Source organism: Cnephaeus nilssonii (genome assembly GCF_951640355.1).
Source record: "Cnephaeus nilssonii genome assembly, chromosome: 16".
In the NCBI taxonomy this organism is placed as follows: domain Eukaryota; kingdom Metazoa; phylum Chordata; class Mammalia; order Chiroptera; family Vespertilionidae; genus Cnephaeus; species Cnephaeus nilssonii.
This window is the reverse complement of record NC_137087.1, coordinates 57,706,954-57,777,574: the sequence shown is the minus strand read 5'-3', so window position 1 is coordinate 57,777,574 and position 70,621 is coordinate 57,706,954. Positions and strand designations below refer to the sequence as shown.

The window sequence follows — 70,621 nt, the reverse complement described above, 5'->3', positions numbered from 1 at the left end:
TTTGTCCAACCTGGCTATGGCCGGCAGTGAGTTAACCATCACGTTTGAAGGCTGCTCCATACTCTGATTAGTCCCAGGCTGCTGGTGACAGCAAAACCTCTTCGGCAGGTTTCCTCGATTTCTGCTCTTTTTCGTCCTTCTGTTGTATGGGGACCTCAGGCCGCTCTAGGTTGACAAGCCCAGCCCACTCCCAAATGTCCTGTGCAGTTCAGCGGGGGCTGGGGGGAAGGTGGCGTGAGCAGCCATTTAGCAAAGCAGAGCTTCAGCTGGCGTTCCATTTAGAGAATGTTTGTAGCAATAAACACACCAAATGTGTTTCTTCCAGGGTGTTTGACAGACTATCTCTGGAGGCCATCTTCCTACATAATTTTTCTAGCAAAAACAGGGTATTTATGTCTTTATTCTAGAAGGAGATTTACTTTCTTAATAACGGGAATCTTGATATCGGCGGGCTGTTGCATGTGGAGTTAATGTTTGCTTTTGCAGCACCGTCCGTGGTGAGGGATTTAATTGACAACCTGAGATTCCGCTCCGTGAAGCTATGGGACATCTGGGAGATGAGAGACGCATGTGTTTATAGCCTTAAGGCTACAGCAATGTGGTAAACATCAGATACGAATAATTTAAATATTTAAGCATTTAATTACTAGTAAATGGGCGATGTTTTGTTTTATGTTGTGTAGCTTATTGTTTCATAAGTTTTCATTTAAGCATCCAGGAACAGGAGCCAACTTTCTGTCTCTCTCTTCCACGTGTCTTTTTCCGAAAAGGAGGGCATGGCACGCCCCGGGGGAACCTGGACAGGGTCCAGAGCAGCCTCTGATGCTGTCATGAACAAGGCTCGCTCCCCATGGGAATGTCCGCCACTCTCCCCACGGCTCCCAAGGCGTCCGTGCTCATAAAGCCAGTGACCGCGACCGAGGCACAGACCCTGGCTTGCACACACCCTTCCACCCTGGATCAATTGAGGGGTAACGTGAGTTTTTTAGTTTTTAATTTTTATTTTTATTGATTTCAGAGGAAGGGAGAGGATGAGAGAGATAGAAACATCAATGATGAGAGAGAATCATTGATTGGCTGCCTCTTGCACGTCCCAACCTGGGGATCGAGCCTGCAACCCAGGCATATGCCTTGACTGGGAATCAAACTGTGACCTCCTGGTTCATAGGTCAATGCTCAACCACTGAGACATGCCGGCTGGGCAGTAACCTGAGTTTTTACATGTCTTTCTACATGTATCCACAGATACACAATTTAACAAAACTGCACGTGCCTCTTTCCACGGTTTTACTTGTCTCCTCCTTCCACCCCCTCAGCCATCCCACCTGCCTCAGGTAACTGTGGAGAAAGGGTCATAAGAAAGTGTCTGTATTTTTCTCTTCAGTCATATAGACATACATGTATGATATTTAGGCAAACACAGGGTGGGGCAAAGGTAGGCTTATTCATATGGAAAACAATATGATCACTTATCAGTAATAATACAAGAATAAACTCTGTTTCATGTACTCACAATTGTAAACCTACTTTTGCCCCACCTTGTATACATTTAGAGGGGTTTTTGCTTTGTTTGTTCTACAAAACACAGAACACGGTATGTATGTTTTTCTGAGGCTTGCTTTTCTCTCCTAACAAATTCCAAAACAACCGCGTGGCTGCGTCTCATTCTTGGCATTCGTTGGCCAATCCGCATCTCTGTCCTCGGCCCTCGCACGCGGGCGTTCCCAGGGCTTCAACTCGGTGAACAAGCTCGCGCAGCCCTCCGGATTCACCGGTTCTCCTTGTACAAGGCAGACTCCCAGTGAAGCACTGAGTGGAGGAAGGCGTGTCTTTCATTGTTGACACGACAGAGCCATGTGAGGAAGCAGCTGTGATCAACTGCAAACGCCACCACCATCTCGAGAACGGCAGCCAAGAGCAGGGGCGTGGCGGAGCCCCAGCCACACATTCGGCGACCAGACTCGGGCTGTCGGCACGGAATGCCCCACGTGGGGGCAGTGAGAGCTGAGGCTCCAAACTCAATGCAAATGTTAGGTTGCTGTACTCCCTCTGTTATTCCAGGATCCGAACAGATTTATGAGCACCAGCCACACGACCAGACAGCTTCCAATTCTCACTCTTACAATCTGTCAGCAGCTTCACCGCCCTCCACATGGGCAGCCAGCCCCGCAGGCTCCCTGCAGCGACGCCTACACCAGACCAGCTCTCCCAGGCCTTGCAAGCTCCATCTGCTTGTTGGTACCACCCACGGGTACCAGGGTGGTGCCCTGAGCCAGCTGACTGCCCGTCCTCCAGGGGGACACCCCACTCCATCACCTCCTTGTCGGGAGACTCGCTGGGACACACTGGGATGGCAGGGGAGGGGAGGCACAGACAGCGCTGTCAGACACTGAGAGCTGGGAAGGCGAAGATGGTGGCCCAGGAAGGGGGCAGGAGGGACTGGCTGCCCAGGCTGGGGGTAGGCCTCCGAGACAGGGGTAGGAGGAAGGGACAGATCATTTCCTGCACAGTCCTGAGGTGGGAAAGAGGCAACACCTCGGGGGGCTGAGGGGGAAGCCCGCTGTCTGGAGTTCAGAGAGGGAGGCCTCAGCCACATGCCCAGGACCCACCATGGCAGGATGTGGGCGTTCAGCCTGGCACAGCCGGCTCCAGGCAGTGACCGCAGGGCCACCCCAGCACCACTGCCCTCCAGACTCGGCCCCATTAAGATTTCACACACATGATCCTAAACGTCACACTGACTTTTAAACATGGTTCCTCCGTGGAATGACCGCACACAGGGAAGGAATACAGATGCTGAGAACAAAGGTCACCCAGGGAACAGCGTGGCGGGCAAGGCCACCGCCCTCTGACCTCCGCTGCTGATTATGCATGGCTTACACTCCAGAGTGGTTTCCATTATTTACAGCAACACCGAATCCTCCAAAACCCGGACAAGCAGCTGAGCAAAAAGTGACAGCGTCCAATCGTTGTGATTCAGGCCCTGAGGGGAAGCCTGGTCTTAGCTCAGACCCAGGTAATCAGGGCAGGACACTAACTGCGAGGCACTTCATAGCACTTGCCAACCTGGCTGGCTAGGCTGCTCGTTAGGGGCAGGAAGGGAAGTGTAAAATCAAGCCATGCGTACGTTAATTTAAACACTCACTGGCATCTGAACCACGGGAGGGCCAGGCGAAACCAGAGCAATGCTATGTCCAACCTGCCCGGGGCCCCTGGCCTCCAGTCATCTGTCCCTGGTTGAACCTCCCAGGTCGGCCACAGGGAGTAGATGCAGGTATTTGAGCCTCTTCACCTTCACCTGACTAAGGAGCTGGTAGCCGCACCTCACAGCACACGGGAGTCTTCCTGGGCCAGGCGCGTGCCCCTTCCTTCCGTGCCCACCCTCCCCCAGGGCTCCCGCCACCCACCGCCTGGACCACCCGGTCGCCTAAAACAAGTCATTCCAGCTCATTCTCATCCTGAGACGAACGCATTTTCTGTTTGCTGCTTGAAGGCTTGGCATCCATCGAGTGTAAAACACGACCTCGTCCCCCCTGAAGAGCGCGGTGGGTTCTGTAAATAGTGGGCAGCACCCTGAAAAGAGTCATTCCGAAATGAAGTCAACAGTGTCAAGGCAGAAAAAAATCTATGTGCAATATTTATTCCATCCAAGTAACTGGTCCCCCAAAGCAGGAAAACAGCAAAGGTGGTCTTCAGTTTGCATTTTAGATCCTAAGACAAAATAAATGGCTTTTCTATATTTTATAACTCATTATATTCCCACCGTCACAAAGCCTCAGTGGAGCAAGTCGTAATGCTGAATAATTAATGCCCACCCACAAAGCCAGAGCTGCCACCAGGGTGTTAATCTCTGGATGATGGAGGCAGAGTCGATCCAGCTATAAATTCCCGGGTCCAGAGACACCGGGCTTCTGGCCACCTCCACACAGGTCAGTCCAGGCAGGAGGGGCCCAGCGCGCCCTGGTTCCTGGAGCAATCCTGTTGCATGAACCTTGCTCCCCCAGAGATGCCACTCCACATGGAAGCCAGTGGGGAAGGGGGGCATGGGAGGAATGGGGTGTACTGGGGACGCCCGATCCCCGGAACCAGCCTCACTGCTGGACAGTTCCTGCTCCTCCTGCTACGAGCCCTCAGCTTCCTTTCCATGCAGGTCCCTCCTGCCGGCTCTCCTGCTGTGACCAGTGTTTTCCGTTTCTCTTAAATCAAGGTTGTGAGGCCTACACAGTCTGGTTGACCAACAAGTCTTTTAACACTGAGCTGGAGGTCAGAAGTCACTGACCAGCCAGGTGCCCTTGACCCACATCTGTGGCCAGGGACCCCCACATGGCTGCTGTCCCCATCAGAAGATGCAGGAAGGATGTTCCAAGAAGTGAGAGCTCAGCCGAAACCCGTTTGGCTCAGTGGATAGAGCGTCGGCCTGCGGACTCAAAGGTCCCGGGTTCGATTCCGGTCAAAGGGCATGTACCTTGGTTGCGGGTACATCCCCGGTGGGGGGTGTGCAAGAGGCAGCTGATCGATGTTTCTCTCTCATCGATGTTTCTAGCTCTCTATCCCTCTCTCTTCCTCTCTGTAAAAAATCAATAAAATATTTTTTTAAAAAAAGAAGTGAGAGCTCAGCCAACTCCACGCTTTAACAGACTCATTCAACTATCGCGTGAGGTCACCACTGAAAAGGAAAGGGAGTGGAAGGAAACGAGGGGAGGGAATGGGGTCCTGCTCCCAAGTCTCGGCCTCATCGGACACTCACTGTGTCTGGTGGTACATTGACCCTGGGCAGCCGCCTGACAGCCACACGTGAGAACTGCCTCATGCCCAGGCCACGCTGGGCCGGGCAGGCATGGCCCTGCCTGGAGAGTTACCTGTCCAGGAAGGCAGGCAGGTAGCCCAGCAGGTGCCACCGTGCACCCCTCCTCGATCCTCTTGAGCCACTCACTGGAGAACCGCCCGCAGAAGCTCCTGGGAGTCCAGCGGCTGCCTCCAGGGCCCCGAGGCCATGGGAGTTGGGGAAGGACTTCTGACCTGGGCAGCTTGAAGCGGTTCCCTGTTCGTGGTCTGAGTGGCTTGTGGGTCTGAGACGGTTCAGAAAGGCCAGACCACAGAGGAAAACAAACGCCTGACTTAAAACACTCAGGTTTCCATGAAAGAGCCGTTCTTAAAAGCATTCGTCTGTCCAAGCCCATAACCAAGCAGCAGGCCTCAGGAGGAGGCGCGAGGCTGGCACAGGCCACGGGCCACACTCCCCCTGCCAGGCCTCTGCTACAGAAAAAGCCATTGATCTCACCCGCTGAAATGCCTTTGTGACACAAAAACCTGGCCGACACACACCCCTTTGCGTGCGTTCCAACAGAGAAGTGACGGGCTCACTGAATGCCCCTTGTCTGCTGGCCCTGAAGGCAGGTGGCACTGTCCCCCTCCGCCAGCCTGCAACGCTCGCCCGAGCCCATAGTGAGGTGCCGAGCTGGCTGTGCAGCCGTCCTCCCGGCCCCTGCAGGCCCCTCCTCTGAGGGAGGGTCCCAGGCACGCAGAGGCTGGGCCAGCACCCTGCCCAGAGCCAGGCTCTCACCCTGAGCCTCCTCCCCCCTCCCCCACTGTGTGCAGCCACCCTACACCCCTGCAGCTGGCAAAAGAAAGCACAGCACCCAAAACACCCTACCTGTGGGGGAGAAGGCGGAGGAGGAGGATCTGTGTTCTGTATCCCCACCCTGAAAGCCTGGAAAATGTTTAGGCTTTTTGCCAAAACAGTCCCCCTCTGAGACTTACCACGAAGCCCCTGTAGGGGTCTCTGCTGAGAAAAGGCATCACAGCCACGTGTCCTATAACCCCCTGAAAGGACAGAAGGAGCTGTAGAAGTCTAACCCACAGCACACAGCCCGCAGACGAGGAGACAGCAGAGAGAGATGGCGGACACGTGTGGCAAGGGCATGAATGGGATGGGGGGGGGCAAAGTGGGAGAGCTGAGCCCGCACCCCACTGACCATCAACCGAAAAGTGGTGGCATTTCTATCTGGCTCCTCTCCCCCAGCACATGGGATTGAGTCTCAGTGGCGCTGTCCACACCAACGGTTGCTCCTTCGCGCCGCTGGGCATGCCCATCACAGGGACGTACCTCAGTTGCTCATCTCATCACCACTGGAAGGACATTTGGGTTTGCCCTTTTGGGGACAATTACGAACACAACCACTGAACGCTCACGGACAGGTTGTTAGGTAATCGTAGCTGTTCCTCTCCAGGGTGCTTCATCAGGAGTGGGATTACTGCGTTCACTGTAAATGTACTGTTGGCGCTTTATGAGGAGCTGCCTGGCTGTTTTCCAAAGCGGCTGTGTTCTTCTGTGTCCCTCCCACAGCGGGGGAGGGTTCCGGTCCTGCCAGCACTTGGTATTGTCCCCGTCTTTTTGTTTGTTTTTCTTTGTTTCTCAGGCATCCTAACAGTGGCATCTTCTTGTGGTTTTAATTTGCATTTCCCCAAGGACTGATGACAGCCAGCATCTTTTCATGTGCTTATCTGTCATCCGTGCATATTATTTAGCGAAGCATCTGCTCAAATCTTTTGCCCATTTTTTAAAATTACATTGCTTATTTTCTTATTATTGTGTTTTGAAACTTAGTTATATATTCTGAATACAAGCCTTTTTCAGATGCGTGATTTGCAAAGATTTTTTCCCATTTACGTCTTGCCTTTGCCTTTCCATGACAACCTTTCATAGCGAAGTTTTTAATTTTGATGATGTTCAGTTTATCAGTGTTTTCTTTTATGATCTGTGCTTTTGGTATAATACCCAAGAAATATTTACTAACCCCAAGGTCACAAAGACATCTATGTTTTCAACTGGAAGGATGTTTTAGGTATTTATTTATTTATTTATTTATTTATTTATTTATTTATTTTATTCTTACTTGAGGATATTTTTCCATTGATGTTTTTGTTTTTTTTAGAGAGAGTGGAAGAAAGAGGGAAAGACAGAGAGAAATATTGATGTGAGAGAAACACATCAATTGGTTGCCTCCTGCACGAGCCCTTATCAGGGCCCAGGCCAGAGAGGAGCCTACAACCAAGTTATATGCCCCTTGACTGGAATCGAACTTGGGACCCTTCAGTCCACAGGCCGATGTTCTATCCATTGAGCCAAACCAGCTAGGGCTGCTATGGGTACTTAAAGTTAAATTTGAAAACTTGTTGGGATGAAAGAGGCAATAAAGGCAATAAAACTGGGGGTGAGGGAGATTGGCCATTATCAAGTGGGAAAGACCTGGAAAACGGGGTAAATGTCCTGGGTGGTTTAGCTTGTGGACACACATGTAGTAGTGACAGGAAATGCAACTGACGCCCAATAAATACAATAAGCCGATAGGACAAAGGTAGTAAGAACATTGGAAAGCAACTCAATAAAATTACTAACATTTTCTAAGCCACTGAAAATGAGGGCTAGATACTGGAATGCATTAACAAAGCAGCCATGTCTAGATGCCTGGTTTAACAACATCAGATACATTTTTTAAATATATTTTTATTTATTTCAGAGAGGAAGGGAGGAGCAAGAGATAGAAACATCGATGATGAGAATCATCCCACACTGGGGATCAAGCCCGCAACCCAGCATGTGCCCTGACAGGGAATCGAACCGTGACCTCCTGGTTCATAGGTTGATACTCAACCACTGAGCCACACTGGCCAGGCATCAGACACATGTTTAACCTGGGATAGTTTACTCGCAGGAAGATGATACAGTGACCTTGATGGCGCTTCTAGTCCCTGTGTGTGACAGAGCAGAGGTGGGCAACATCTGTAGCTCACCAACAGACACTTTCTCTAAAAGAGTCAACTTGGACTGATTCACACATGTGAACAGTGACTTCATTGGTGCTCTTTAAAAATTTTTTCTAAGTCACTTCAAAAATAAATAAATAAATGTTTAAAAGTTTAAATCTTAAAAGTGGGGGGGGTGGAGATCCTGCTTAATAATTACTACCTAGAGAAAAGAACCCAGTTCCACACTGTAACTAATTAAGGGATTTAAAAAGTAGGGCAGATGAGAGAGAGAGAGATAGGAAGAAAAAGAAATTCGGGGATGAAAAGGACATGAAGACACGTCGGGATGAGAAAGAGGAGCAGGAGACCAGGAGGGACAACGAGGGAGGACGGGAGGGACAGGAATTGGGTGTCCGTGTCAGACTTCGGGGAAAGGGGTGCACCCCAACAGTTTTGGAAATGTAACTATTTTCTCCGCAATTTATTACGAATTATCAGTGTGTGATCAATCTATTTTCCACAAATATCAAAATTGTGGCCTGTATAAGCGAATGAGTTAGGTTTTAGGAATGTATTTTGCAGTCCAGACTGTGTCTACCATGTTTAGCTAGACCTTGGCATTCTCCCTGGATAATCAGACTGACTCCATCCTGGTTTGTTTGTTTTAAATGTTTTTATTGATTTCAGAGAGGAAAGAAGAGGGAGAGAGGGATAGAAACATCAATGATGAGAGAATCATTGATTGGCTGCCTCTTGCACGCCCCCTACTGGGAATCCAGTCCACAACCCGGGCCTGTGCCCTGACTGAAAATCAAACCATGACCTCCTGGTTCATGGGTCGACACTCAACCACTGAGTCATACGGGCCAAGCTCCATCCTGTTATTTTTAATTCTGGGGTCCTCATTCCCTAGGTTATACTAGAAACCCATGTTAATTTCAGATATGAAACGATTCTTTCCATATTGCATCAGCTTTTGATCTCGTTAAGGGATGTTCAGGGCACACACCTAATGAGAGCCTCTATCACTGGCTCCATCCCCAGCAGCTGAGAAAGTAAAGCTCCTGCCTGGTCTGAATGAACTCCTGAGATCCGTGTCAGGACACTGCCCTCTGCTGCCCATGGAGGGAATGGCACTACTGTCCCCGCAGTGGGAGGAGCTGGACCCCGCCCACCAGTCTGCAAGTCCACACCCACCCCACAGCACCCACCCCACAGCACCCTCCCCTGCCTGGGACCCGCAGGAGCCTACTCCCACCGCCATGAGGCAGGTCCATGATCCCAGCACCCTTCCCAGAGAAGCGAGCATAAGGCAGGGCCCTGGCATCACCCTGTCTCCTCGCTCACCTCCTGCCCTGACCTCTCCCAGCAGTAGGAGCCAGTGGATGGTTCCCTGTATACGCCATGTAGCCCAGGTGTGCAGTGGGCCGCCATCAAGGTTTGTACAAATGCCTCTGTGACGTTCACACAACAAGATCACCTAATGATGCATTTTCTTAGAAGTTACCCCCCTCGTTAAGTGACGCATGACTGTGTGTGTGTATGTGTATGTGTGTGTGTGTGTGTGTGTGTGTGTGTGTGTGTGTGTGTAATATAGAGGTAGAGAGGGGAGAGAGAAATTCTAATAGACTGGCTCCTGCAATCATGAAGGCAGAACGGACCGGCAGCCTGGAGGCCGGGAAGGGCCGATGCTGCAGCTCCAGTTCGAAGGCCGTCTGCTGGCAGAATCCCCTTCCTCAGAGAGGTCAGTCCTTTCTTGAGGTCTTCACCTGGGTGAGGCCCACCACATGCTTCGCTCAACATCTACTAATTTAAATGTTAACCTCATCCAGGATACACCTTCACAGCAACACCCAGAAGGTTTGACCAAATCTCTGGGCACTATGGCCCAGCACGTTGACACATGAGATTCGTCATCAGAGGGGCCTTGAGTGATGGGGGCCTCCCACAGGGAAGGACCACAGAAGAGCAAGCTCTTAGGTCCAAACCCTGAGCGGGATGCTGCGTGTGTGCCAGTACACTCCTGAGAAAGGAGGGCGAGGCCGGCGACTCACCGCCAGGTAAAGGACCATGGCAGGTGACGTGTCACGGAGCAGGGCCTCAGCTGCCGGAGGGAGGTGCTGTGACCCTGGTGGACCAATTTCCCACACAAAAGTGCAAGGGTGATGCCACCTGCCTCAGAGTTCTAAAGAGACCTTGTCCATCCCCTTTTCTTGAAATAAGCAAGATGGTGTTTAAATTCACATGGCAGAATAATGTCTGAAAACAGTTGAGAACATTTTGTAAATAATGAGATGGGAACCACACTTGTCAAATCTGTAAAATTCCAACAGTGACAATGGGATCCTGACCACATGGCCTGGCCCAGGAACACACAGGACCATCACCCACCAGAGTGCCCGCAGCTGATCCGCACCATGGCAGGAATTTAGGCAGCTGGGTGGGATCGGGCAGATTTTTTGACGTGAGGTGCTGGCGTAACTGGCTATGAAGGAAATAAATCAGAATCCCAGGCCTCGCCATGCATAAAAATAAACTCCGTCCAGAATGAAGATGTAAAGTGTAAAAATAGTAAAAGAAAGCTGAAGACCCCATTCTATATCCTTGGAAGGGGACACACCTATCCCCAAAAGATGAGATAACAAAGGAAACTAGACTGTCCTCTCTACTACTTGTTTCTGGTATATTTTGCAACATTTTTTAAACAACAAGTGAAAGTCCCTTATATTTAAGAGTTCCAACACACTGACAAAAAGACACAACGACACCCAGGGACAGAGCGAGACGTCCTCAGACGAGCAGCTGCAAACGCTGGCGAGGAGAAAGGGATGGCTGTCCTCCCTGCAGGCAGGTGCGCCCACGGTCTGGAGGCTGCACATCCAGCCCAGCCAAGGTGACCGAGCCTTGCAGGCGGGTCCTCAGCAGACAAGGTGATCAGCATTCAGAGGCAAGGACCCCCGACAAAGGAATCCACCAGCCCTTTGGACACAGCCTTGGCTGTGAATATAGGATTGGCTGTCACACGTAGCACACGAGGCAGCAAATATTGACGTCCTCAGGCTTCACCCACTTTAGGGGACAGTCTGATGACCAAAGGTAAAATGTCCTGGTCCACTAGGTGGTCACTGGGAGGGTCCAGGCTCAAGAAGGGGGCTGTTCCTGGAACCCATTTCCAAGACAGTCATGCCAATTAAGAGGAGAAATTCTGGCGCCCAGCATTTGACAAGGAGCTGTCACTGCTGGGATGGGGCTCAGTCACTTGCTTTCAGTAGTTCAGCGGGCAAACCTGGCCTCAGCCAGGACCATGTCAGTGTGGCTGCCCTGCACCTCTCCCCACGTGGCTCCATCAGCCACAGGAGGTCAGAGCAGTCCTGACAGGAAGATTCCATCCCAAGAACCTGGCGCTCTCCCAATAAAAGGGGACCTTTTTTTTCTTTAGCTGAACCAGAAGATGAAGCCAATTTCTGCACATTTGGCCCTGACAGCTCTCTCTTGGATGATCTGTGACATACTAGTCTTTTTCCTTAGCTCATTTCATTTCACTTCATTTCTAACACTCCGAGACCGGGAGCCTCAGGCCTAGAGCCAGAACGACGTGGACTTTGCTTCCAGCCGCAGGGAGGTCAGAGGCAGACTGTCAGAGAAGGAATAAATGAAGATAAAATAAAATCTACTTTTCTTAACTGATCTAAAAGTCACTGCTATTAGAGTTTAGTGGGTATAAAGTTTCAGTGTCAAAAGATGAAAGAGCATAAATATACTTATAACGGAACTGGATACTTAAATATGGTGAAGAGGAAAAGGGGGGCCGTGTGCTCAATAACAGCAACAGTGTATGGGGTGATCACAGCATAAGGACAGTGAAAGCCGCATCACAGCAATGGGAGGGAGGAACTGGGGCCAGTCTGAGTGACAGCAGCCCATGTGAGTGCTGGAGTGTTATTGGAAGGTGAACTTAGGCTGGCTAAAATGTATATTGTAAACTCTGGGGCAGCCACTAAAAGAAATGTTTTTAAAAGAAGAATGGTGCGCTATGAGAGGAGATAAAACAGAATCATATAAATTGTTCAATTATAACCAAAGAAGGGAGATAAAAGAAACAAAGAGCAAAAAAAGAAAAGAAAAGAAAGCCACTACAAACATGCAGGCATTATTTCAACAATATCAAGAATCACTTAAATATAAATGGTCTAAATACAACAACGAAAAGCAGAGACTGTCAGAATGAATTTTTAAAAAAACAAGACCTGACTATGAGTTGGCTACAATAAACCCACCTTAAATATAAAGAGTAGGATAGGTTAAAGACATTCCAGAAAGTACTAATCAAAAGAAAGCTAGACTGGCTATATTGATTTTAGTTTTCAGAACAAGAAAAATTATCAGGGATAAAAAGGGGCATTATATAATGACTAGAGGCCCGGTACACAGATTCATGCACCGGTGGGATCCCTCGGCCTGGCCTGCGCCCTCTCGCAATCTGGGACCCCTCAGGGGATGTCGGACTGCAGGTTTCGGCCCAATCCCCGCAGGCCAGGTTAAGGGACCCCACCGGTGCACAAATCTGTACACCAGGCCTCTAGTATGAATATAAGATCTTTGGTTAATCTCTTCCCGCCCTCCCCTCCCCCTTTCCCTCTGAGATTCATCAGTTTGTTCCATGTTTCCATGCCTGTGGTTTCCTCTCCTGCATGGGCATCTGCCCCCTGGTGGTCAGGCGCGTCATAGCTACCAGCTGGTTGGCCAGTTGCTTAGGTTTTTATATATATCAACTAGAGGCCAGGTGCACGGATTTGTGCACTGGTGGGCTCCCTCAGCCTGGCCTGCGGGGATAGGGCCATGACTGGCTCTCCGACACCCCCCAAGGGGTCCTGGATTGAGAAAGGGCACAGCCAAGCCAAGGGACTCCACCAGTGCACGATCGGGGCTGGGGAGGGACCGCGGGAGGGCTCCAGGGCGTGTCCAGTCCGTCTTGCTCAGTCCCAATCGGCCGGACCCCAGCAGCAAGATAACCTATCGGTCGGAGCATCTGCCCGCTGGTAGTCAGTGCACATCATAGCGACTGGTCGAATGGTTGAACGGACGGTTGGACACTAGCAGATTAGACTTTTATTATATAGGGTAAGAGCTCAATTCTCCAAAGACATAACCATCCTACACTTATGTGCACCTAACAACAGAGCATCATCACCCATGAGACAAACACCAGTAGAACTGAAAAGAGAGATAAGGAAACTCCATATTACAGTTGGAGACTTCAGCCCCTGCTCTCAGGAATGGGCAGGTCCAGCAGCTGAAAACAATAAGGACACAGCTGACTCAACAGCACCATCAATCAACTGCATCCAATGGACATCTACAGACTGTTACATCCAACAAGAGCTAGTACATATCCTTCTTATACAAATGATAAAGTCAATTACTTTCCCATGTACCAGCAATGAACAGCTAGAATTTGAAATCTGAAAAACAATACAATTTACAATAGCTCCAAAAAACTAAAGTACCTAGGTATATACATAGGCAAGAAAATATTACGGGATCTGTATGCAAATTTCATGACAAAACCCTAGTGAAAGAAAACAAAGATCTAAATAAATGGGGAGATATTTGTGCTCAAGGATTATAACGCTTACTATTGCTTGGTGTCAGTTCTACCCAATTTGACCTATAGGTTCAATACAACTCCAAAGCCTTTTTGTAAATCTGATTCTAAAATTTATATGGAAAGACGAAAGACTTAGAGAAAGTAATTCTGAAGGACAAATGTGAAGAACTCACTCCACCCAATTTCAGGAGCTGCTATAAAGCTATAGTATTCAAGACAGCATGGCTCTGGCTAAAGAAGAGACACGTAGATCAATGGAACAGGATAGAAAGCCCGGATATGGACCCACATCAGTAGAGTCGCCTGACTTTTAGCAGAGGAGCAAAGGCAATTCAAAGGAGACAGGATAGTCTTTTCAACAAATGGAACAACTGAATGCCTGAATGCAAAAAAAAAAAAAAGCCTAAACACAGATTTTATACTCTTTACACACACAAGCTCAAAATAAATAACTTCTGACAGGCACAATGTTTCTTTTTGGGGTGACAGTTGCACAAACTGTGAATATATTAAAAACCACTGAATTGTCCACTTTAAAAGAATGAATTTTAAGACATGTAATTATATCTCAGTAAATTAAAATTAACTCTAAATGATTCATAGAGCTAAATGTAATATGCATAACTATAAAAATTCTAGAGGAAAAAAACACAGAAAATCTACATGAACTTGGGTTTGGTGATGATTTTTCAGATACAATACTAAGAGCATGACTCATAAAAGAAAGAAATGACTACTTGGACCTTATTAAATTTCAAATTTTCTAGTCTATGAAAGATGTTGTTAAGAAAATTTTAAAAAGGCACAGATTGGGAAAAAATATTTGCAAAACATAATGGACTTTTATCTAAAATCACTTAAAACGCAACAATATGTTATCAAAAAAACTAATTTAAAAACTGGTATAGCCCAGCCAACGTGGCTCAGTGGTTGAGTGTTGACCTCTGAACCGGAAGGTCACGGGTCAATTCCCAGTCAGGGCATATGCCCTGGTTGTGCGCTTGATCCCCAGTGTGGGGTGTGCAGGAGGCAGCTGATCAATCATTCTCTCCCATCATTGATGTCTCTATCTCTCTCTCCCTCTCCCTTCCTCTCTGAAATTAATTTTTTTAAAGTAAAAACAGTTATAAGATCTGAAAAGATAACTCACCAAATAAGACTGCACATGAAAAGATGCTAACATCGCTTGTAATCAGGGAATTACAAATTAAAACAAAAATGAGACACCACTGCGTACCTATTTTAATGGCTAAAATCTAAAAACTGGACAACACCAAATGCTGGGGAGGATGTGGAGCAACAGGGACTCACATTTATTGCTAATGGAAATGCAAAATAGTGCAGACACTGTAAAAGACAGTTGGATGGTTTCTTACAAAGCTAAACTAAGTCTTACCAAATAACCCAGCAATGGCACATCTAGGGGTTTACCTAACTGATTTGAATGCTTTGTCCACACAAAGACTTCATGAAAAGTTTGTGTGCACAGACGCTCCCTGGTTGGAGTGACGTAAACGCTGGGCCTTGGACTGGAGTTAAGGCTGGGTGCTCCGGGTAAACTGCAAGGCCTGACTGCGGGGCGGTCATCTAGGGTGAGGGTCCTGAATGGGGATTGCCGTGCTGTCCCCAGACCCCAAGTGGACTGACCCCATCCAGCAGGCCCACAGCCAGCCCCAGGCATTTCTGAATCCTGCTGATACCTCAAAGGGACGTGGAAACTCTGCCTTAAATCTAATGTCACTCATAAGTCACCGAGGGATGCAGGAGACGGGGAAGCCGAGAAGAGGCCATATAGTTCTGCTTCTCACTGTGGATGCCCTTGAGCAAAAGCATGACTTTGCTAAGCTAACCTTCATTGCCTGCACATAACGCTGGGTCTGGGCGAGGCCAGGGGCTGGCGGAGGCCACTGGGGGGCGGGGAGTGTGATAAGGGGCTGAAGCCTGACCCCAACTCTCTGGCTCCCGGTCCTGGGCAGGCCTCACAGGGTCAGGCTGGCCTATGGCTTCCACCCCAGGGCATCAGGAAGGATTAAAAGGAGCATATGGGAGAGGACTCTGTAATCTGCAAGAACTAAATAAACGTCAGGTTATTATTATTCCTTATCAAGTTAACTACCCATATTCCATAATTGCAAAGTGCTTCTGAGCGGAGCAGATCGGGACACCAGAGCTGATTAAAAATTCCAAGCGACTCCACATCATTTTGCTGACCTTTGCATTAATTCTTGCCTCTTCTCTCATTAAATCCTATTCCTGGGGCCGTTATCAGCTCCCCGGTCTCTCCCCTGATTAAATAATGACCCAGGATCACTCACTTCAGTGTTTCCCTTTTTCATTACACCGCCAGCCCGAGGCACCCCCACTTTGGGGGTGTAGGTCTGCGGCTGGTGCCGGCTGATTAGGCAGACATCACTGAATCACCCCGTCCGTGTGCACCGACTGTGCTTCTCACGCCAATTATTAAAAGCTTGCAATTTTCAGGGAGTAAAAATACACTTTTACAAATAATTAGGTTGGGATCAGATCTTCCCCGCAGTAAAAGGACACTAATGACTCCCCGTCTCTCAGACAAATTCTTATCCTGAAGTTTGGGGCAGGACACCGAGTTATTATTTCTGACAGCAGAGAGGAAGCCCTGCCCCCGGTTCCTTCTTCTGAAGTGGGCGAGGCCGCCTCGTTAGCCTGTGGTGAGCATCCAGACAAGCCTTTCACAGCAGTGTCTGTCCTCACACAGCCCCGCCAATGTCACTCCTCATAGCTACTGATTTAAATGAGAAATACTGGCTCTGGTTTCTTATGGTGGGAGAGAGAGAGAGAGAGAGAGAGAGAGAGAGAGAGAGAGAAACACTGATGTGAGAGAGACACATTGCTTGGTTGTCTCCTGCACATGCCCCGACCAGCACGGGGGATCAAACATGCAACCCAGGTACATGCTCTTGACTAGGAATCGAACCGGAGACCCATCAGTTTGTGGACAAACGCTCTAACCACCTAGCAGTACTGGCCAGGGCTACAGTGTAGGTTTTAAAGTGGACTTGAAGTTCAAGGTGGGTCAACAACAACAAAAAATACACAAACCAATTCGAAAATCAGCAAAAGGCTCAAATAGACATTTCTCTAAAAAAGATAGACAAATGGCCAATAAGCACATTAAAAGATGTTCACAACTCCGAGACCATGTGGATTCCTGCAACAGAGAGGAATTGACAGGAGTGCTCCAGCCATGAAGTCAGAAGAGAAACAGTCCAGAGACGGAAGACGCTGACCATGTCTTGCCATACTAGCAGTCAGCAGATGTGCGTCACTGCAGATTGCCTAGGACCAAACCAGAGAGGGTCGGACCTGCATTACCACCATTTGTCCACCATCCAGAACTGAAATATCATTGCTGTTATGAACACATAAACAACTGTTGGACATAGAAACCGGGACTCAAAAGAACTGTTGGCCCAGAAAGAAACTCACTATAGACTGATTCATTTGCCTCTCAGCACAACTATTATTGCTTGTCTCATTTTCAGTTCCTATAAGTGTATTCCTAGTATCACATGAGCTCACTCATCTAGGGGAAAAGATGAACAACATAGACTGAAGAACAAGAACAGCATTGATCAGACTGTCAGACCTCAGAGGGAAGGTAGGGGAGAGTGGGGACAAGGGAGATAGATCAACCAAAGGACTTGTGTGCTTGCATATGAGCCTAACCAGTGATCACGGACAGGGGGAGGGGGGCATGCGTGTGGGGGGGTTTGGGAAGGGAATGGGGGGGGTTGATGACAAATATGTGATACCTTAATCAATAAAGTAATTTAAAAAATAAAAAATAAATTTAAAAAAAAGAATATGATTGTCTAACCACTATGCTGTACACCTGAAACCAATACAAAATATTATTGAATGTAAACTGTAATTTAAAAATAAGAATTCATCTGTCTTCAATTAAGGCCAACATTAAAGAAACTTGAAAAAATATGAAACAATGCTAAAAAAAAAAAAGGATGTTCTCTATCCCTTATTGTTAAGGAAATGCAAATTAAAACCACAGTGCAATACAGCTCACACCCATAGCAATGGCTATTATCAAAAGAAGAAGGGCAGAAAGCAACTAGTGTTGGCGGGATGTGGAGAAACTGGAACCTTTGCACACCCTGGGAGGGAGTGTAAAATGCCGCAGCCGCTGTGGAAAACAGTACGGAGGTTCCTCCAAAAATCAAAACTAGAAGTGCCGCGTGACCCAGCACTCCCACTTCAGGGTCTTTATCCGGAAGACGCGGAAGCAGGCGCTGAACAGCATTACACACTCACGTGCAACAAGCATTATTCACAACTAGTAGCCCGTTTGCACGAAGATTCGTGCAATAGACCTTCATTCACCTGGCTGCCTGCACCAGTTTTCTGCCGGCACCAGGGACCCAGGCCTTGGCTGTGGCCACCGCCTTCTGCCTTTTTCAGGGTCGGGGCTTGGCCCCGGGCGGTGGCCTTGGGCTCGGCAGCACCCAACATCCTTGCTAAGGATAGCAGGAGCCGACACCCAGTGGTTTCCTGCGATCCGTGCAGGCTGCCCACTGGTGCCCAAGGCTGGGAAAGCCTCCACCCCAGGCTTTCCCGGCCTTGGGCTCACCGCACCCAGCGTCCCTGCTACCGATCACAGGAGCCGACCCCCAGTGGTTTCCTGCGATCGGTGCAGGCTCCCCGCTGGTGCCCAAGGCCCGGAAAGCCTCGGCCCCTGGGACCCCCGGGAGCGGCAGGAGGGGCCGGGCCACGCCCACCCAGGTGGCCGATCGACCCCCGGACCCCCTGGTGGCCGATCACCTCCGGGACCCCCGGGAGGGGCGGGAGGGGCCCGGCCACGCCCCCCCGGGTGGCCAATCGCCCCAGGCACCCCCCGGGAGCGGCCACGCCCCTGGGGTGCCGATGGCCCCAGGCACCCCCGGGAGCGGTGGCATGGGCCCGGCCACGCCCCCCCGGGTGCCAATGGGCCCGGCCACGCCCCCCGGGGTGCCGATCGCTTCAGGCACCCCCGGGAGCGGCGGCATGGGTCCGGCCACCCCCCCCCAGGGTGCCGATGGGCCCGGCCACGCCCCCCCGGGGTGCCGATCGCCCCAGGCACCCCCGGGAGCGGCGACATGGACCCAGCCACTGGGCACCGCCATCTTGAACTTCTCAAGGGCGGATATGCCACCCGGAGTCCCGCCCCCAGCCTCCTGCCGGCCCAATCGTGGGCATAGCGGAGGTGCGGTCAATTTGCATGTTTCTCTATTATAAGGTAAGATACCCAAAAAGGTAGAAAGAACTCAACTGTCCAAAGTGAACGAATAGATAAGCACAATGTGGCCTATCATACAACCAAATATCATCGGGAGCCTTTACAGGAAGGAAATGCTGACACGTAGGTGAACATGGACGGAAATTCTGCTACAAGCAGGATGGACCTGGAGGACACTGTGCTTGGCGAAATAAGCAGACACAGGACAAGTACCACGTGACTCCACTTACAGGAGGTCCTGGAGGAGTCAGTCCACAGAGACAGAAGGTCGGATGGCGGTGCCAGGGCTGGGAAGGGGGGAATGGAGAGCCGGTGGCTAATGGGGACAGAGTTTCGCTTTGGGAAGATGAAAGCATTCTGGAGATGGATGGTGATGACGGTTCCTCAACATCACGAATGCACTCAACGCCACTGATCTGTGCATTTGAAAATGGTTAAAATGGTCATTTTTATGTTGTGTATATTTTACCACAATAAAAAAAAAAGTGAAATAAAATGCCCTCAGACATGACATGGAGATCATCCTTAAAAGGTAAAAAGTGAGTCCTGTGATTAAAATCCAGACAAAACTTCAACCCACTCACCTCTCCAATAAACACCCGAGGAGCTAACACTGGGGCCTCTCCGGCCTGGGGGAGGGCAGGAGGGGGTGCTGAGGCAGGCCCAGGCGGGGGTCCGGGGTCCACCGCCCTGCGGAGATCACAACAGCTAGAGAGCCACTCACCCAAGATCGCCCAGGGAGAAGTGGCGGGTTCTGCTGACCACCCCGGGCAGAGTAACGCCTCACACAGGGCTTTCTCCAAATTCGGAGGCAAGTAGGTAATCTGGCCTCGCCAGGGATCTGGGGTGCCACACGCAGAAACTATCACTATGCTTTAACTTGCCAATACTCCACTCTACCAATGACACGCTCATTCGTTTTAATATAGAAAACACTTCGTAAGGGGGTCACCAGGGCATCCGGGTGCCCCGGGCAGAGGTGCCCCGGGCAGAGGTGCTCCAGACAGATGTGCTCTGGGACACTCGGGATGGAGGGACCCAGTCCAGCCTGAGGAGCGGAGGCTGAGCGCTGCCACACAGGTGCAGGCGGCCACGGACACCGCTTCCCTCCCACTGACCTGCCCGATCAAAGCTGGGGAGAGACAACTCCAACACCAGAGCTTCACTCCCTCGCTCTCCCGTGTCCAGAGCAAACACTGCAGCTGTCACAGGTGCTGCCGGTCAGGTCCCCATGAGCGCGCCCCAGCCCCACTGCCTCCTGCGCGAGGTTACGTGTCCCCTGAGCCCACGAGGGGCGGTGACCTGACACCTTTCCCAGCCAGCACTGGAGTCCTTGATGTTTGGCACAACGCACCCAAATTACTCATTTATTGTTACTTATATTATTTATGGAGTTTGGTGTTTCCGGCTCAATTATTTTCTCCTTGGTTTTGATATATTGAGCTAAAATGACAAGTGATATAATAGTGAACACAAAATGAGCTCCAAATTAAAGAGAAATAAATCCTCAGATCCAGTGATAGAAATTTCTAAAACCTATTTGAAGTCTGTGTGCTTAGAACATCAGATAATGGAGAGATGTTAGAGAAAGGTAGTAAATTTAATGAGTTACCACTTCCTGTTCCTTAGTCTTCATCACAGGAAGGCTGGTGAGATGATGAAGCTCTCGGGCCCCAGGTGTTCGTAACACGGGACATGCACTCTGCCAACAGCGGATTTTAAACTCCTCACAGGCCAAGTCTGCACAAGAGGAAATCTGGTGGGCTGGCAGGTCACGGAGCCAAATGTCACCACAGTTCACAGCTGAGTCACTGTCCCCAGGTCCACGCAGGGCCCGCTCCGGTCCTGCAAACGTCTTCTGACCTACTGTGCGCCAAGCACCCGGGAGACTTCGGGGCTCCAGGCTCCCAGGGTGGAAGTGGTGAGCAGAGACCCACCCTGGCCCTCAAGCTGCTCCAAGTCTGGAGGACAGCGCAGACTACATGCATTGTCTTGTGAGATAATGACAGTCACTTCGCTCTTAGCTGCACAAGTAATGCCTTCCTAGGAAGCCCAGTATCTCCTCTCACAGCATCTGACCAGCCCTCAAATTGAGCCCTGGGAACCTACGAGCCTGCGCTACTGCCCCCTGCTGTCACCAGGAGTCACTGTGGGAGACAAGACCCAGTGGTCCCCCGAGCCCGCAGAGCCCTCATGGCCCCGAGTGCCAGGAGCCTGGCCCTGCAGGATCTGGGTGCCCAGCCTTGGCTTTCCTACCTACACTGACCATCGCCCTGAAGGCACCCGTGTCACCACACTGCAGGGGCCAGCCTCTTCCCAGCACCCTCGGAGGGCCCCAGACCTTCCTGCCCAGGCATCTGAAAGGGGACCCCCTAATCCATTAGAGAAGCTCCAAAATGCTGAACCCCATGAGGAAAGGGGCCCAGAATCTGACCCCTGACCTCCCAAGAGGCACCGGCCTTCATGCAGGGGGCCCTGCTGCCCTGGGGTCCCGGCAGGCAGCTGGGTCAGCCTTGGTGGCCCCCTTACCCCACCCGGGGCTCCATGTGTGTGACGGGGCTCTTCCCAGAAGTGTGTCGTTTGCTCTTATTAACCAGAAGGAGTGAGCAGGCCGCTCAGAGGCAGTTAGGAAGCCGACCAGCTGGCACACAAGGACAAATAGGAGTGGCTGGTATCCAGAGAGGCCAGTTGGGTGAGCTTTATCCTGAGCAAACAAGGGTGCCAGGCTGGCGGGAAGGTGGCCTGATGCGGTGACAGAACACCCTGGAGCTAGTCTTGGAAAGGGTGGGCTCTGCTCCTGGTTGTACCACAGACACCCTCCGTGCCTGGTCCCTGGGTCCTGGCTGAGAAGAGGCCCTGGGGACTCCAGCTCCTTCTGAGGGTGGTCAGCTAGTTCCCTCTGCCCTGGCATTCCCTGCCTTGCACCCCGGCATCCCCTTGCCTTGCACCCCGGCATCCCGCCTTGCACCCTGGCATCCCCCTGCCTTGCACCCTGGCCACCTCCTGCTTTGCACCCTGTCTCCCCCTGCCTTGCACCCTGGCATCCCCCTGCCTTGCACCCTGGCATCCCCTTGCCTTGCACCCTGGCCACCTCCTCACCCAGGGAGGCCCGGAAAAGGGCAAGAATGAGGTGCCCAGGCCCAGCACTGGGGTGGGGCGATCTCAGAGGCTCTGACCTCCTCCACCAGGTGAGAGCTGCGACAGAGAACCTTAACGCCCCAAGTACCCGCCTTCCTAAACGGGAGCCCCTCATCTCGGCCACACCTGTCTAGTTTCTTCAGTGTCTTTCTCCTCGGTACTTGGAAATGGCTTCGTTCCCCTGGGAGCGCTGAAAATTAAATGCAATGTGAACTCAAATGCAAGCTGTCCTAGGAAATGGTGGGCTGATGGCTCTGGCTCCCTGGGAGCATGCCACGCTGCGACGCACCCAGCACTGCTCTGGCAACTGCAAGACCGAGGGGCCTGGGAGGAGCCAGCCCCTCTCTTCTCCCCGTTTACGGACCTGATGGTGACACGAATGTGGGTGAACAGCTCCAAACGTCTCATCACAACCCTTTTGAAGACTCAGAGCGCGTTTCCTGGCACCTTGTTCCCGGATGTGCAGAGGAAGGCTAGCCTCCGTGAAAACGAGAGCCGGGACGTTTCCACAGGGTCTCCTTCGGAGACAGGCACTTTGTTCCCAGGGCCCATCCCAGCGGGAAGACCCAGGCCCGGGAGACTGATGAGAAATGGGCCTGATCTTTGGGCTTTTCCCCCATCAGCCTCTCTGACACAGGGACAGCTGGCAGACACCAGCGGCGATGGACAGGAGAATGAGAAGGGGAAGAGATAATCCTGTAAAATTTAGCCCGAAAGTCTATAAACTTCAACAACACTATCTCATTCCAGATGTCCTCTTGTTAGTTTGCAGACAAATGAGCAAACATGCAACAACAATGAAGGTTACCTTGGACAACTGGCTCACAACCCTGTATAATGAGGTCCGAGCTGAAGACTCTAATACCACACACATCTAACTGAACTTGTCAGCTTGGACACTGAAATGGCTTTGAATTATCATTACCACGAAGTTATGGGAGAAACTGCTGACACCTTCATAGAAATACTCACAGGACTTTAAGAACGGTTTCCAACTGAAATTGAGATGGTGAATAAACAGTTCCCATGTGAGCCATTCAAATTTCTGGAGCCAACTTTAAGACCAGAGCGTTGTGAGGCATTGGCTATGCTCAGGGAAGCTTGGATTGAAAGGGAGACGAGGCCCGGCCGGCATGGCTCAGTGGTTGAGCACTTACCTATGGACAGGGGTCCTCAAACTTTTTAAACAGGGGGCCAGTTCACTGTCCCTCAGACCGTTGGAGGGCCGGACTATAGTTTAAAAAAACTATGAACAAATTCCTATGCACACTGCACATATCTTATTTTGAAGTAAAAAAACAAAGCGGCAAAAACACGCGCATGTGGCCCGCGGGCCGTAGTTTGAGGACGCCTGGACTAGGAGGTCAGGGTTCGATTCCCGGTCAAGTTGCAGACTTGATCCTCAGTAAGGGGAGTGCAGGAGGCAGCCAATCAATGGTTCTCTCTCATCATTGATGTTTCTATCTCTCTCTCCCTCTTCCTTTTTCCTTGAAATCAATAAAAATATATTCAAAAGAAAAGAAAGGGAGGCCAAGAGAATGCCAAAGGAAAAACTGTTGGGTCGTCTGGTAAAGGAAAAGTATGATACAGTTTTTATATTCTTGATAAATACCCATGGGCTGTCAGCTCTTCCATACCCAAGGAATTTTTCTTTACTTTTCTAATCCTCACCCGAGTATGTTTTTCCATTGATTTTTAGAGAGAGTAGAAGGGAGTGGGAGAAACACAGAGAGAAACATCCATGTGAGAGAAACACATCAACTGGTTGCCTCCTGCACTCCTATACATGCCTGGACCAAAACCAGGACAGAACCTGCAACCGAGGTACATGCCCTTGACCAGAATCCAACCCAGGGCCCTTCGGTCCACAGGCCAACGTTCTATCCATTGAGCCAAACCAGCTAGGACTCCCCAAGAAATACTAACAGTCCAACTCTTATGACATGTTTATGAAAGGAGAAAAAACACTGCCAGCAGCTCAAAGCCCACGTGGTCCTCAACTGCTAACAGAGCGCCTCACCTCCTGGCAGTGGTTTAGGAAGAAGGAAGGCTGACGGTGATTCCTCCCGCGCCGGAGGCCTCCTGTGCCGGCCGAGCATTGGGTTGGAAAGAGTGACTATGCGGTTTGGGGATTGCACAGTATTCGTCAGACCTCAATGTGCCCCGAGATCCCCAACGACTCGCTCCTTAAAGGAAGCCAGGCTTTATATTTTTTCCAGCAGCCTGCCAGTGATCAGGCACTTAGGTACTGAAAGTCTGCCGTAGACTAAACGTCTTATCTAAAGTGCCATGATTACTTTTGGATTAATTCAGTATAGGTTACTTTAAAAGAAAAGATTTTTATAAATTTGGACATGCTTCAATAGGAAATGGTTGAACATTTTAATGAAAAATTCATATGATTATATTAAAAATTCATATTGCATTACTACAATAAATGTTAACAATTTTAAACGGTTAATATTGCACATTTTCTTCCTTTCTACATTACAGTGGCTGCAATATCACTGTCTTAAATTTTCAATATTTGAGCTTATTTTTAAAATTCTGTCACTGAGAGAACAATGTTAGGGAAGTATCTGAGATTTTAATGAATGTATAATTGGCATATTATGAAAAATTAGGCTGAAGGTATCAGTTCTTTAAAGTTGTGCCAAGAAATCATGTAAAGCAGGTGAGAATACTGGTTAGAAAATATTGTATTAAGTTGTTAAATTCTAAACCTGAATTTCAATAACATTATAAAGCTAAAAAAAAAAATACCATGAGGTCAAGAGCGCCACCGTGTGGCAAGTCTGTCTCATTAGCGCTGTTGCACTCACCCTGTAAGTTCCCATTTGACACCATGTGTTCCTCATCTTCCTACTAATGGTATTTACCTGAACGGCTCACACCCTCACCCAGCACACACCCCATTCTGCAGGAGTTCCCCAAGGGTGGGAGCGGGTGGCGTGCAGACAGCCTCTGGGGAGCACCCAGCTTTCTGCTTGAGAAACCCTCATCCCAGCCTGCCCATCACCCCTGAGTGGGGGTGTCACTCCACTCTGGGCTTAAAGGGTGAAATGGGGTCAGTAGCCATCTACATGGCCCCCCAAGAGTATGTTTGGACCCCACTTGTCTCTCCCAGGAGGAAAAGTAGTGGAGCCGAGGAGGTCACACTGCACCCTCCTGGTTAGGTACACACACACACACACACACACACACACACACACACACACACACACCGTACTTCAGTTCCCACTGCCTGCGGGAGGAAAGAGGCTGCCTGCCTACTTTGCACAATTTATTTCTTTGGGGACAGACCCAGGCTCATGACAGACTCGAGGCTTTTTCTCCCACTGGGCTGCGGCAGTGGCCCCTTCCAGGCAGATGGCATGACCCACCCCAACCCTCCAGTCTGGGGCAGAGAGGACTGGCACCCCCAGGCACCGTGGACCCTCGTATCATGGCAGGGTCTGTTTAGAAAAACATCATTGAAAAGTTATAAAAGCTGAGGGGATGCGGTGAGCTCCAGCCCTGAGGCCAGTCTACAGGGAGGGCCAGGACACAGGGGCAAGGGGCCAGGACACTTGGGGATGAAGCCCCTCCACCAGCAGAGGAGGTGGGAGCTGATGGGCTCATGGCCCGGAGCTCAGAAGGCCTGGTGGCTGGACCCCAGCTGCTGACCGAGGGTGCTGAGCCAGGGCACGTGGAGAGGTATGGCCATCCCTATGTGTGTCCACCTGGAAGATTTCACAGCCCTCACCGAAGCGGCACCCTCCCCTGCCAGTCCCCACAGCACCCTCCTGCTTCCCCAGGCTTGGCCAGCAGAGGGCAGCAGGCTGCTGAGGGAAGCTGCCAAGCCCGGCCGGGACCACAGCCAGCAGGGCCAGCAGGCCCAAGGTTACAGCCTATCTGCCAGGTCCCATCCCTACGTCCACCGTGACAGTGAGGGCTGGGCTGCCACATGACTCCTGGCTCTGGGTTCTCTGTAATGAAGAGCTCACAGTTAGACACATGTGACTGTTCCAGAGTTTGGGTCACCTCTCCCCACTCATAACCCCTGGTAGAGCTGCACAGAGGTCCTACCACCGAGGATGAAGACGCAAACTCGGACAGGCTGGAGGAGCAGAGCAGGGTTTGGAACCTCGTGACTGGCTCCTAAAATGGAGGTGACCTGGCTGGGGCACACATTCATCCAGTTGCACCCCCATTTTAGAGTCATCCCCAGGAGCCTCTGCAGCAATGTCTACACCCCAAGTTCATGACCACATGCTGGGACACATTTTAGAGCTCAGACGGAAACCAGTCCCATGAAACAGGTCTGGTCAGGTCTTGGGTCAGGCAGGGAAGGCGCATTCTTCCATTGTGTGTTTTCAGTTGATTCTGGAACCCCGAGTGTGGAGTTCATCACCCCGAGATCCAGCAGCAGGTCCCGGAGACTGCCACCTAGTGGGTGTTCTGCCCCTGTGGTGGTCTCTGCCCAGACTGTCACCCCAGGCAGAAAGCAGGCGTGCCTAGTAAAGGGGCTCATCAGAAAGGTTCCCCAAGAGAAGGCAGAGCTGAGCTGAGGACGAGACCAAAGCGCAGCTTCCCCAGCTGGTGCGGTGGGTGGGACCCTCCTCCTGGGGCGCCTCAAAGTCATCTGATCAATTTCCCTGACACCTCTCCCAGGAGATGAAGAGACTCACATTGTCCAGGAGCCTTTGAAGTACAAAGACCTTTTTTAAATATACAGAATTCCTTAGCTACCGAGACAAATGGAGGAAGATCTGACATTTATTGCGCATAATTTAAATTCAAATGGGCTCCCAATAAAGGGAAATGACAAGACAGTCTGAACTGCATGCCTTGGATTCTGATCCTTTCGCTGATGTGGGGACTCAAAGTGCTTTAGATCTATCTGCCTCACGTTCATAATTCAGAGAACAGACCAAATTGTGAGTATTGTGAAGCCGGTATTTTTATTCTTGAAATGAAGTTATCTCCGTCCGTGAATTATTTCTTTAAAAAAGAAAAAACACTTAGAATGAGCAAGTGTTTTTCTCACTTTTAAGAATCTGATTTAAAAATAGGAAACATCACATCGCTGACAATGTTCCAAAACACAGAGAAATACACAGGTGCGGATGGATGCTGCATTTAGAGAAAAGCTTTTCCCAGAGGTACGGGGTGGGGGGCGGGGGGGGGGGGGGAGTAGCCTGAGTGTGAGAGAGGGGTTGTTCCTGCAGGTCTGGCCCTCTGGGCCTGGGGCTCACAGCTCCACACACAGGCTCCTCCTGCCCCTCCACACCCAGCAGCCTGCACTGAGCTGAGCCCAGCGCTGGAATGGAAGGCTCAGGACACACAAGCTCCTAGTGGGAGAGTGGAGGCAGGAGGGAGAGGAGGGTCCTGAGGACGGAGAGGGCAGGGAGAGGGAAGGAGAGAGAAACTGGGTACGGGGAAGAGACTGCCAAAAGGCCCTAGTGAAAGGCACTGGAAACAATGCCGAGAAGAGCAGATGGGGGTGACGTCCTGGACCCAGAAATCTGGGGACACAGGTAAATGTGTGTGGCCCCCTTAGTGCCTGAGGAGGCTTTAACATCGCAGAGCAGTCTCTCCATAGAGAACGCTGTACTATTGAATGTGTTCAGTGATGTGATAAAAATGCAAATGACAATGCAATCTGTGAGCATCTCAAAAGTCCTGTGATGCCCACATTCCCAGAGGGACATGGTCACACCCTGTGGTTTACACACCGACTGACCAAGCTGGGAAATCAGGCCGGCCCAGGAGGCCAGTCAGCCCACCGAGAGCCCCTCCCCCAGTGTCGCTTGTAGGATAACCTGCTTCCTTCTCTCGGCCTCCACAGGAAGTTCATGTTTATTGAGCCTCTGACACTCTCCACAGTGCTGGGTGCAGGGTCGATATAATGAACTCAAAGTGCCTGCTTTTCCAGGAGTGATTTCTCCAGCGTGGCTCGGGGCTCACTTTGAGCCACGGCATCAACTGAATCAGCCACAGCGGCTTGATGCTTCCCACAGCCATTCTCCATCACCCCTATGAAGACAATCTTGGGAGGGGGTGCAGCCGGTTCAGTTCATGGGCCAGGGCACGAGGGTGTATTTCTGGCAAGGCAGTTCTAGTTTAGGCAGAGCAAGTGCTGGGGTCCTCCCCATGGCTTACCCATGCCATGAAGGGGGATTTGGGGTGTCACCTCCCCTTGTTTTGGGCCACAGCTTTGAGGTTACACCCGGGCTTCAATTTTTATTTTATTTTTTTAGAGTGGAAGGGAAGAGGAGACACACAGAGAAACATCCATGTGAGTGAAACCCATCAATTGGTTGCTTCCTGCACACTCCCTGACTGGGGCCAGGAACTGAACCTACAACTGAGGTACATGCCCTTGAATCGAACCCGAGACCCTTCAGTCCGAGAGCCAATGATCTAACCACTGAGCAAAGCCGGCCAGGTCCTGAGCTTCGATTCTGAGTGATTGTGAAGCCTCGGGAAAGGCACTTGACCTCCCTAAGCCTCAGTTTCCTCATCTGAAAATGAGTAGATGGTAGGTCTTGTGAGCATTAAATGATACGCAGGTGAAGCGCTCAGGGCTGCTCCGGACTCTGGGAGAGCATTGGGGGTGCCGCTGAGAGGAGAGGCCGGCTCCGCATGCTTGGACCCGCCAGCCCTCGCGAGGTGCCTTTCTGCTGGACACAGGCTCGGTCCAGCGCGTCAGCGTGGGTCAGTGATTGAACTGAGTGCCTAGATGCACAGACAGCAAAGACAGCAAGACGGATGAGTGGATACAAGTCCGTTTATTGCACCCATACACACTGCATTCGTTCTCTTCTGCTGCGCTGAGAATTGCCACAACATAACGGCTTCAGACAAGGCCCATCTATTCCCACAGTTCTGGAGGTCGGGATGGGCTCAGGATGGCTCAGCTGGCGACCGGCCTAGGCTGAAATCACGGTACCTGTCGGCAGGGCTGCCCAGCTTTCTGGAGGCTGAGAACAAGCCCACATCCAAGCCCTCAGCGGAATTCCGTTCCAGTGGTTCGTTGTAGGACTACGGCCCGTTTCTGGCTGGCTCTCAGCCAGGCTGGGCTGTGCTCCTAGAGGCTGTCCATGTCCCTTCTCGTGTTTTCCACGTGGCCCCCCCACCAACAGCAGGTCACGTCCCTCACACACTCGGCATCTCACTGTACAGCTGGAGAAAATGCTGCTTTTCAAGAGCTCGTGTAATTAGACTGGCACGTACACATAACCCCGGATAATCTCCCTGTGTAAAAGTCTGTACCCCTAATATAGTCTAAGTCCCTTTGACCACATCATGTAATATCACCCTTTGTTTTGTGTGTGTGTGTGTTTTAATATATTTTTATTGATTTCAGAGAGGAAGGGAGAGGGTGAGACAGAAACATCAATGATGAGGGAGAATCATCAATTGACTGCCTCCTGCACGCTCCACACTAGGGATAGAACCCCCAACCTGGGCATGTGTCCTGACATGGAATTAAACTGTGACCTCCTGGTTCATGGGTTGATGCTCAACCACTGAGCGACACCGGCGGGGCAAGAACTTTTCTATCAAGCCATAAAAAGTTATGGAGAAACCTTAAATGCATATTACTAAGTGAAAGAAGCCAACTATAAGACATGCTGGAAAAGTAAAGCCATGGAGACAGTAAAAAGGTCAGTGGTGGCCAGGGGTTGGGGGTAGGAGAGATGAAATGGTGGAGCACAGAGGATTTTTTTTTTTAAATATATTTTTATTGACTTCAGAAAGGAAGGAAGAGGGAGCGATAGAAAGAAACATCAATGATGAGAATCATCGATCGACTGCCTCCTGCACCACCCCCATTGGGGATTGAGCCCGCAGAGCCCGAAACCGGGGCATGTGCCCTTGGTCGGAAATTGAACCGTGACCTCCTGGTTCATAGGTCAACACTCAACTACTGAGCCACCAAAGAATTTTTAAGGTATTAAAATTACTCTGTGTGATATATAATTAGATACATGTCTCTACATCTATAGGTAGGGTACACCTATGACAACTCTGAGCTAGCTACTAAAATAAACTTAAAAACAATCCACACTTGGCATTTTAAATGGTATTTAGTCACTGAAATCTAAATAAATCAAATAATTTTTTAAAGATATGCAAAGAACAACTGTGATTTCTTTCAAATGTTGAAGGTATAAAGGAAGGCAGCTCTCTATGTTCAAAAATGTTACTTTTGCCGAAACCGGTTTGGCTCAGTGGATAGAGCGTCGGCCTGCGGACTCAAGGGTCCCAGGTTCGATTCCGGTCAAGGGCATGTACCTTGGTTGCGGGCACATCCCCAGTAGGGGGTGTGCAAGAGGCAGCTGATCGATGTTTCTCTCATCGATGTTTCTAACTCTCTATCCCTCTCTCTTCCTCTCTGTAAAACATCAATAAAATATATTTTTAAAAAAAATGTTACTTTTTTATTTTAATTTAATAGTAGCTAATTAAGGAAAGACTACAGTCTAAACTAAAAGTAATTATCTTGCCTGCCATCACTTCAAAAGGCACCTTTAACACACATTAAAGCGTTTGCATATGAGTCTAATGCTTAACCCACTCTTCTCAACGGCTCCGGGGTAGACCGGGTGAATCTACAGGTGAGAAAAGGGGGCTGCCGACCCCTCTCTGCTCGCCTTCAAGCAAAGTTGCAACTCACTGCCTGCAATTCTCGCTTTCTCCTAAACGCGCTGGAAACAGGTCTGCAGCGTCCTCTGCGGGCTGCTCTGGTCCAGGTCAGGACCGGTATCCCACCTGCTACAACCAGCGCTCCCTCCCGGCGCGCATCCCGCAGCCTCGGCGGCCAGCCACCTCCTCCCGCTCCTCACCGGCCGGGACTCCGGAGTCCACCGCACCGCTCGCCACGCCCCTCTCCTTCGGGTTCTGTGCTCGGCCCCCTTTCCCACCTGTCCTCCCTCCCGCGGTGAGCTCACCTAGTCTCTCCAGGTTGCCAGCGAAGACGAACAGACGCCCCGGGCTCACGCTGTGTCGAAGGGACGCGGACCGGGAAGGCAGGCTCACGTGCGGCGCGCTCCAGGTGCGGTCCGGATCCCCGACGCTCCGCCCACTCCCTCGGAGCGCGCTCCTATTGGCCGAGACGCTTGGTGGGGCGGGGCCTCCTAGAGCGGTGTCGTAACCCCGAGGGAGGCGTGCGGCGGGAGACTGCCCCGCGCCTGGTCTTCAAGGAACCGCCGAACCTGGGCTCACAGCCCATTGGCCGTGGCTTCCCATGGCTGCCCAGTAGCGCCCCCTTCCGAACCCTGGACGCCGCACAAGGAGTCTCGCGCAGGCGCAGTCGGCGCGGCCCGGCAGCCCCCGGCAGCCCCCGCGGCCTCAAGCCCCGCCCCGCCCCGCCCGGCGCAGGGGAGCCCCCGGCGGCCCCGCTCCCGCCCGCGGAGGAGGCGGATGGGGATGACGTCATTGACCTGGGCGACGGACATTGGGCGCCATTTTGAAAAGGGAAGAAAAAAAAATCCCTCCCCGGCGGCGGCGGCGGCGGCGGCGGTGGCGGCCCGGCTGAGGTGCTGGGGCGGCAGCTGCGTGGCGGCCGCCTCCTTCGTCCGCCGCCGCCTCGGCGCTCGCCCGCCCGCGCGCGCCCGCCGGCCGGACGGCCATGGCAGGTGAGGGCCCGCGCGGGCGGGGTCGCGGGGCGTGTGGCGTGGCGGGGGGCGCGGGCGGGGCCGCGCGGCCTGACGTGCCCGGTGTGTCCGCAGGAGCCGGAGGCGGCGGCTGCCCCGCTAGCGGCAACGACTTGCAGTGGTGTTTCTCGCAGGTCAAGGGGGCCATCGACGAGGACGTGGCGGAAGGTAAGGCCTCGCCCTCCCCGCGCCCCTCCCCGCACCAGCGCGCGGCCCTCGGGACCTGGTGTCGAGGCCCCCCCGGGAGCGTGCGCGCCCAAGTCCGGTCCGCAGACTGCAGCCGGCCCACGAGCTGTGCGGGGAGCCCAAGGTCACGGCGCCTGCTCGCCACTCGGTCTGCCCTGCCGCGCGGGTTCCGGGCTCTTCCCACCGCACGGGCTGCCGCCTGCACCTCGAACCTGGAAGTCTGTGCAGAAACGGGGGGCTCAGGAAACAAACCGGGGGTGGCTGCCGAGGAGCGGCAGTGCGTGCGGGCCGGTCGGGACGGCGGCCGGAGTTCTAGACCCAGGCCGTCTATTCAGCTGTGGGTCTGGGCAGCCTTTTGCCGCGGTTTCTCCATCTTTAAAGCCGGGTCGGAATTGGGTTGTCAATTCCTTCTTGTCTAGTGATGCATTGCCAAGTTCCCTCCTTGAAGTCGGTGGCTCTTTTCCTGAATGAGCCCTGGTAGCCCTGAATGAGCCGGGGGACCAAGGTTCAGGGCTGCCCACCCAGCTGCTTGTCAGACTCGGGAGTTTCATTAGAGCCACATAGTCACTTTTTTGCCTTTACGCAAAAGACCGCTTTTTTGCCCCAAGAAACGGACAGCCTCTGGCCGGGTGTCTGGCCACCGCTCCTCCTCCTTGGCCCCTCCCGTGACCTTCTTGGTCCGGAGACCTTTGGCCCCACCGGACGGACGGACAAACGGTGCCCTGATTATTAAGCAGGTGAGCTCTGCTCTGAGAAGTCCAAAGATAGATGCATCGAGTTTGAGATTGAAACTAGGTGATTTTATATAATCTAAATACTTTGATTCTGTTTCTCTTCCGTTCACTTAGGATAACATTACTTTTGTTCATTTTGCACGTGCCAGGTGGGTGACAGTTTAACTTCAAGTTTCTATCCGGAGTAAAAGCAAACCCTGTTTGTTGAGAGGTAGAGAGGTGGAAGGGCTTAATGCCTGTCTTAATTTCTGTTTTGTTTTTTCCTTTTTTAATGAAGTCATTGTTGACAAGCTGAATAAACTAAAATTTAAATCTAACAAATGATGTATTTTACTAGTACTGTGATGTTATAGTTTGAAAATATGCTGTCTTTTAAAAAAACCTTGACAGAAATCTTTTCTTTGAATTAAACTGATTGGAAATTTTTGCAGTTTGAAGTAAAATTTTGAACACATCTAAAAGTTTGGTATTTCAGGTTATCTTTTTTGGTAATAAAAAGCTTTGTAGTAATTACCCACGTTGTTGGTTGGTTGGTTTTTTATTGTGGTGTGTATTTAGGCTTTCTCTCTTTCTCTCTTAGATTATATGCTTCCGCCTTAATAATCTATCAGGGTTAACACATATATAACTCTTCATCATAGTTGTGATAGTTTCATTTGAATTGTTTTATTACAATAGAAGTCGGTAATAAGGAAAATGTAATTGTTAGCAACTAGTGATTGTTAAGCAATTAGAATAAAGATGGTCAAGAAGCTGGTTGTACCCAAACAACCTTGAGGAAGAAATGTCGCTAACAGCAGGTGGCTCATTTAAGGGAGGTGTGAACCCTGATTGCGTGGACCCGGGACTTGAGTAGTAAATTTGTTTAGATTTGTGGCTCGTGAGGCCTTTGTTCTTGAAAGTTTTGTTCTGGTCTGAGCTCTGCTTTGAGAAGTTCCACCGTAACCCTCAACCATCCGCTTTCCCCTGCGCTGGGTGCTAAAGTGCCTGAGATTGTGGTAATGGGAAGTTCTGGGTTTGGCGTATGAATGCCACTTACCAGGTCTCAAGGCCCTTTCTGAACCTTAGTTTGCTTACCTAGAAATTGTGTTGGAAGATTTTCGTTAAGATCAAACATTGTGCAGTGCTTTTCTAGCCTGTAAATTGTTGCAAATGTTGGGCACAACTATTAATTCTTGTGTTGTAGCTATATTTAAATATAAAAAGAGCATTTCTTATTCTTTTCCTGACCTCTTTCCTATCCACTCACGCCAGATCCCTCCCATGTACCTGACCTCTGGTTTTTTCCATTATTTTTCAGTGATCCATCCCTTGAATTCTGCTCATATTCCTTTGTCAACGTAGAATATTCTTTTTGTCTTCTGTCTGTTCTAATCCATCTCAGATTCCACTTTATGAATCACTGCTCAGCCATTCTTAATTCAGTATTCTATTTTACAGTCTGACCTTTCTTTCACGTAGCACGCCAGTGTGTAGCAGTTGGCTGTATCCTGTTTGCTGGTCCTGTTTTCTCACGTGGGTTAGGCTGTCTCTTCAAGTTGATGTTAATCGGGATGTGGGAAGGCATTTGGTCCAATCCTATTCAAGCCTCTCACTAGCTTTGTGTTAACTTGCCAGGTTCCTTACCTTCTGTTCCCTCATCTGTAAAATGGGTACTGTTCCTGGTGACTGTTACAGGATTGTTGGGAAGATTCTAGGTAATGCAGGGCATCTCTGGCAAACAGGCAGCACAGTACCTGGTAACTGTGAAAAGCTGGTGTCTTGCATAAGAGAATAACTTACTCTTTGTTTCTCCAGGGAGCCAGTTTAAGAAAATGAAGCGTATTGGGGGCTAGTTTCCAGCTGAGTTCATTGTAAAAGGTCAGAACAGTGTCCTAAAGGGCTGCTGGTGCTGGGTGTTGGAATAGAGAAACCCAGTTCCTGACTCACAAAGCCCTCTGCTTATGCAGACTGACAAGCAGATGGGTCATTGCATCATTCTGAGAGCAGGGCAATTCGAGAAAACATCATAGACCTGCCCAGTACAGAGACTTGTCTGGGGAGTGAAGGGGAGAAGTGAGGCTGTGTGTAGGAAGAGGGAGGAAGGGAAGAATGTTCCAGATGGAGGGAGCTTGGAGTGGAGATTGGAGAGAGTGTGGTGCTTTCTGGGAAACCAGTAAACTTGGCAGAGACAGGTTGGCAGGGTCCAAAGGGTGATGAATGAAAGCCTTGAATACCATGCTGAGGACTTAGGATTGTGCTTTGAAGGATTGTGATGGTAAGCAGAGGAGTGACACTGACTTTACGTTTTTTAGGAAGATCACTGGCCTTTGGAGAGTGGAGGTTCTGGGGTAAGAACAGAGGCAGAAGTGCCAATTAGAAACTTACTGCAATAATAAAGGCTGGAAACGTGGGCCCACTCTAAATCAGAGGTCTGCCAACTAGTTTGTAAAGGCATAGAGTAGATATTTTCTACTTTGCAGACCAGACTGTCTCTTGCAACTACTAAGCTCAACTCTGCCTTTGTAGCAGGAAAGCAGGGAAGAACCCACTTAGGAATGGGTATCATGGTGGGCCAGCACCATTATTAACAGAGCAGGGGGGGTCACATTGTGCCCTCAAGTTGCAGTTGGCCAGCCCTGTGCTAAACCAGTGGTTCTTGGAGCCTTTGGTTCCGAGAGCTTTTGTTCATGTGGGTTATATGTACCGAGATTTGTTATATATAAAGTTAAAACAGAACAATTTAAAATATTTTTATTATTTCACTTTAAAATAATCTATTACATGTTAACATAACATTTTAAATGAAAAACAGATTTAGTGAGGAGAACGGCATTTACTTTTTGCAAACCCTGTATGTATAGGGCTTAGTAGAAGACAGCTGGATTCTCAGATCTGCTTCTGCAGTTAACCTGTTGCAGTGGTCTTACTGAAATACTAGAGGCCCGGTGCCCGAATTTGTGCACCAGTGGGGTCCCTAGGCCTGGCCTGCGGGATTGGGCCGAAACCCGCTCTCCAACATCCCCCAAGAGGTCCCAGATTGCGAGTGGGTGCAGGCCAGCCAGGGAGGAACCACAGGAGGGCTCCAGGGCGTGTCCAGCCCATCTTGCTCAGTCCCGATCAGCTGGACCCCAGCAGCAAGCTCACCTACCATTTGTCCCCTGGTGGTCAGTGCACATCATAGTGAGCGGTTGAGCGGCCTTAGCATATCATTAGCATATTACGCTTTGATTGGTTGAATGGACAACCAGGCGCTTAGCATATTAGGCTTTTATTATATAGGATATGAAGAAAATTTGGCCTCAGCTTACACGTAGTTAGAAAAGGAAGGAGTGACGGAATAGCCTTCTCATATAGTTGTGGCTATTCTTTAATAGTACAACGAAACTGAAGGGGGATGCTTTCCTCAAGCTTTGAAACCTGAAACTTTTTATTCCATTACATTGAAATCCATAGTTCTGTCTTGTACTTTGAATCTCTTGCTCATGTACATGGTTTGTTAACATCACACCTGGGTCATTGAGAAATATTTGTGCATTGAATTGTTCAGATTATATAAATCGGGGGTCCTCAAACTTTTTAAACAGGGGGCCAGTTCACTGTCCCTCAGACCGTTGGAGGGCTGGACTATAGTTTAAAAAAAACTACGAACAAATTCCTATGCACACTGCACATATCTTACTTTGAAGTAAAAAAACAAAATGGCAAAAACACCCACATGTGGCCCGTGGGCCGTAGTTTGAGGACTCCTGATATAAATGATACATTTCATTATACAAGCTCAAAGAAAAATCACACTTGTTAATATCACCACTGACCTCATCAGAAAAATCTTACAGTGGAGGTTGTCAAATTAATAGTAATTGATATAGTTTTCTAAAATTCTAATTTTTTGAAAGCTTATATTTTGTCATTCTATATAATAAAACCCTAATATGCAAATTGACCAAACAGCAGAACGAATGGTCACTATGACGCGCTCAGCAAAGGAGCTGCCCCCTGGTGGTCAGTGCGCTCCCACAGGGGGAGCACCGCTCAGCCAGAAGTCAGACTGACCACTGGTGGTGGCGGGAGCCTCTCCCACCTCCACAGCAGCGCTAAGGAGCAGCGAACCCTCTCAGTGCACGAATGCCATGCACCGTGCCTTTAGTTGGCAATAAACACTGTCAGTTAACTGTTTTCTATGGAGTGAGAGGCTCACTTCATTGTTTTCTGTGAAGTGAGAAATTTTCAAAAAAAATTCTGCCAAATACCAAAGTCTGAACCACCACTGCTCTTTCAGATAAAAATGGTGTTGCATGACATTTTATTGATGCACTGTCACTCTCTCCTCCAAGTTCCTTCTTTGTTGTGGATTTCCTCTTACATGTGTGCCAGTCCTAAGCTGTGGGTTCATGTTTCAGGTGGAGCCACTTTGGACACGTGTGTGCAGGTGGGCTTTTCAGCTGAGGGCTGCCCGTGGTGGGTCATTTCTTTAAGGACCTAGTGTGTTTGATCCTTGATGCCTTCTCTCCCGGACTTTTTCATTTCCGAGAGGAACCCTGGGGATGGTGGGAATGATTCACTCCTGGCGGCCAGCATTTGGGACACAGGAGTGGGAGTAGCTGTGTGCTTCCACCTGTCAGAATGGGGAAAGCTTGGGGGCCAGCAGTTCTGCACAGACTTCAGCCATCTCCTAGTTGAGACCTTGATGAGGCCCTGGCTCCTGTTGTTGCCTTGTGGAGGAGGTCTCTTCCGTTTCCTTCTGCCGCCTTGGTGAGGTTGGGAGGGAAAGGAGATGAGCAACTGCACGCGGTCCACCGCACTGACTCAGGATCTGAGGTGGCTGCTTAGGGGCGGCTGAGCATTGTCCATCGTGTTTGAGGGTGATGTAGACACTAGTAAGTTCTGCATCGGCCCGGTGTGTCTCACTGCTTGCACTTCAAAGAGGAGCCTCGCTCTTGCCGTGCGAACAGGTCCATTGCCATACAGATCATGGTCGGGGTGCCATGTGCTGTGCTCGGGGCTCCTGACTGCTCGGACAGAAAACAGAATTGAGTCATGCCGCAGTGCACAGTAGTTTCAAACTGCCCGCTTGGCGCCCACAGTCAGTGTACTTAGCTTTTAGCGTCACTCTGGTCTTGTAAAGTAATATTCATCAGGTTAAATTAATGTTGGTAATTTAAATTTTATTGGCTTTTTAAATTTTCTTAGTATTTTGAATGTTTTTATTTTAGAGCTCTTCTAAACTACAGAGAATATTTCTAATTTTAGGTTTATACATTTTTACGTAGCTTAATGAAAATAATTTCTCACCACTGACAGTAATGGGAGATTTCTTTTAAAAGATTCAGTCCAACACTGGCCGGTGTGGCTCAGTTGGTTGGGCATCGGCCTGTGCACCCAAAGGTTGCTGGTTCGATTCCCAGTCAGGGCATATGCCTAGTTTTGGACTCATCTATGGTAAGGGGGTGTACAGGAGGCAGCCAGCTAATGGATGTATCACTCTCACATGGATGTTTCTCTCTCTCTGATAATCAATTTTTTAAAAATATATTTTATTGATTTTTTTTTTACAGAGAGGAAGGGGGAGGGATAGAGAGTTAGAAACATCGATGAGAGAGAAACATCGATCAGCTGCCTCTGCACACCCCCTACTGGGAATGTGCCTGCAACCCTTGACCGGAATCAAACCTGGGACCCTTCAGTCCACAGGCTAATGCTCTATCCACTGAGCCAAACCAGTTAGAGCTCTCTCAAAATCAATTTTTAAAAAAATAAAAGATTTAGTCCATTTTTATTAAGTTTGAAAATCACTGACAAGGCTAGAATACCATTAATTATATGATGCACCTCCTGGGTATAAATGGCATAGATGTAGTCTCTTTTAGTCCAATACAGAATAATTTAGTCCCCTTTAGTCCAATACAGAATATTTCAGTTTCATTTAAGTAAGTTAGGTTATTTTGAATAATTTAGTTTAAAAACTGACACTTCTAACAAGCCTAGTCCTTTTCCCAAATCTAACTGAAGATTTTTTTTAACGAAAAAAGAAATCCCAGGCAATAGAATTCAGTATGTTTGTACAAGTCAGTAAATAGTGCCAATGAAATAAGAAATCATCTATTAAGATTCTTTGATGAAAATATTTGTGCATACCTTTAAGAATTGTATCATAGTGGCCACTTGGGGGGGGGGGGGGCGGTCTTCAAGTGGTTTCAACATTGGGGTCTGTTTCTGATGCAGATGTCATGTATGACAGCCATTCAGCGTTATATCTTTAAGCACTCCAACTTCAGTAGTCCTGCAGCCCAAGCAGTCACTGGCATTTGCTGGTGGATGCCCAGCAGCAGGAATGGTTTGAAATAAAACGGTCCTTCCTCAGAGCAGCCAGAGAGATGAGATTTTCTGGGGCATTTGAGAAGGTTGAATCTCTTTGTGGTCATAGAACCAGCTATTGTGGTCGGTCCCTTGGGAGACCATACCCACACCTTGGTCGTGGTTCAGTCAGCACTCAAGCAGGAGCTGCAGGGAAAGCGGTTTCCTCCCGAGTCCATTGGGGGTGTTTCTTCCAGCACTTGGCTTTGTTCTCTGTACCCCATGGGCTTTCCCCCGGGGAGCTGATGTCCAGGGTCTTGGTGTTGATAGTATCAGAAGTCTCCGTTTCTGACCAACAGTGTCTCACTAGGTAATGGCATCATCATTGTCAGTAGTAATGACTTCATTCAGACAAGGGAATAGAACCTGTACTGTCCATAATGTCATTTTGTACAGAAGCCAACAAAAGTTACTGCATAAAATTTACAACGTTTCTTTTAATATTATGTAACAATCAGATTTGTTTTAAAAGTTAGTATTAGGCAGGCAACAGTCTCTTTGAACCAGTTTTTTTTCTTTTCAATATTAATTTTCTAAATTTCTACCCTACATGCTTACATAAGACAACCCAGTCTAGGTAAATCCTGGTGCACCAGGGACTAGGTATTCTATCAGTTGGGCAAAACCGTAACTTCATGTGTGCTGTTGGCTCTGTTTCCAGAACCGAGAAGTGGCTGGTTGGTAACGACAAGTTTCTCATGAAAATTTGGCTTTATCCAGGGAGAAAGTTTTATATATATTTATCTGTCTTTTGACCTTTTTTATTGATTTTTTTATACTCATTGTGATTTCTCTCACAGTTGTAATCTGGTAAACTGCCTCTGTATTTTATTGACAGCTGACATTATCTCAACTGTTGAATTTAATTACTCTGGAGATCTTCTTGCAACAGGAGACAAGGGCGGCAGAGTTGTTATTTTTCAGCGGGAACAAGAGGTCAGTAAATTACAATCCACAAACCTGATTAAATCAGTCAACCCTTCTGATATCACTTTAAACGTGCAGAATTGTCTTTCCAAAATTATCTCTGCGAGTTGTGTTTCAGCTCACTGCCATCCAACCATTGATCCCCGATCAAGTCCCCATGCCTTCTGTAATTCATTCGAGGGGCTGTTCGTGAAACCACTTCACAAGCCCCAGCCTATGGTCTGGCTGTGCAGGGTACTTACTGCTGAGGAGACCTGCTGGGGGGGAGGGAGCATTTGTTCTCTCTGCCTCCTCACCCCCGAGCGCAGCACTGTCAGTGCAGCAAGGGAAGGTATCCTCAGAACACAGACCTGGGAGGGGCCCACAGGTGAGTCTCACTTATGAGCACTGATTGTAGGTCATGTCCCTTTCTGCGGAGCCAGAGATAAAAAAAAACCCTTGTTTTCAGTTGTGCGAAAGGAAGTGGGAACGAGCCCAGCCTTGCCCACCCCCTTAGTTCTGGGGGCTTATCAGAGTCTCCGAGAGCACCGAAAATGGATCCGATGTAATGATCCCCATGCAGGTGTTCTAGCCCCGCAGAGTGCCTGTCTTGCTTTTCCCTGAAAGACCCGTCGTGACTAGGCTCCCTTGCCTTCCTGTTTCCTGGCAGATCAGTGGACAGTTACTTTTTCATCTCCAGATTCTAGCCTCTAAGTGTTTGTGGTAAAACTTTGGTATAGAGACTAACGAGCCCTTGTTCTCTCCATGGAGGTCTGTGCCGCCGTACATATCACCAGACAGGGGCACCAAGGGGCATCAATGGTGTGGCCCTGGCTCCTGGTGGACATGGGGAGAATACAAGGGCTGGGGGTCATCTTTGTTGGTTTACTAAGGAGGTTAATTTTGAGTGTCATCTGTTGTACATTTTGGGGGGCTCAGGTGTTTTTTTGTTTGTTTTACTTTTTAAAATGTATGTGATCATTTGATGTTCAAATTGGTAATGCTAACATTTCCCCATACACTGTGCTTGTTCATGAAAACAGCTTTATGTTTCCTTGCAGAATAAAAGCCACCCTCATTCTAGGGGAGAATATAATGTTTACAGTACCTTTCAAAGTCATGAACCAGAGTTTGACTATTTGAAAAGTCTAGAAATTGAGGAAAAAATTAATAAAATTAGGTGGTTACCGCAACAGAATGCTGCTCATTTTCTACTCTCTACAAATGGTAAGACTTTTGTTTTTAATGGCTGTTTGATTAGGATTTCATTTTCTATGTGTAGGTTCTTCTTTATTTTAACCCATTATAGAAGTTATTTCTGCTTTAAACTTTGTGGGGAGGGTAATTATTAGCTAGGAAACAAGTGATAGGTTGAAAACTCAAATAATGCAAACACACACTCTCCCAGTACCACATACTTATAAAAGGCAAAGAAAACCCTCCACACGTGGACCAAGCGCCAGTGGTGCCCTCCCCATTTTCAGCTGACACTGTTCCTTATGTCAGAAATGAGTGTTCGCCCATAATTGGAAATACACACTTTTCCAGTGTAATACTCAACTAATAGTGGTGCATGATAATATGGTTTTTCTTTTAATATGGAGAATGAGGTTTTTATTTTCAGATAAAACTATTAAATTATGGAAAATAAGTGAACGGGATAAAAGAGCAGAAGGTTATAACTTGAAAGATGAAGATGGACGACTTCGAGACCCATTTAGAATTACAGCACTGCGGGTATACATTCCGTTTTCTTTAAACTATCAGTACTTTTCATAAATTGATCAAGAATAATGCCTAAGTCATCTATTATCTGCCTTCATGATTCAGAAAGTTATTTATAGTAGAGTCATTGTATGTATGCATGTTAGAAATGGGGTTCCTCATATTTTCACAAGAGCAGAAGTCACACATTAGCTTCAGAAAATGCAGTAATACTGAAGAAAAGACTCCGATTTAATTCCACAACAGGAGCCTTTCTAAATGTATCAACTGCCTTTCACTGTACAGGTTCAGAATAGCACATAGAAGGGTTAACAACCAGGAGGAATTCAGAACACCTCCCAAGGTGACATAGCACAGGTTGCAAATTGAAAGATGAGCTACAGGCCACCAAGATGCATTTATGGTGGTTTTAGTTGGATTTCCTCCGAGTTAACTAAGGCAGGTCTAATGCTTCAGAATCCTTGCCTGTCGGTCCATGAGCATCATTACTTTTTTAATTATTGAATTCTCCACTCCCTTTTTGGTGCACTGGGTATAGAATGAAATGGCCATATTTCATCAGTTCTGATACCTAGCTTTTTTCACATTTTTAACATCTATGAAGTTGAGTAAAACTTAAAATCTCAGTGTCTTGTAATTGGCCTGAGGGGGAGAGGGGGAGGTGCATGCCATGGATAGTATCTTACATGTGACAAACATGGTGAAGGAGGTAAAACACATGCGTCATGGCCGGGCATGCCTCATAGGACACCAGAGAAGTACCACTGTGGACAGGACGGCGCAGGAAGGTGGCACCCATGGTAGTGCCGAGGCTCCCCACACAAAGCTGCCTGCCTCGTGTGTTTGAAAAGGTGTTTAATTGTTCCTCAGGAGAAGGTTGGTAGTGCACACATTCAGACTGCAGCACGGGCTCTGCAGAGAGGGCGCTGCTGCAGGACTCCCGCACATGCCCCCTGTGGTGACACTGGGCAGTGTGCTTGTCTGTGTAATGCCATTCCTCTGCTGGGTGCAGGCAGGGTGCTAGGGTGGAGGATGCACAGGATGGAGCCCCAGCCCAGCAGCGAAGGCAGTGCCACAGCAGGTAGGGAAACTGGGGTGGGTTGCCAAGGAGACATGCAGGATGGGACAGTCATCATAAGACCTCTTAGGTCGATAGTGTTGCCCTGTTTCCAGGGGTTTGAGACCAGGAAAGCTGTGTCATGTGCTGAAATGGAGTTTACAGGACCCTAATTTGAACCAGGATGTGATCCAGATGGCGATTTCTGACGCCCGTGCTTCTGCTTTTGCATCCGTGGTTCATGGTAGTGTAGATGGTCCCTGTTTGTGACAGTGACACTAGGGTACAGTCACCATTGTGAGCTGCTCATTTAAACTGTCAGTGTAATAGAGGGGAGCAGGATGGGACCATGTAGGGTGCACTTTCTCCTGCCCCAACCTGTCCCCAGCACTGCCGCCCACCTAAGCAGACCACCCTCTCTCAGTACACAACTTCCTTCTGACCATGCCTGCTTGCCACACGTGACACCCACATGCCTGTTGTGGAAAAGCTATAGGTCTTAGGCTCAATGTGGTTCTAGTCAAGGCTGCTTTTATTTGCTTGGCCTGAATAAAACTGGTGGATTTGGTGGCTGGTGAAGCATATGAGAAAAGCAGTTTCTGTATAAACGCTCTTATTTACCGCAGGGTGGGGTGAGGGGTCATAGGCTGGGTAACTGCATTGACGTACCTGTGAATTCGGGTCTGTGTTTGCATTCCTAATTGCCTCTCTAGAGGTTCAAATGGATTTTTAGGTTGTCTAAACTTGGTAAGAGTGAGAACTATTGATTTTCCTATTCCTAAATTTTCTTTTCCTCTTAAATTATTTTAGTATTAGAAAACAGGTTTCATTAATTAGAGGATGGTGTCTTCTATTATAAGTATTCAGTTGTCCTGTATTTTGGTTATTAGACACGTATGTATTGGAGGGGTATGCCAGGCCTGTCCCATACCACATAGTGCTAACATGTCCCATTCTAGAGAAAACAGGTGTGTGGTCAGCATTTAACTGGTTTAAAGTGAGGGAAATCACCCTGTCAGTGTGGCTCAGTAGTTGAGAGTCGAACCAGGAACCAAGAGATCACCGGTTTGATTCCTAGTCAGGGAACATGCCTGGGTTGCGGGCTTGATCCCCTGTGGGGGTATGCAGGAGGCAGCGAATCAATGATGTTTCTCTCTCTCATTGATGTTTGTCTCTATCCCTCTGTCTAAAAAAATCGATTTTAAAAAAAAGTGAAGGAAGTCTCTTTGTGCACATTTCCCCAAGAATTTTGGCCAGAGAAGACTAAAATGAGAGATTTCCCTTGTCCTTTAAGGAACTACCTTTTGGTTTTAAATTACAAAAATAACAAAAAATACTATCACTAATTTTTGTTTGGGTTTTAAAGCTCCTTTTCTGCTAGATGTCAGTGATGTTGGGCCTTTTTCTTTATCACATGTGGACGCTGTCGCCCACAGCTGAGCCCCTCCTCAGGCTGTGGCCCTTCCTCTTTTCCTCCGCCTGGCGAATGCCTCTCCACTGTTTCCATTTCCGTGTAGGCGCCCTCTTCCCTGGAAGAGATAGGGTCTGTGCCCCCTTTTTAAAACCTTTTATTGAAGTACAATGTAAACACCGGAAAATCCCCTGCCGTGTAACTGAGCAGCCCCAAGAGCACACGAGTGCAGCCGCCAGTGCGACTGAGAAACAGCAGCTCCAGGGCCCCTCCTGTGCGCTCCTCCAGCCCTGCACCCCTCCACGGCTTGTGGTGTGTGTGGAGCAGCAGGCCACCAGTGGTGGGAAAGAGAAGGTCCATGCTGCAGCTCCCTACCAGGAGGGCAAATGGAGGGTCCAGCTGAGCCTCCCCGTAGCCACAGGGACAGACGGGACAGTGAAACCACATCATTAGGCATCAGAGTCCTGAAGGCAGTTTGTTCAGATGCTAGTTTAATTTTTTCTTCCGCAAGAAAATGTCAACCTTGGTAGTGACAGCCAGAAGGAGCAGCTTGAAATAGACAACCTCCCATATTGTAGCCTATTTCCATAGCCCCGTCACTTGCTATTTAGGGTGTTGCCTGTACAAAACTGTCACTTAACTGTGAATGGAGATTTGTCTCTTTTGTTATCTACGGTGTGTTCTGATTATATGCTGCTGTGGTCTTGTTTTGAATTCCTGTTTCCTTCCATTTTCTAGGTCCCAATATTGAAGCCCATGGACCTCATGGTAGAAGCAAGTCCACGACGAATTTTTGCAAATGCTCACACATACCATATAAATTCCATTTCCGTAAACAGTGATCATGAAACGTATCTTTCTGCAGATGACCTGAGAATTAATCTGTGGCATTTAGAGATCACAGATAGAAGCTTTAGTATCCTTCATCGGGCGGGTCTTGCACTTTCCTAGGCTTGTTCTTTGATAGGGAGCTCTCAGCGCTATACCCCCCTCCAGTCTTTGCTGCCTGGCAGCCCGGATGTAAGTTCTCTGTGGTTTTAAGGGTCTGTTCCTTGAAGTGGAACTGTTTTCTACCTTAGGGGAAAGTTTTCTCTGATGGGCATGATCTCAAGTCCATTGCCTTCCTGGTTAAATCCTAGGCAGTTTTATGTAGTTTGTATTTGAAAGTTCAGCGTTGTTTTTTGTGGGTGGAGGGGTGTTACTGAATTTGGTAATAGGAAATACTGGCTTTGGTTAGAAGGATGTTTAAGTACACAACCCGAGAGGTGACAGATCGTGGAAGACACGCAATTTAAGGAATAGTAAAAACAAATCATCTATGCTATTATTCTTAGGATGAAAATCTAAATTTATTGCCTAATCACACATTTTAAAAGTTACTGATTTTCCCAGAAAATAAGGACTCTATGAAATCAAGTAGCTTCAGTCACATTTTCCCACATTTTGGAGTGTTGGCCGGCCGGCCGGCCATCCAGAGCGGTCTTGACTACTGCTATGCTGAGGCTCATGGTTTGGCATGTGCTTGTCTGGCCTTTTACTCACATAAATCTCAGGAAATGAAGTGTATATGACTTAAATTCCAGCATTTCACACTTTTATGAGCTGTTGTCCTTGACTTGAGTTGGTGGTTTTTTATGTGCTCACTTAGTTTATGAAGCTGTCTGACAGACAGTGCGGAGGTCTCTGTGGTGCTGCGGTTGGAGGAGGCCGGCCCAGAGCGCCCCACCCCACCTAGGGAAGGAGCAACGTGCCTGGCTCCCCTGTTCTCTTCTTTCTCCAACTGGGCAACACTTCCCCAATTATGATACTTATATTTATGCTCATGTCCCCACATGCTCTATTCTCCTCTAAACCCTTAGATGTTTCATCATTCTTCTGAATAAAATTGAAATAATAGAGAGGAAGGAAGATTCTGCCCCCTTAGTCCAGTCCTCCAGAGATGCCATTGTAAGTAGTTGGATGCATATCCTTCCAAGCTTTTTATGCCAGTCCACAAGTTTTTATGTTTTGAAAACACCAGGCTCGTCCTCTACACAGTGATAGTCAAGTTCCCAGCACCCGGAAGGATCAGGAGGCCCCAAGTTCAGCTCAGTGACCTTGGCATCTTCCTCTGTAAAGTTGAGGGACTAGAATGCGCCTCTTGGAGTTATTGTAAAAACTAAGAGAGGGAATCAGTGGCTATTAGCCTCATTTATTTTTTAATTGAATTTATTAGGTTGACATTGGTTAATAAAAGTATATAGGTTTCATGTATACAGTTGTACAATACATAATCTGTATAGTGGACTGTGTATTTATCACCTCAAGTCAGGTCTCCTTACATCACCATTTATCCCTCCTTTGTTCTCTTCTGCCTCCCCCCACCTAACCTCATTTTTTTTCTTAACATATTATGACCATCTTTCCATGTCAGTAGGAATACAGACTTACAATTGCAGGATTCATTATACATGTGTTCCTATATTTTATGTACCACTCTTTGGAGCCATAGATCTCTATTAAGTTAATATCCATGTTTTTATTTTTTTACTGTCCTTTGTCATTTTTCCTCCTGTTGGAAGCTCCTGTTTTTCCTTAATGATCTGTGAGAACTCTAATACACAAAGGGTTTGTTTATACAATCATATCTTTTCTATATATTTTTTATTGATTTCAGAGAGGAAGGGAGAGAGAGAGAGAAAAACATCAATGATGAGAGAGAATCATTGATCAGCTGCCTCCTGTATGCCCCCTACTGGGAATCGAGCCCGCAACTGGGGCATGTGCCCTTAACTAGAATTGAATGCGGGACCCTTCAGTCCACAGCCGACGCTCTATCCAGTGAACCAAATCAGCTAGGTCTGTACAATCATATCTTTCATTGCTTATTAAAAAATGGTTGTCTCATAATCATGCTTCAAACACCCTTTCCTGTGACAGAGATTATAAAACAAATACTTTCTTATACTTAGTTGTATCTATGAACACTGTAAACATAGTTTTGAAATGGGGGCTAATGTGCTTCTCCAGATGCTCACCCGCCTGCCCAGGCCCCTGTGGGCTGCCCCTTCTGCACTCTGACAGCCACCCTGCGGCTCCTCCCATGACCACTGTCCTTCAGTGTGCCTTGGGCTTCCTGCTCCTGAGCGGGCCCGCTGTGAGCTGGGCTCTGCTCTCTCATCTTGGCCCTGGTTCTTTCTCCAGCCTGACTGCTGCTGCCCTGCGCCTGCTGGGAGTCTTCTCTGGCACTCGCTGCTTCATGCCCGGAGCTTCCCTGGGTCCCCTCCCTGCACATCCCTGAGGTCACTGCCATGCTGTCTGGTGTTCATGCCTTGAACTGTGCTGTCACCTAGGTGTCAGCTTTCTCAGTGGTGGTGGCAGGACACATCTGAGAGCCAGCTTCTGCTCTTGTTTTTTCACTACAGTGATGGCTATACTTGCCGACCTACTATGTCACCCTGGGTAACTATTTGGAACAAGCTCTGGATGTCAGACACTTGGGAAAGCAGAATCTTTTGGAATTTGGAAATGCCCGTGTGTGGTGTATGTATGTGTGTGTGTGTGTGGTTATGGATAGAGCATGAAATTTTTGTGCAGGTGGGTGCTTGCTTGCTTTTCTCATTTACATCATTAAACCTGTGTGAGCTATAAAACATCTGAAGCAGCAACAGGAGGAAAGCAGCACTGGTGAGGGGAGAGAGAGAGAGAGTATGTGTGTGTGTGTGTGTGTGTGTGTGTATGTGTGTGTGTCCTTGTGTCCAGCCCTGTCAGGCCCATTATCCTAGTCTGCTTAATGCATCAGTGTGGATCCTCTTACTGAAGGGCTCCCTCACAGCTAATCTCTTAATCCTCACTGCGCGGGGTACTTGGCTTGACAGGGACTAACTAAAACCGCCAGGCGCTCAGCCTTAACCGCGCTTCCAGACATCGTGGACATTAAGCCTGCGAACATGGAGGAGCTGACGGAGGTGATCACCGCAGCGGAGTTCCACCCACACCAGTGCAACGTGTTTGTGTACAGCAGCAGCAAGGGGACCATCCGGCTGTGTGACATGCGATCCTCGGCCCTGTGCGACCGACACTCGAAGTGTAAGTGCCTGCCTGTTGGAAACAGCTCATTTAAACCCTGCATCCAGACTCTGGAGTGTGTGCAAAGGTTGAGGGTTTTCCTCTCCTGCCCCCACGCCTGGGCCCATGTGTGGCCTTGGTTCCATCAGTCATGGGCCATTGCCAAGAGGTCCTGCTTCCCAGAGACATTCGTGTTGGAGCCACCGTATGTTTGCTCTGCCCAGAATCTCGGTGCATCGTCACAGGGACCTGGGCTGGGGCCTCCAGGAGGCATTTGCCCTGTGACCCTTCTCAGCCGTTAGGAGCTGTGTTGGACTGGCAGCCAGCCTCAGGAAAGTCAAGCACTTTACTCCCAAGCCTTGACTCTCCTAGGTGAAGAAAGTGGTGGGTTCATTTTATTTTTACCCATGAAGAATAGGCCCAACTTCATAGAAAATCATCCTACATGTTTTGGGGATGTGACATACGTTGTGGAGACTTTGCTGGAGGATCCTGAGGTGTGCTCCAGTAAAAAAAAGTCCTGTTCCAAACAGTGCCTTGATGTTCCTCTCTTGACCCTGTCTCAGTGAACGCTGGGCCTGGCCAGTCTGTCTGGAGTGTCTCCCACATAAGCGCACAGCACCAACAGTGCTGACGTTAATGTGCTCGCGAGCTGTTGCTCAGTCACCTTTCTGCCTTTTTTTTTTTTTTCTGTCTATTCTCTTTTATTGTGTCTTAGAGAATGCTGCATCCTACCTGGTTTGGCTCTGTGGTTAGAGCATTGGCCCTCGGACTGAAGGTCACGGGTTCAATTCCAGTTAAGGACATGTACCTCAGTTGCAGGTTTGGTCCCCAGCCCTAGTTGGGGGTTGGGGTGTTTGCCAAAGGCAACCAATCAGTAAGTCTCACATTGATGTTTCCCTCCCCTCTCCCCCTTCCACTCTCTACAAAAAAAAAATAATCAATGGAAATAATATCCTCAGGTGAGGATTAACAAAACAACAAAAACAAAGAATTCTGTGCTCTTTATAGAATTCCTACAGGGAAGAGTGAGTCTTAAAACACCTGGCCACTATCTTCAAGGTAGCTCTCTTGAATAAACAATTTCAGATTTCAAGAGTAGTTTTTATTTGTCAGCAAAATAATTTATTTTAATAGATATTCAGTATTGCCACCAGGTTCTTTAAAATTAACTTTAGCCCTGGCTGGTGGGGCTCAGATGATTGTGCATAGTCCATGTACCAAAAGTTGCCGTTTCAATTCCTGGTCAGGGCTTGATCTCCAGTAGGAAGTGTGCAGGAGGCCGCCATCAATGTTTCACTCTCACATCCATGTTTCTCTCTCTCTCATTCTCCCTTCCTCTCTGTCTAAAGATCAATTTTTTTAAATCTTAAAAAAAAATTAACTTCAAATGCAGATGCAACAGACGTACAGGTTCAAAAAAAAGGAAAGCAGCCTAAAATTAAAGAACATGCCAACCTCCTTGCCCGAAGGTGACTGAGCCGAAAGCATGGCAGTGCCCAGGGCTCAGGTGCAGCCTCCACGACACCACGGGTGAAAGACCATGGACTTACTGCCAAGAGAGCAGAACTGGGAGACAGTAAGATTTGCCAAGGAAAATAAGGATCTTCCTGAAAGGAGTGATCCAGTTTCGTCAAAATAGATCGTGACCATGGAGTAGTGGAAACTAACTTTGAAGTAGGGGGCCATGCTGGTTATTGAAACTTGGACCCTGTGGAGGTCGTGGTCAGTCTTGAGGTAGGGAAGACAGGATGTCTGAGCTGCTGGAACGGTCCAGACAGGCAAACCTTCAGCAGACGTGGGGGGCACTTTCTCAGCCACCCTGAGCACGGCACCTGCATTCTCATGTGATGCCGTTTCTTATCTTCTAGTGATAGGGACGGGGCAAGGCTGGACATGTTTGCTAGGGCCTGGGGCCACAAGGACACACAGCTGTCTGTGTAGTAACGGCCTCCGATCAGCCCAGGGTCCTTAACCCTTTGCACTCGCTTGCCTTTTCTCGATTCCTGCTACTGATGTCACACTCGACATCCGAGTGCAAAAGGTTAACCAGGGCACAAGTCAGCACGTCCTGGGAACTTCTCCAGTTAGCACCTGAGGCCTCAAGCACGGACATGCTGGTCCTGAGCTGGGTGGAATCAGGGCCCGTGCTTCTGATGCTGCCCCCCGTCACTCTGGCACTGGAGTGGCCTGCCTAAACTTAAGCACAGAAGTGGAACACCAGAAAGTGCCTGGAGGTCAGAAGCTTGAGCAGTAGCCCTCTGCGGTGTCAGGAAGGGCCTGAGTCCTGCTGGGACTTCAAAATGATTTGTCCAGTTTCTAAACAGAAGCCGAAAATACTGTGTTTTTCAGTTTTTGAAGAACCTGAAGATCCCAGCAGTAGGTCTTTCTTCTCAGAAATAATTTCCTCCATCTCCGATGTGAAATTCAGCCATAGTGGTCGGTACATGATGACCCGAGACTACCTGTCGGTGAAGGTCTGGGATCTGAACATGGAAAACCGGCCCGTCGAGACCCACCAGGTGAGGCCCCTGTGTGAGGACACGCCACACCGCACACATGACGCTTTCTAACCATCCTGTGATCTCATTAAGGTCCACGAGTACCTTCGAAGCAAGCTGTGTTCTCTGTACGAAAATGACTGCATCTTCGACAAATTTGAATGCTGCTGGAACGGTCCAGACAGGTAAGCCTGCATCGAGACTGACCGCTGCCCAGGCTCGTCTCCCGTGGGCCTCCTCAGACCAGACAGGTGACTTGCAGAGACAGAAGGGGAGCTGGGGCGAGCTGCGTGGAGGATGCTGGCGGACTTGGCTTTCCAGGCCATCTGTTTGGTGACGGTGTTGAGGTGGGGAGGACAGGATGTCTGAACCGACTTCTCCCCTTGCTCATAATTCCTTCTATATTTAGTGAGCGCAGTACTAGGTTCCTGTTGATGGTTTTTCGAATGCTTGGTGAATGATAATTTCTTCTTTTCTATTTCCAAGATGAGAGGGAAGGAATGAAGGGGGGGGTCATGTACTAGTAAGTATGGGCATGGCCTGTTCTTCCAGAGAGAAGCAGGAGAAAATACCCTCAGAGCTATTGGTTGTCAGGCTTGGACAGAGTAGTGGTGGCCAGGGTGAAATCCTCATGTAATTTATGTGAATATTCTGTTACATCGAGAGTTTAGTTTGTGCATTCTTTAAAGATGATAATACTAGTATTGCTGAGAGTTAAATCTTTAATATCATCAGATGATGGCAGGAGATGAACTTGTATCATTTTTAATAGAAACTGTCACGTAGCGCTCCTGGCAGTAAGGGACTGGCAGGCATTCTGAAAAACCCTTCGGCAAAAATAGTAGAAACGCTGGGTATGACACCACACATTTCTTCATGTGCACAGTTGAGCTCACAAGGAAGGGAAATCTCACAAAGGCCATAGATGAAGAGGGAGCCAGGACCCCTCAGCTTGTACAACCCAGGAGTGGTGCAGTCACACTATGGGCCCATGCAGACTGGGCATTGAAACGGGGGTCCTCATGGGTTACGGAAAAGGTATCTGTCTGTTCAAATGGCGTCCCAGAGGAATTCATCTGAGACCTTGGATTGGGGTGGATAAAAATCCCAAGATTTGTGACCACGAACCTGCCCTCTGTGTCACAGCGAGGAGAGTTTATATCTACGCTGGCTGCAGGACCTGTGCTGAGGGTGAGGTGCTCTGCATGTCTGCAGGAGCAAACTGGCTTCCGGTCTGGGCTTGGGCCCAACTTACCTGTCAGGCTTAGTGTTTCATGGGTGCTGGCTGAGGTTGTGAGATTCCTGGGTCAGAAACAGGACTTGTTCTTCATGGCACAGCAAAGCAGCATGAGCTTTGTGTTGGCCTTAGTCCCCCAGTCCCACAGGAGTGACACGAGGGGCCCAGGCAGATGCCATGCAAGTAGTGGGGCTGTGTCACAGACAGCACACACTGTGCTTTTTATAGCAAGTGGTAAACAAGCCTGCACTTGGACCACTGCAGACACAACCCGAGAAGTGGGCCAAGGGGAGAGCACTCAAGAACCACATTCTTGACAAGCCCACCCCCGCACCCCTGGTAGAGAGCCCCTGTGGGTACACCCAGGGCTCACAGGAGCTCACCGGCAAAAACTACCATGCCACCGGGAGCCAGTCAGCAGAGACAACAGAACTTCGCCTCTGAAAATTCAGATACTGAAATCAGACATTACAGAAGATAAAATAAGAATGCCAGAAACACAGGTTAAAGGAACCAAACCTGAACAGGCACAAGACAAAAATGGCCTAGGAGATATGAACAAGAATCAGTCAGAGCTCCTAGGAATGAGTGTAGTGGTTGGAAGTTGCTGCATGGAGTAAAACCACATGTGCCCCACGGATGATCTAAGGAAGGCGCTGAGCACAGACAGCAAGCTGCATGGATAGCATGGTTTGATGACTTGTGTGATATTTAGGATTGCAGGAGTGTGTGTCTAAGAACATGTAACTTCTGAATGTACATGTACAGTGTGGTGCACCCTGACCTTGAGTGCTTGTGCTGCAGGGGACAGTAGGATTTAACTGTCAGCAGTGGCTTGTGGGTACACACATATTCTTGTATATTTTTTATGCTTTTTGGTATATCTGAATGAATACAAAATTCATTTAATTCACCTGTCCCCAGGAACTTCCAAAAGCTTTGCAGTAATGTCTACTTGTTCTTTCATTCTTGCGAACACTCCCCTGCCTTTTTGCATGGAAGCTTCTGTTGAGGGTTAGGGTGAAGTGGAGGAGGGCCCGGGCCGCGCAGCTGAGCCGCCCTGCCGCAGGCTCTAGGTTGTCTAAAGAACGGACAGCCGCCGCTGCGAGTCCACTTACACCGCATGTGGCAGTGTTCCCACCGTCGAAATAAGTACAGCTAGCTTGGAGTAATTTTTCTCCTGAGTTTATCTTTTATTCTGGTGTGAAGTTCTAGACAAGGTTAATCAGACAGTAAAGTATTTGCCTACAGCTGGGATCAGCCTTGAACCGTGTAAATGAAGCACCAGGCTTCCCCTCAGGGTGCCTTGAAGATCTGTAGCTCCTCATGCAGTGAGGAGACAGGAGGACGTGGATGTCGGAGGAGGAAGACTGCAGAAATGGCCAAGATTCCAGTCGTGTCCTGCTGGGAGGAATCGGCAGTGTTGTCTGAACACGTCTCATCCAGAACTGGACCCCTTCTAAAGCCAGGGCTCAAGTCATGGCAACGTTCACTGCCGTTCTGCCATTTTTCTCGAAAAAGAAGGGAAGTTTTAACCAATATAATAAAAATGTATTGTGATGATGATGATGATTTACTGAAAGCTATTAGAATTAATCCTGAAGAAATAGTATTGCAACCTCTGGAATTGATTGTGAACGAGGTTCTAAATCTCCCACACTTTTCCCAATGACTTTCTCTTACTAGTACTTTTGCTTCATGTGAAAAAACTTTTTTAAATTACTGAATTAAAAAGACATCCTTTGATCAACTGTGAATGAAGCTACTGTGCCAAGTCAGACAAACGTCTATTGCATATGAGCATGGATATCAACTTCGAATCACTGATACAATATAGAAGTTAAACCTTGGAAATAAATTCCACTGTTATCACCAGGACAGATGACATGTAGTGGGGTTCTTTTTACCTTTTTTGAAAATGTACTGTAATAAAAAATATGAATCCATTACTTTTTTGTTCTGTAATATTTGTTTTTACTGACATGATTTTACAAAAGTGTTTTATATATATGAAGTTCTCACTGCATTTCTCTGCTGACCATGATTACTTTTCATGTCTTGTTTCTAAGAATTGTCCTGTTACGTAGCACAGGAGTCCCAGGGACCACATGGCTTGTCTTGTGCTGCGGCAAGTGCCTGCTGGCTTACACGTGCTTCTCTCTGTTTGAACAGTGCGATCATGACGGGGTCCTACAACAACTTCTTCAGGATGTTTGACAGAAACACAAGGAGGGACGTGACCCTGGAAGCTTCCAGAGAGAACAGCAAGCCTCGAGCCAGTTTGAAGCCTCGGAGAGTGTGTCCAGGCGGGAAGAGGAAGAAGGACGAGATCAGTGTGGATAGTCTGGACTTCAATAAGAAGATTCTGCACACAGCTTGGCACCCCACTGACAACATTATTGCTGTGGCTGCCACCAACAACCTGTATATATTCCAGGACAAAGTCAACTAGCAAGTGTGAGAGCGCATCTCATCCTGCGAAGCTAAGCCTGTGGTTTCTGTTGTGGAAGGGGTGTCCTCTCCGTGGATCGCAGGGTGCACACCTTGTTCCCTTCCTAGACTGGAGCCTGCATACACACAGCCAGGGAGGCTGTGGGGAGTCGCTGCACAAGCAAAGAACTTGGTCGGTGCAGACTGATGGACAGCTCAATAAAGGCCATTACTCACAATAAATGTATTTATTTAAATCTGAGCCGTCCTTTCCAGTTTATAGACCAAAAAATGAACACCCAGCAGAAAACTTGTCCTGTATCACTCTCTCGTCCCTCTGCCATCTGATGAGGGCTCTCGTGCTACTGTACCAATCGCCCGGGGGCCACTGGCCAAATGCTCAGGCAGCTTGACCTCCCACATGCCTGTATCTTCCATCACACCTTCTGGTGTAACCACCTAATAAAAGCAACACACTATACAAAGTGTTTTTAATCCAAATCCAAGTATTGCCTTTTTCTTTGATCACAGATGATGATGTACAAAATCATGCTTCAGAACAACTTGGAACCTTGTCCTTCATTGGCAGGGTGGCAGGACCTGTGAAGTTCTGAGTGTGCCTGTCCCCAAACTTGCTAACTGCTTGTTTCTGTAGAAATACTACCTCTGACACAGCAGGTAAGATCCGAGACACCGTAACTCACCGCTGAGAAAGCAGATTGCAAGGAACTGAGCAGACTTGCTGCAATGAGATGAGCACCAGGTTCCACGCCTCTCCACTTCATTGTGGTTGAAAACGTGTGTGCTTGCTTTTTAATTTGTTAAACGTAGGGAGGGGGGCATGCTGTTACAGCTCGCTCACCCTGGGTGCATAAGCCAGCAAAATCAGACACCTTACAAGATGAGGCCACCGGCATCCCCAGACAAGCCCTAGAGCTGTAACCATACCAAGTGCTGGGGCTGCACTGCTTTCCGACTTGCTCCTGAACCCAAGGCAGTGCCCAGGGGAGAGGAGCAGGGCTCACGCTCGCTCTGAAAACTGGTAAGCAGGTATGTCTTAATTACCAATGACAGTGAGGCACAAATGCTGTCACTCGTTACCCTGAGTTAATAACGCCACTTAAGTTCACGTTGAGTTAGAAATTGAGAAGCTAAAAGTGCATTTTACTTGAAAAATAATGCTGTATATTGGTTGTGACATGGTTTACTAATCTGAGTTGTGGAACAGAGTTAAGAATCACTCATCCCTGTTCCTTAAGAAAAAGCAGTTCTAGTAAAATAGGGTTGGATATATTTCCACTATTTTGACCAAAAAGTTTAGTGAATTTCCAATGTTTGATTTGCACTGTGTAGACAACTTCTTCCATCTTCCCTTTAAAATGTATTTCCCCCCAAGTAGAAAGCCAGTCTTTGTGTCTTGGATGAGACAGAGCAAAGGCTGTGGGCGTCACTGTGGCTGCGACTGCAGGTCGCTTCAGCTGGCTCAGGAGCTCCGTTCCTGAGGGTCCTCCCCAGAAAAGGGCACTGGCAAGTGAGTACAGGGCACAGAGGGCATTGGGGCTTGCTTGACCTTGATCTCCCAGGAGCTGCATTGTCCTGTGGTTGAGGGAGTGCGGAGGTTGGAGTCGCTGCACTCACACCTCCAGATTTCTGTATTGGTCCCTGTGTATTGAAAGCCCTGAGCTAACACACTTCCAGTGCAAACGCACCCCCCCCCCCCCCCCCCAGGCCACATGCTGGCCTCCCAGTTCTGCTGATGCCTGGCTCACTGCCCAGGATGTACTTGTGCTCTGGGTCAGCACACAACGAAGCAGCCTCAGAGGCCCACTCATCCCTTTCAGAAACTAGATTTACCAGCAAGACCTGCGCTGCTGTGTCCACTGGACCTGACCTTACAGTGCCCAGCCCATTGTGATCCAGTGTTCGGGCCCCACCCTCCTTCCCCACCCCTTCAGCATGGCTTCATTCGTCAGGTTCCCTGGTCTCTCTTTGACTTTGGCAATAAGTGAAGCATCACTATGGGTCTGAGTCATTTACACAAATGTCATTCCTCCTCGTACCTTCCCATCTCCCGCTCTGCCCTGTCCCACCCACCCCTTTAGCCAATCCCCATCTCTGGCATATTCACACCATATTCCTTTTTGCACAATGAGATGTGTACATTTTCTTTGGCTTTTTGCGTAAACGATAGCATATATCTTCTATTCTCTTCTCAAACTCTTAATTTGTTCACCAGTCTGCACTGAGGACTCAGTGGGTTCATCTCATCTCCTTTCCAGTGGTGGCAACTGGGGCAGCTCACCTGATAGCAGAGGGTCCCCTTCAAAGATGGACCACCCTGATGGCTGTCCCACCCTTCCCAGGTAGGCCTCTCCTCTGCCCTCACCACACGGTGGGTGGGTGAGTCCAAGGATAGGATGCAGCGGCCAGTCTGAGCAGTCCGGCAGTACTTTCTCCCAAGCAGCCAAGTCTGCGGGAGACAGACGGTACCTCCCCTGCAAGACTATCAGAGGACTGGCCTGCCACTAATTTCCTGTCCACTGGGCACATAGATATTCTTGACAACAGCTTAGTAATCACTCGGTATCAGTTAATTGACCCCTCTACCCCCCTTTTTTTAAAAAAACATTTTTGATTTCAGAGAGAGAAACATCAATGATGAAGCATTGATCAGCTGCTTCCTGCACACCCCCACTGGGGATTGAGCCCACAACCCAGGCATGTGCCCTGACCGAGAATCAAACCCAGGACCCTTCAGTACGCAAGAAGATGCTCTATCCAAAGAGCCAAATCAGCCAGGGCTCCCCCCTTTTTTAACTTATTTCAGAGGAAGAGGGAGAGATCAACAATGAAAATCCTCAGTCAGCTCCCTCCTACATGCCCCCCGACTGGGGACCAAGCCCACTACCCAGGCATGTGTCCTGACTGGGAAGCTAACTGTGACCTCCTAATTCATAGGTCAATGCTCAACCACTGAGCCACACCAACCAGGCATGTTTTAATTTATTTTAATCCAAAACTGTTTGGATTGTGTATTGTTTACTTGTTATTCAATGACTAAGTATTATTTGTATTAATAGTAGAAAGGTCTATTTGCAAAAGTTTAACTATAATACTATTACCCTACCTGACCAAAAAAAACAAAAATATACATACATATACACACTTTAAGGAAACTGTCCACTAGAAGAACAATGTCGTGTGATGGGAAAAGCCTCTAGAAAAACCTCGTCTCCACCTCATTATGGAAACATTCTCAGCCCTTCACCAAGAGCTTAGTGATGCCATCAGCGACAGGGACAAGAGCACCTGCCTGTCAAGGGCCAAAGTGCCTGACAGATGGTTCAGATGGCAATGGGGGGTCACTAGCTCTTTAAGAGGTGCCAATTCTATGGACACTGACCTTTCCCAGACGTGCTGAGTGCAACGCCAATGTCATGACACAGAGAAGCCCATCCGTTTCCCAGGAAAGACACACTTGCTGACTGAATGGGACCTTAGAGACTCTCTTTAGAGGGTACATGCCAAAGTATTCTGATGCCATTCAGCCAGCTGTCTGCCAATGAGAGGGCTGTGAATCATCTCAATATAAACAAAGGTTTTTTAAAATGAAATTTTTACATTTATTTTAACACAACTGCATTTAATATGGAAAAGTGAAATACACAACAGCATAAACAGCATACCAGAGGCAGCCTTGAAAAAAACCATGCTGAAGAGAAAACAATCAGACAACGGGACTATGCCTGGTTTAACCCTAAAGCGTTCATAGTTTTCCTTTTAAACTATATACAAATACAGTAATCTCTGAAGGATTTGGCAAAAATTTATTTCCTATTTCCAGTCTTTTAAAGTAGACACTGATTTACTTAAAATGAAGCTGAATCTCAGAGCACGCAAAAAAATGAACACAAATGAGCCTAAACGCAGCGATCCCGAGTGGGGACAGGAAGGTGCTTTAGCAGGTGTCCCAGGTGCATCATCTATGTGGTCACTACAGTCGCCGCCCTGCCCTAGCACGCAGGCCAGTGTCTGCACTGCACAGGGCCCGGCCTGTGTCCTGGGCCCTATCACAACTCAACAGCTGACAGTGAAGAGTGGTCTTCACAGACCCCTGCATCCATGTCCAGGGTGCCCTACAGCCGTGTGGATGTAAGGCCACATGTTTATTGGGATAAACCATTTATGGAGTCACTTTAATAATGTTATTCATCCTTTCAAAGTAGGGAGAATTTTAACTGAATTAAGGTTACAGATAATTTTATTAAAATACTACATCATGACTAGCATGGTAAAATTATTTATACTCATAATATCAAAGAAAAGTTACCACCACATTATTCCAGTAGTATTAGTGTGACATGCTCATTGGTTGATCCCACAGGTACGGATGGTTCTAGGTTAGCGTGGTTTCAGTGTCTATTCTTCATCTCACTAAATCAGGCACCCAGCATTTACAGAACAAATCAACACAGTGGCCAGCCACCAAGGCCCAGGACAGCGCCTCAGTGAGCCATGTCACAAGCTCCAGTATGAATCCCGCTCCCTTGTGAAAAGCCGATTCCGATTCCTCATCAGAAAGTGCTGGTGGAGGTGGTCAGACGCCGCCCGATGTAGATCCTGAGCAGAAAAGAAAGGTGAGCGCAAGCCCAGGACTCCACGGCCGGGCAGCCGTGAGCCCTGTCCCCATGCCAGCTCAGACTGGCTGCATGGTTACCTAGTGTTCCCACCACTGTGCATTCTACAGTCACCTCATGCCCCCCAACATCCCCACGAAGGAGGGACTCCCCAACTTGCATGAGCACACTATAGTCCAGGAATGCAACAGCCTGCTGGACAGTCACTGCACATGGTACTGACTACCAACCTCAGAGGCCATGGCAGACGAGGGTGTGACTCCAGGAAAGGGGGACGGAAATGGAGGAGCCTAGCAGGCACAACAGATGGTTAGGAGGTGGCTGGAGAGGGGAGCCCCAGGGGGTCAAGTTAATTTTGGAAGGAAGGATGCAGGGCAGCTATCAGGTGGGAGCTGGCTGCAGACACTACCCTGACAGCCCTGCCCCCTCAGAATCTGAGGTGCTAGTTCTGGAGAAAGCTCCAGAAATCACTGCATATACACACCCAGGCGAGTGTGACCTGAAAAGCATTGGACACAATAAATCTGGACACGCCGACTTCGAGGAGCCCACCCGGGAAGCCATTCTCATAGGCAGAACTGTGGTCTCCCTCTGCCTCAGACTCGAGCCCTCACGCCAAGTGGCACCAGCCTACATCAGAAGCTGTCTGGCCCACCCAGTCTGTCCAGTGAGCTGCAGCCATAGAGCACCGTCGCCCAGCAGGACAAGTGAGGCCACCACCCCATGCAGGCTGGGGTGAGCCAGAGAGAAGCGCAGCCCCGACTCCCCAGATTCATGCCCAGTGCCTCAGCGCTGTCTGGGTCAAAGGTCCCTAGGATCTGTAGCTGAACTTGTGTGTTTTCTGCCTCATTAGTGCAAGAAGCCAGAGAACGAGAGCCTCGTGTCCCTGCTGAGGGGGCTGCAGGAGTCGCTAGTGACAGCACCTCTCTGCAGCAGTAAGGGGTGTGCAGAGTGTGCACACAGCGGGCCCTGAGGCGGGGCCGGTCACCTGCGCCTGCACACGGACAGCACGGCTAAGGCAGCCAGCACGAGTCCCGCTTATGTGCCCTCGCCTGTACTGGCAGCGCCAGTGCCAGGCTGGCCTGCGGGGTAGGGGGCGGGGCTCCCAGGGTCACGGTCATGTTTGTTTCCTGACCTAGACAATGATCACATGGACATGTTTGCTTACACAGTTACATAAGCTGTGACTTATGGCCTATTATTGTAGTGAAATGCTCAAAAGGAAGTCACTGAGACCTAGAACTGTCCAGGCAGGCCAGGCAAGATCACTTACCCCAACCCAATGGCCAGCAGGTGTGAGAGCAGCAGAGACGGAAGGAAGACTTTGAGAAACTCAGCCGAAAAGACACCCCCCTTCTTCATGACGCTTGTGTTCCTCATGCTGAGGGTGGCCGTGCGCTTGGGGTGCCTGAACAGGAACTCCCTGCAGAGGGAAGAGCTGTGAGCTCGCTGGCAGGCTCCACCTCAAAGCTAGTTCAATGATGCTCAAAATACTCACTTAGGGGGGATGTTTTCCGGCCGGCTTGACCAGTCCCATATCCAGTCTGAATTTTTCTTTAGGATGCTTTCAACTTCTTTCCTCCTCTCAATGTAATCTTCTTCAGACTAAGAGAAAGTGAATGTTAAAAACCGAGGAACCACCGCCCCCCGCCCAGCATCAGACCAGAGGCTGATCTCAGAGCCGGGTCCGCGGGCGGAGGGTGGGCTGTGGGGCTGCATCTCACGCTCTTCCCCCTTTACGGACAGACAGACACTGTGAGATCTAGTGGCAGTAAGAGCAGCAAATACTGTCCCAAGGAAGCCACATGAAGGGAGGACAGAGGCGCCACAAAGACGCTGATGGCGAGCTGGCACAACAGAAGGAAATGAAAACTGCGAACACTGTGGAGCAAACAGTGTTGAGAGAAAGCTGCTCTCGCGTGAAATGGCAGGGAAAGCCAAACTAGACTGTGATGCAGCTACATTGGTAAAACCGTGTAACAATACACTAACGAAAGGGGACTTTAACAAGTAGGATTATAGGTGCTTTTGCATTTTAAAAATTCTGTATCTGAGCATAAAATTCGTTTTTAGAATCCAAAATAAACAAAACCGCTTAACATTTTAGAATTGCTCCAGAATGCAAAGCCAAACAGACATCGGGGCACCCCAGCTGGGAGTGGACCCCAGTGTCTGGGGCAGGAACTTCTGTGGGTCCTGGAAGTCTCTGGTGCCAGATAAAGCCTGGGGAATAAGGGTTCCTCCTGTCCTTCTGAGGAGACCATCCTGGGAGAGGCATTTCCTGTGTGCCAAGCTGAGCAAAGGAGGCTGGCCTTCGCCACTGACGCACATCTGCTAGGGCCACCACCCTGTATTCACTCACAGCAAAGCTCAGTGCCTGACATGTCAGAACAGGGACCTCGGGCTAAAATGACCAGCCTGGTTAGCTCCTAACTAAACCACCCAAACACCCACCAGTTAGCATGGCCTGAGATAGTTTCTGGAAGCAACTGGAGGGCCTAACGAGAAAGGCCCATCAGCATTTTGACCACAATGGTAGAGCTGCCCTGAGTGGCTTGTAGAAAATGCCAGCTCTCCCACAGGCATTAAAACCCATTCACAGCCCAACCTACAGTCAAGAAGACCGTGACTACCACTAATGACCCCAGATACCCTTCCCACAGGCCACTCACACCCTCTCCAGGCCATAGGTATATGGGATAGAGGGTCCCACCCTATGTCCTACCTAAGCCCATAACTAGCCGGCTCAGTGTGAGCCCATGTGTAGAGATGCCCTCACCCCACACGTTCCAAAAAAAGACAAGAAACACCCTCAAAGCCAGACGTTTCTCTACTCGGTCCCACTGCCAACTGACCACAGGAGCAGATCGCATACGCAGCCACCCCGGCCTACCTGAGAGCTGTTCTTTTCTCCGATGCTATGGCTGTCTGTCTCAGATGCTCGGTTCGTGTCCTGTGGGGTCTGTGAGCGAGGTGGGCTAGGAAATGATGGGAATGCGCGTGGGAAAAACAGGACATGTTAGCATTCTCTGCATCAGAGGAAAGCCCTGCGGACGGGGGATGGTCAGTGAGGAGCAGCTTCCCTTCCCCTGGCACAGGCCAGGGCCAGACCATCTCCCACCTCCCAGCTGAGCTCCACACGCGTCCACCAGCCAGTCCCAGGGGACACGGGGCAGCCTGAGGGCGGTGGCTTCATCGCCCACTAGCTTAGTGGTCTGTACAAAATCCTGGTGAGCACCTGGCCTTTGATCTCGGACTCAGCCATGCTGCCTGAGTCACTGGCCGTGCTGAGGACAGCTGCTCATGACAAAGCTATTGGAGGCGAGGGGGCAGAAGCAGGGGAGGGGACAGGACAGGGTCTGCCCCTTGCTGCATCGTGGTCCCTCCTTCCACCAGAGGACAAGGGGCCGCTGTCTAAGGGGATGGGCACCACAGGCGAGCTGCTCGCTCCTAGTACAGCAGCACTGTGACATGCATGTGTCTGCACCCACCTGTCACAGTGAGAACTCTTGGAGCTGCTCCGTCCAGACTCATGCTGGGCATCCAGCAGGATTTTCTCCATGTCACCATTATAAATAGAAACTGAGGCTGGCACGCTGCTGCCGTTCCCGTTACTGCTGAAGTGCAGTTCCACCCAGGAGCCTGTGGGGACAAAACAAGGACAGAGTTAGAATGTCTACCCGTGACAACCAGCCCACGCTTCCATTTCCCGGAGGAGCTGGGACACAAGGATGGCTTGAGCCACACCCATTCCTAGCTCTTGCAGCACAGCAGCTGGTCCCACCTCACCCTCCTGAGGAGCCGGACGTGTGTCTGCAGCAGCAGGGTCCGAATGACCAGAGAGCTTTTTTGCACTCAACTTTTATAAGAAAAAGGGTGCCAACAAAAGCTTGCGTTTTAAATGGTAAGGTTTAAACTACCTCTTTTCAAGATTCCCACACCCCAGCGGCACATTCTCACCCTAAGGGCCCAAGTACTATACTTGCTGCTCCGTCTTTATTTACATCAGGAGCCAGAGGAATACACCCTGGACACAACGAAGGTAATTTCTGCCTGAACTTGACTAAGCAGAGCAAGCCATCCGCCCAAGTCACCTGGCTGAGTCCTCTCGGAGTGAGCTCAGCATTTCTAACTTCAACTAAAAATTGACATTCAAATCCCAAGCAAATGGGTTCTACCCAGACAGGTTGTACAGATTCAGAACTGTCATGTGATTACTAAAACCTAACACAGAAGCCACTCACCCGCAGCACAGAACCCTCGAGTGAAACCACTACTTTCAGCGAAGCTGCGTCTCCCGAAGCCCGGTGTTTGGCCTGAACTGGATGAACTCCCTCCACCCAGCTGAGCCGGCGCATGTGGTGAGGGGGGGCCCAGCAGTGCGCAGGGCTGTGCACCGGATGACAGGTCTGTACACAAGGGGGGCGTGCTGGGCGAGTGAGGCATGGGGAGCTCTTGGTTTTGCCTGTGTGTCTGTTGGGGGCTTGACAGGCGGGAGAGCTGAAAGATGGAAACAATTCTGGCTCATCCCACCAAAGGACAGGTGAGAGCCCTGGACAAAGCGAGCTGTCCGCCAAGTGCTGCCAGGAGGGTCCCTCTCGGCTGCAGCTAAGACAGCCACCGTGTGAAGGCAGAGGCTGGGAGGGCCAGGACCCAAGAACAACTCCTGGGGCTTGCCCTTGAGGGGCCACCAAGTGTGCATGGCTCCATCCTGTGGTTGTTGCATCCAGAACCCCACTGCACGGCCACACCATCATCTAGCCACTCTGTGACACATGGGGCTTGTGTCCAGTGTGGGCAGCTCTGAATGCCACTTCCATAAACATTCCTCTAGACTTCTTGGTGTCCGTGTGCTCTCGTCTCTGCTGGAGACACACCCAGGCGTGGGATTACTGGGCTCAAAGGTGGCAACGTGTGTTCAACGTTACCAGAACCGCCATGCTCTACCAGCAGAGCCAATGTGGCTGTCCGGCATGATCAGCGGCCATCAGACCCAGCCTCATTGTCTTTACACTCAGTCACTGGGAGAGGGGAGCGTCCTGTGTGGATTAATTTGCATTTCTCTGATTTGCAACGTAGTTGAACATGTTTCCATGCTTACTGGCCATTTGGGTAGCATCTTTTTATTTTTTATTTTATTTTTTTTTAATATATTTCTTTATTGATTTCAGAGAGGAAGGGAGAGGGAGAGATAGAAACATCAATGATGAGACAGAATCATTGATCGGCTGCCTCCTGCACGCCCCCCACTGGGGATCGAGCCCACAATCCGGGCATGTGCCCTTGGCCAGAATCGAACCTGGGACCCCTCAGTCCGCAGGCCGACGCTCTATCCACTGAGCCAAACCGGCTAGGGCAGGGTAGCATCTTTTTAATTAGCTGTTCAAAATTCTAACTCTTTTCTGTTGAGTTTTCCCTCTTTCTGTCTGTAGCAGTTCAATATTCAAGCTAACAGCCTTTCTCCATCTTGAATGTGTTGCAAGTAACTTGCACTGTTTGTCTTTTCACTCCGCATCTTCTAATGAACATCAACTCTGGATTTTAATTCAGTCAGATTTTCGACCTTCTAATCTGAGGTCATGAAGGTAGTCTACTGTATTATTTTCAAGACGCTGCACCGTCTGACACTCACTCAGCCCTGGGTCAGGGAACCTGAAGTCATCTGTGTGTGATCTGACCCGGGGAAGTTTTTTCCCTTCACTGACAAGGCGGCCTCTGCTTCTCCCTCTGCGCAGGGACCGGGAAGAGCACGGGCCCAGGACGGTTCTCTCCTTTGCGCCCTAAGTCTGTGTGTCTGCACACCTGTGCTCCTACATCACTGTGCTGGCACACGGACAGGTAGGGTAGGGACAGAGGGAAGCAGAGTGAACGGAAGACTGAAAAATCCATGTTCTGGGGAAACTCAGCAAACTAATTATATTACAGTCATCATCTCCCACAGGTGAGGGGACTGAGCAGCTGGTCCTCAATCACAGGGCTGCTCCCCAGCCACTCATGACTCCCACACCGAGCGGCACCTCCTTCTGAAAGCCCACTAGCCCTCAGCAGCCTCTGTCATATTAGAAAAAGGCCTGTCAGGACACCAGCCTCCCACCGCACCAACAAAATGATCACTCAGATTTCTAACCAACGCACGTTCTTCGCTAGCCTCTCTCGTTGCTTGTCATGAACACAGCAGGAGGCCAGGGTCTGTCTTGGAGCCCAGGCCTCTCGGCCTCTGCTGAGCAGTACAGTGACTTCAGAGACTTCCCGACAACAACATTTCCAGAGACTCACTGTGTCTTCCTCAAGGCTGCGACCATCTTCCGAGTGTTCTGATGCACCGCAACCCCACGCATCATTGTAAAAACCCAAGCCCTCCTTCCTCCCCTGGGACTCAAGGTGATGCTCAGCCAACTAGCATGCCAGCTCTGGCCCGGTGGCATGGAACAGTACCACAGGCCCTGTGCTGGGCACAGTTCCATTTTCTTAGGTTCAACAGGTTAGTCGGACTCTGGGCCTGGCTTAATGTACTAGATCAGCTCACTATGGTATCTGATGTAAACAGAGTCTTTTGATACCACCTCTGATACTTGAGTGGGGGTTTCCACACCAATAACCAATTCACCAATACCAACTGGCTGTAACAGTTCAAGTCAATGCCGCCACTACCGGCAGTTGGCGTCAGGTCCCACAAGTTAAAGGCTTAGTCCCATGGGACTGCCCCCACATCAGACACCAGCCGCAAGGGGATGCCAGGGCCCCCACACTCCTGCCTGGCAGACCACAAATTCTAGGTTCCTACAAAACCCACCCCCGGCACACACACACTCTCTCACCAGAACAACTCCCAGAACTTCACTGACGTTCACCCATTTACTAGAAATACACAACTCAGGAGCAGCCAACTGGAGGAGACGCCAAGAGGCCTCTCCCTGGGCACCCCCCTCCCAGCTCAAGGTTTCATAACCCAAGCTCTAGCGCTAGCCAGTTTTGCCCAGTGGATAGAGCATGGGCCCTGGGACTGAAGGGTCCTGGGTTTGACTACGGTCAAAGCCATGTACGTTGGTTACAGGCTCAATCCCTGGCCCCGTGCGTGAGGCAACAAACTGATGTCTCTCTCACATGGATGTTTCTCTCCCTCTGTCTCTCCCCCTTCCTTCCCCTCTCTAAAAATCAATGGAAAAAAATATCCTCGGGTGAGGATCAGCATAACACAATCTCCAGTCCCTCCCCTCCTGGACTCGGCCCTCTGATCACTGAGTTGGTCTTTCCACCTGCATCCTGAGGCTACCCAGGGCCTCACGTCACCTCAAGAGCAGACTCCTGTGTTCCACAGGGGCTCCCTACAAAAGGGGCAGTTGACGAATAGCAAAGACAATCCTATCATTCAAGAACCCCCAAGGGTTTAGAGCTCTGTGCCAGTAAACAGGGAGAACACTAAATAAAAAATTTTAAATGAGGTATAATTGACATATGACATATAAGTTTTTTCAGGTGTCCATATATTTCATTATACTTCAAGGGCCAACTCAGGGCTCCATGGAGACAAGTATATGCTTTTTAGAATCATCTCATAAAAAGTCCTAAGCATCCTTGAGAAAGTAAAAATCCCATTCTGGACTGTATGCAGCAAGAGCTTTGGGTCTGAAAGTATATTCCAAGGAATGATTTAGTGAAGGGCAAGTTTTATTACTGACTTTAAACAACTGGAACATTAAGAGCAAGTATGATATGAATGGACTTACATCTTGCAAGAAAGATAGGGTTACAGTTGCTTCATAACCTTAGAAAATTTCCTCAGAGTCGAAAAAAATCTGCCAAATAACTGGCCTCATACTGAGGCCTGGAAGAAACAGGTGCTGTTGCTGATCAAGGCGAGCCCTCATTCCTAGCTGCCTGCCACACCTGCTTGTATTTTACGATAACGACACAGCAAGCCAACCTCGGAACAAGGTGGCCGAGATTAAGTGTCCACCAGCCCCAGCCCTTTCTGGACAGACCCGAGGGAATGGAGCCCCACAAGGCCACCCCACACTCTAGCCCCAGGAGGCAGGTCCCACCAGTGCCTACAGGGAATCACCTGTGGTGCGTTTCCACTGTTCCCAGAGGCCAACCCACTGCACTCCGCAAACTCTGATTTGCAGTGCCGGGCAGGACCCCAGCAAATACAGTATTTTGAAAAGGCTACAATGAGAGGCAGGGTTAAAAACGACTGGCTAGACTAGAGGGAATGACAAGTATCCAAATCACTTTCTATAAGAACAGAGGGGTTTGGAGAAGGCCTGGCAGCCCAGAGGGAGAGCCTGGGGCAGAGCAGCTAAGGGGAAGGAGGGGGACAACCACCGAGTCACAGGGGCTTCTTCCCTGGGAGAGGTGGGACAGGAACAGACTTGACTGAAAGGGGATTCCCCAAAAAGTGAAATAAAGTGATTCTGAACATAAAGCCATCTGATTTTTCCTTAAATGTTGTCACTTGCCCACTGGGCTTGATGACTGTGACCATCTGTGAAATGTAATTGGGCTAGGACTTAGATGTCTGAAACCCCTTTATGCTCTCAAACTGCATGGTCCTAAGTCCCCTCAAATAAATCATTAGTTCTCTCCTCATACACTTTTGTCGGTGGTGAGCACCTATGAAGAGGGGGGCTGTCTCCCAGTGGAGGCTGGGCACCCTCTTGAAGGATGCGCTCATGCGAAGAGGGGCCTCCTGGGAAGGAAGCCAAGCACCTCCCCTCCCCCGTCCTGTGTAAACATCGGACGAAATGCCATCTCCCTGCAGTTTAGCAGTTGTGGATCTACTGACAAAAAGGATGCGAACACCTTGCAAGTCAACAGTTCTAACGAGAATGGGCCAGGAGGTGGGGGGAAACATTCGGTCCCGGTCCCGGCCATTACGAGGAAAGAGGCAAGTGCTGTTGTGGGCTTGGCTACTCAGTCCTCGTCAGACGTAAACAAGAGGAACCAAATCAGAGCAGAGGCCGGGCCAGGAATCCTCGGTTCACATTCCCAGGGCAGCTGCCCTTCCCCAGGCTCCTCCCACAGGCGGAGAGTGGCGTGTGCCCGGCCGCACGTACACAGGAGCAAATGGCCCAAAGAGCCCTTACCATGAGTTTCCACTCCCTGTGTAACCACCTTTTTATAGAATAAGCAAAACAGAAAAACCAGCTTTTCATTCGTGAGCTGGCGTTCTGCATTGCCAGTGAGTCAGCAGTTCGGTGTCAATCAGGGGAGGGAGACGTGCGCCCCTCGGGAGGACTCGGAACCTCCCAAACTAAATCCGAACCAGTACGGAAAACGGTCAGCAAGTGAGCAGTCTGATAATTAGAAAAGGGATGGTTGTAAGGCAAGGAAAGGGTTTATGGTTGACAAAACACCCACTGAGTCTTGTGTGAAGAAAGACAGCAAAGATTTAATCCCTTAATCTAGTTCAAACAAAATAATTAGGCAATTTCAAAATTTACGATTACAGAATTGTTTAAATGTAGTTTTTAAATACATGTTATATACAATGTATTGGGCTAATTAAATAAGCTCACTAACTTTATCTGAATAATTAACCATTTTAATATTCATTCTGGAAGCTTTGAACAGTCCTCCTAAAGCTTATTTACATGCTCATTTTGCTTAGTAAACTCTTGCTTCAGAGAACACGAAGGTCGACGGCCACCGACCCCTTCCTCCCACTCCCCGGCCTCCGGATCCCGGGATGGGCCCGAAGGAGCCGGGCCCAGGGGCGGACCTCCAGGCCGCCACCACTCAGCGGCGCAAGGAAGCAACGCGGCCCCGAGCGCGGGGACCTAGACCAGCAAGCGCGGGGCACCGGCGAGGTGCTCCTAAGCTCGGCACCGGCTGCAGGACCGAGCTGCCGGAACCGGTCCTCCTGCTGCTTTTTTGAAGCCACAAATCCATCCTGAGCTTTGTTTTGGAATGACTTTCCCGTGCAAGTGGGACATGAACTGGAAAAAGCCTGTTCGCACGCCTATACCATTTTTTTAAACGCTGTCCACCTCTCACCCTGAGAGCAGCCAGTGGACTCGTGCCTGCTGGCGTCTTTCCTCCTCCCCCAGCGAGTCCTACCCGCCACTAGGGACGGCACCGCCGCTCGCGGTGCACGATCCAAGCCCGGGCAACTGCGCCGAACGCCAGGCTTCCGCTCGCTACAGCCAGCCCCGGTCCGAACTACACGATACGACCTGGAACACGGTCTTTAAGGAGCCGTGGCATCTCCACTTGCCCTTCGCCGCAGAATTTAGGCTTGTTGGTGGAATCCAACCCGTGCCCAGACCCCCTCCCCCCACCAGAGAGCTACCCCCGCGGGCGGAGCAACTGGGGCCACCCCACGTCCGGGAGACCCAGCCTGGCGGCCCCGGACCCCCGCCTTTGGGAGCGGCCCCGAGCCCGCTGCGCAGACCCCCGCCCCGCGAAGGGGACGGCGCGCCCCGCCCCACAGGCGCAGCCTCGGCTCCCGCTCCCGTCCCGGGGAGGCCTCCCACGGCAGCCTCCCCGACCCCCAGCCCCGGGGCTCACCCTGCAGGCTCTCCTCCTGCAGTCCGGGAGTCCCGCTCTGCGACATGGCGCCGGAGGGAGGGCGCTGCGGCCGGCGCGTTGGGCCGGGGCCGGGGCCGGGCTTGGTGGGGTGTCGGGCGCTCTGAAGTGGACGGCGGCAGCCGGAACACGAACTCGGGGAACAGGAGGCCAAGCAACGTCAGCCCGAGACCCCGACTGACTGCCGCGCGCCGACAGACGCCAGGCAGATAAGCGGCGGATAAGCGACGGCGTCGCCCATTGGCCGAGGGGCGAGGCCTGCGTGTGCGCGAGGGCGGGGGGCGCGCGGGGCGCGTGCGGCGCGTGCGGCGCGTGCGCGGGTTGGGTCTGAGGCGTCGTCTGCGGTTTGGAGCGCGCTTGCGCGGTTGGGACCTTAGCAACGGGACACGAGTTCGTTGGGCGGGGTCTGAAGATCCGGGCTCTGTACGCAGGTGCGGGGCGGGGGGGGGGGGGGTCTTCCTAGAGTGAGAGGCGGGCCCAAAGCGTGGGCGGGGCTACTCCGCTGGGGGCGGGGCGCCGTTCGGGGGACCGAGACCCACTTGGTCCAAGGGCAGGTGGAGCGGGTGGTGAGCATCCGTCCTACAGGTGGACCTACGCGAAGTGCAAGTGCACAAGGCGATGAGGACACTGAGGCCCGCAGGGCCATCTGTAATGTGGCCTGAGGGTTTCCTGTTCTCCCTGAAGCATCATGGGCAATGAAGGAGAAATCAGATGGACCAGGGGCTTGCTGGTGCCGGCATGTGGAACCAAACCAGGCTAGGCCATCTGTAAAGACAAATGCGACACACCCCGTGGCCGCCAGCTCCGGGAGGCCAGCCCCTCACCTGCAGTGACCAGCCAGGAGGCAGCCTGCTCTAAGTCAGACTTGCAGAAAGTGTGTGGACTACAGGGGCCACGTGCTGTTGACGAGCTCAGGGAAGGCTTGCCTGGTGGCTTTGCAAACTCAGAAACCTAAAGCAACCACAAAGGGTGGTCTTAAATTAAAACTGTTTAACTAAAAGCAGTTTATGGCAGGTCCTAGGCTAGAATCTTCCCTGACAAAAGTCAATCTTGACCTTAACTCAGGCTGCCTATTGTCTTTTGCTTCTAGCAAAGCAGACCTTTGGAATGGCAGGGTAACTCCCCTTTTTCCAGACCCCTCAGGGCACAAGGGCGGAGACCATAAATCCTCTCATTGTTATGTTAATTGAAAAGATGTATGTGTCTATTATTAGGGCCAGAAATATAATATTGGGGACTAGCTATTAATTATGTTAACATTTAAAAAAATTGAAACCTATAAAGTATTTTTGTGAGTTTATTTGAGTCAAACTGTCGACATACCCTGGGAAGCAGAACCTCAATGAATTGAGATAATGTTCCGGAGAATGGCGGGTTACATCTGTATTTATACATTGCAATCAAAGGAAAGGGTCATAGGTGGGTTACATGAAATCCATTGGTGATAGACTAAGAGAGGCAGGAGAAAGCAAAGTGGGAAAA

The 70,621-nt window shown here is 49.7% G+C and overlaps 2 protein-coding genes across 5 annotated transcripts; one reads left to right on the top strand and one right to left on the bottom strand.

Annotated features, from left to right (window-relative positions):
* The first annotated feature begins 31,212 nt into the window (after positions 1-31,212).
* On the top strand, positions 31,213-57,423 carry PPP2R2D (protein phosphatase 2 regulatory subunit Bdelta). Of its 4 annotated transcripts, none has more exons than XM_079793171.1 (10): positions 31,213-31,387; positions 31,481-31,573; positions 39,500-39,597; positions 40,629-40,794; positions 41,192-41,304; positions 44,499-44,676; positions 47,664-47,828; positions 50,160-50,329; positions 50,402-50,493; positions 53,718-57,423. In XM_079793171.1, exons 1-10 carry the CDS (start codon positions 31,381-31,383, stop codon positions 53,995-53,997), a joined length of 1,362 nt encoding a protein of 453 aa, XP_079649297.1. In that variant the 5' UTR covers positions 31,213-31,380; the 3' UTR covers positions 53,998-57,423. The 4 variants fall into 4 exon arrangements, with proteins under 4 accessions (XP_079649297.1, XP_079649298.1, XP_079649299.1 ...); XM_079793172.1 differs by having other exon boundaries at positions 53,615-53,911; XM_079793173.1 differs by lacking the exon at positions 53,718-57,423 and adding an exon at positions 52,797-53,591.
* A 784-nt stretch (positions 57,424-58,207) lies between these two features.
* Positions 58,208-69,479, bottom strand: BNIP3 (BCL2 interacting protein 3). The gene is made up of 6 exons (XM_079793175.1): positions 69,122-69,479; positions 62,104-62,254; positions 61,506-61,590; positions 60,111-60,217; positions 59,886-60,035; positions 58,208-58,595 (listed from the first exon to the last, which is right to left on the bottom strand). The coding sequence occupies exons 1-6, from the start codon at positions 69,165-69,167 to the stop codon at positions 58,550-58,552; spliced, it is 585 nt and encodes a 194-aa protein (XP_079649301.1). The 5' UTR covers positions 69,168-69,479; the 3' UTR covers positions 58,208-58,549.
* Positions 69,480-70,621: the final 1,142 nt, after the last annotated feature.

What these genes read in the sequence shown, in the direction of transcription:
- PPP2R2D (XM_079793171.1), top strand. An exon ending in TTTTTCAGCGGGAACAAGAG is followed by an intron (nt 39,598 to 40,628) that starts GTCAGTAAATTA and finishes GTTTCCTTGCAG; the next exon opens with AATAAAAGCCACCCTCATTC. An exon ending in TTAGAATTACAGCACTGCGG is followed by an intron (nt 41,305 to 44,498) that starts GTATACATTCCG and finishes TCCATTTTCTAG; the next exon opens with GTCCCAATATTGAAGCCCAT.
- BNIP3 (XM_079793175.1), bottom strand. Translation starts at nt 69,167, where the DNA reads ATGTCGCAGAGCGGGACTCCCGGACTGCAGGAGGAGAGCCTGCAGG. An exon ending in AAGAGTTCTCACTGTGACAG is followed by an intron (nt 61,591 to 62,103) that starts GTGGGTGCAGAC and finishes ATCATTTCCTAG; the next exon opens with CCCACCTCGCTCACAGACCC. An exon ending in GAGAAAAGAACAGCTCTCAG is followed by an intron (nt 60,218 to 61,505) that starts GTAGGCCGGGGT and finishes ACTTTCTCTTAG; the next exon opens with TCTGAAGAAGATTACATTGA.